The 72,089-nt window shown below is 33.9% G+C and overlaps 6 protein-coding genes and 1 long non-coding RNA gene across 9 annotated transcripts; 2 read left to right on the plus strand and 5 right to left on the minus strand.

The window, feature by feature from the left end:
* Positions 1 to 5,641: 5,641 nt before the first annotated feature.
* Positions 5,642 to 6,789, minus strand: LOC143529839 (arabinogalactan O-methyltransferase 2-like). The gene has a single exon (XM_077025544.1). It carries the CDS (start codon positions 6,559 to 6,561, stop codon positions 5,776 to 5,778), a length of 786 nt encoding a protein of 261 aa, XP_076881659.1. The 5' UTR covers positions 6,562 to 6,789; the 3' UTR covers positions 5,642 to 5,775.
* A 998-nt stretch (positions 6,790 to 7,787) lies between these two features.
* On the minus strand, positions 7,788 to 15,083 carry LOC143529840 (protein transport protein Sec61 subunit gamma-1-like). The gene is made up of 3 exons (XM_077025545.1): positions 14,990 to 15,083; positions 14,773 to 14,889; positions 7,788 to 7,884 (listed from the first exon to the last, which is right to left on the minus strand). Exons 1-2 carry the CDS (start codon positions 15,081 to 15,083, stop codon positions 14,774 to 14,776), a joined length of 210 nt encoding a protein of 69 aa, XP_076881660.1. The 3' UTR covers positions 7,788 to 7,884; position 14,773.
* Positions 15,084 to 16,531: 1,448 nt separating this feature from the next.
* LOC143529841 (uncharacterized) lies at positions 16,532 to 19,320 on the minus strand. Its single transcript, XM_077025546.1, has one exon. The coding sequence runs from the start codon at positions 18,783 to 18,785 to the stop codon at positions 16,863 to 16,865; it is 1,923 nt and encodes a 640-aa protein (XP_076881661.1). The 5' UTR covers positions 18,786 to 19,320; the 3' UTR covers positions 16,532 to 16,862.
* A 5,049-nt stretch (positions 19,321 to 24,369) lies between these two features.
* LOC143529842 (CBS domain-containing protein CBSCBSPB1-like) lies at positions 24,370 to 32,123 on the minus strand. Its single transcript, XM_077025547.1, has 14 exons — positions 31,930 to 32,123; positions 30,979 to 31,147; positions 30,770 to 30,902; positions 29,793 to 29,939; positions 29,634 to 29,712; positions 29,417 to 29,530; positions 28,676 to 28,742; positions 28,496 to 28,601; positions 28,358 to 28,416; positions 26,780 to 26,889; positions 26,567 to 26,700; positions 25,763 to 25,848; positions 25,586 to 25,675; positions 24,370 to 24,696 (listed from the first exon to the last, which is right to left on the minus strand). The coding sequence occupies exons 1-14, from the start codon at positions 32,061 to 32,063 to the stop codon at positions 24,505 to 24,507; spliced, it is 1,620 nt and encodes a 539-aa protein (XP_076881662.1). The 5' UTR covers positions 32,064 to 32,123; the 3' UTR covers positions 24,370 to 24,504.
* A 4,775-nt stretch (positions 32,124 to 36,898) lies between these two features.
* LOC143529844 (uncharacterized) lies at positions 36,899 to 37,325 on the plus strand. The gene has a single exon (XM_077025548.1). It carries the CDS (start codon positions 37,016 to 37,018, stop codon positions 37,223 to 37,225), a length of 210 nt encoding a protein of 69 aa, XP_076881663.1. The 5' UTR covers positions 36,899 to 37,015; the 3' UTR covers positions 37,226 to 37,325.
* An 8,120-nt stretch (positions 37,326 to 45,445) lies between these two features.
* LOC143529845 (uncharacterized) lies at positions 45,446 to 46,959 on the minus strand. Of its 2 annotated transcripts, none has more exons than XR_013134730.1 (3): positions 46,352 to 46,959; positions 45,796 to 46,004; positions 45,446 to 45,584 (listed from the first exon to the last, which is right to left on the minus strand). It is a non-coding gene; the product is annotated as an uncharacterized LOC143529845 (long non-coding RNA). The 2 variants fall into 2 exon arrangements; XR_013134729.1 differs by having other exon boundaries at positions 45,463 to 46,004; positions 46,352 to 46,396; positions 46,636 to 46,959.
* A 1,687-nt stretch (positions 46,960 to 48,646) lies between these two features.
* On the plus strand, positions 48,647 to 57,374 carry LOC143529861 (calreticulin-3). Of its 2 annotated transcripts, XM_077025563.1 has the most exons (14): positions 48,647 to 48,769; positions 49,681 to 49,788; positions 49,871 to 50,063; positions 52,701 to 52,959; positions 53,569 to 53,625; positions 53,704 to 53,751; positions 54,375 to 54,461; positions 54,968 to 55,025; positions 55,661 to 55,728; positions 55,800 to 55,892; positions 56,027 to 56,083; positions 56,164 to 56,265; positions 56,721 to 56,741; positions 57,242 to 57,374. In XM_077025563.1, exons 1-14 carry the CDS (start codon positions 48,655 to 48,657, stop codon positions 57,251 to 57,253), a joined length of 1,278 nt encoding a protein of 425 aa, XP_076881678.1. In that variant the 5' UTR covers positions 48,647 to 48,654; the 3' UTR covers positions 57,254 to 57,374. The 2 variants fall into 2 exon arrangements, with proteins under 2 accessions (XP_076881678.1, XP_076881679.1); XM_077025564.1 differs by lacking the exon at positions 56,721 to 56,741 and having other exon boundaries at positions 56,164 to 56,286; positions 57,242 to 57,264.
* The last annotated feature ends 14,715 nt before the right edge of the window (positions 57,375 to 72,089 follow it).

A 72,089-nucleotide genomic window follows, 5' to 3' on the forward strand; every position in this document is an offset into this window, starting at 1 on the left:
GATTTTCTTCATCCTACCTTCACTAAAACTGACATCAAGGGTTAGTTGGCCTAAAGGTTTCAAGGGTACATCGGCGATACCTTTTATAGATGACTCGGAGGGTTGAAGCCTTGAACGTTCTTCCTTGCTCAGCTGGTTGAAGAATCTTTCATACATGGTCTCTGTGGCCGCCCCTGTGTCAATGTAGGCTTTGTTTGTTTGGAGTGTTCCCACGTTCGCTTCCACCGTTAGGGGGTTTGAGAGTAGGTTACCTTGAGGCGGTGGGAAGCAGATGCATTGAAGCTCCCAGCCTCCAAGCGTTGTCGTTTGTGGGGAACACCTTGGTCTATATTCACCATATTCACTTCTTTGCTTTTTCTTTCAGCCATCTTGTCTTTGACCATTTTCACCAAATGAGCCAATTCTCCAGACTTGACAGCTTCCTAATTATTCTCTTGAGTTGAAAGCAATCGTTTGTGTGGTGATCTTTTTCTTCGTGGAACTCACAGAACTGGGTGGAACTTTCGTTTTTCTTGCTCTTGGGCAAGGGTCGAGGAGGTCGAAAGTTGTGCTTCACTTCTTCTGTGGCAAGGATTTCCTGAGGGGTTTTGGTTAAGGCTGTGAAGTTTACAGTCTTCTCCCTGCTTGGAGGGTTCCGGCCTTCAGGCCTTCGTTGATATGAACTCCGGGGATACTTGTCATAAGGATTGTAGTTCCCTCTCTTTCGGTTGGGGCTGTTGCCTCGCCAACTGGGAGTTTTTTTTCACTGCTCTTTGAAATCAACGGCCTCCTCGCCTCGAATACGTGCCTCAGCTCGTTCAAGAGCTTTTTCAAGGGTTTTAGGCAGACACTTGTTAAAGTCCCTTGTTAGGTGCTTGGAGGTGATGGCGTTCATGAAGCCTGCCACCCTAATTTTTTCGTCAGCCCCCGCATATTGTAACCCTTCTTTCTTTTACCTTTCGATGAAGTCTCGAAGGCTCTCATCATCTTTTTGTTTTACCTGAAAAATGACAGTGGCGTCCTTGATGTACCTTCTTTGTTGTGAGAAGTGGGCCAAGAAGCCTTTGCTCAGATCATCGAAGCTTCGAACGCTTTGAGCAGGAAGGTCGTTGAATCATATTCTTGCCGATCCGACTAACGTTTGCATGAACATCAAGCAACATTCAGCATGGGACCATTTTTCAATTCTGGCTGCCCCAGTGAAAACTTGGAGGTGGTCTTCAGGATCTTCAGTCCCATCATACGTTCTTATATGGGGTGGCATCTTGATTTTTGTTTGAAAGTCATAATCGGCGATTTGTTGAGAGAAACATGATAAGTTACCGGTCTTGTAAGGCTTTGCCAGATCTTCATCTAGCCTCACAGCAGGATTATGACTTATTGTTCCTTGGTGAGTACCCAGCGCTTGGTTGATGAGCTGGGTCCAAGGGAAATGTGCCATCATCTGAGGCATGAGGTTAAAGCCTTGAAGGCTTTCAGGTGTTGCTGCTGCTTGGTTTTCTCCCATGGAAGTGCTCATCGCTGCACTTCGAGCCAAGGGCAAGACCGACATGGCCTGCTCCCACGTAGTGGCTGTAGGAGGAGCACTTGAAGCTGGTGACTGCCATATTTGGTCGAGAGTGGTCTCGTGTCTAAGGGGTTGTGAAGTGAAAAAAGGGAAAACCGTTGGGCTTGATCTCCCATAGGTGTAGGGAGATGGGTTAAAGGGTTGACAGGTTACACTTGGACCAGGTTCAAAAAGAGAAGCAACCGGGCGTGAGCTGATTAGAGGGGAAGGTGGAGGTTCGAGCGACAGTGAGGGCTCTGATTCGTCATAATCTAGCCTTATTCTTATCCCTTTTTCTCTTTCTTGGCTCACGTGTTGGTTAAGAAGATGTCTTAGTTGCAAGAAATGTCGTGATACCCCTTCCATTGTCAAGTCAACACGTTCCGGAGTGTTTGTGACTCCTGCATGAGGAGAAGGAACTCCGGATCGTGAAGGGGTTGGAGTTTGAAAAGGTGAAAAATCGAGGAACAAAGGTCCCGTCGAAGTTCCTCCCGGAGTGGAAAAAATCGAGGTTGTCGCCGGAGCTTCTTGGCCGGCACTTGGTGTCGGTGTTCTTGACACGTGATTGACTTCTCCAGGAGATCCACCTTCCGACATAGTGATGGAGCTACACTACTGGTCTTTATGATAAAGTAAGCGGCGTAGCCTCACGGTGGGTGCCAACTTGTTGCTACAACAAAGATAAGACCGATGATAGTGAATGGACCGGTTAGGCTAACAAGCTTCAAGGGTTCATGTTAACCTATCGCAGGTCGTGGTGTCCCTCTACGTTTGCAAAACGTAGAAAGAGGTTCACTAGTTAGTTGTTTGTTGTTATAGATCACCGAAGATCAAGAACCGTGATGTTTGGAATCGGTTTTAGGATGATGTTCTTGGTGAAGCTATGAAGTAATTGAATTAAGAAAGAAATAAGCTAAGAGCATATTTCTCAAGGAAAAAGAGAAGATTAGGGAGATGGTGTTATCTGCCCAAATCTGTTGTTTCTTGTTTGTGACTAAGCATCTCTTATATAGGTGAAGAGATGTAAGCATTTTAGTCCAGTTAACTAAACTAGTTAGCCTCTTGTTTGCATAGAGATTTGACCTTTATGGGCGGAAAGGTTTGGACCGTTGGTCCATAGTTAAAATAATAATACTTTATCTGAGCATGTCCTTTGGTCAGAGGGGACAAGGATGTGAACAGTGATTTGACATCGTATTGTAGCACGTGGGTACTTGTTTACATAAGTTTGTGCGGGAAATGAAGCTTTTAACCTTTTAACCCTTTTAGCGTTAATGTGTTTCAGTCATTTTATTATTTCCTTGGGCTACCCCCGTCATCAATATATATATATATATATATATATATATATATATATATATATTTGTGTGTATATTTAAATTACTGAAATGGGTCTTTACAAGGAGTCAAGCCTTTGCAGTTTGCATGACATGTTTTTTTTATCTTTTAGAAAGCCTGTCATATGAAAGCCAAGTGGTAAATCCAGGGCAATTTTGTCTTTTCCATTTGGACTCTCTCTTGGCATGGTAATTAGTGATTTGTCTCAGTTTTGATAGAGATGTATGCTGATATATATTATAACCACAATGATTGGATTGAAAAGGAAATCATCGGTGAAAATATATTCAACATTTTTGTTATAAATTCATAAAAAGTAAATCTTTTTTTTCCTATTATTTGATTAATGTGCAAAGTTGCATTAAAAGTATTTTCGGGAAAAATATGTTATTGGGCATGTATAATGTAACCCATCCAGGGCATTGAGTTATATATTCTATGTAAGGTCAATAACTAGGTGATGCTTTGGTTTCAAGGAGTTAGAGCATTCTCAGTTGTTTATATAATTATGTGAGTGAGATTTGTAAATTATATGATATGGTCATAAGTAGTTGTAAGTAGAGAAGAGTGAAAATGTTATATGAAAAAGTTAAATTTAAGTTTATACAGTTTACACCGTATAGTATTTTAATATTTTTTTTAAGTGGTTGTGAGTGTAAAGAGATAGGATAAATAATAAAGATATAAAATAGTATTATTTAATTGAAAAGAATAAAAAACAATGCAGTGATTTTTTTGTGTAATTATATGGATAAGGTATAAGTTGGTTGTGACTCAACGGTAGAGCATTCACTTTACAAGTGAGAGGTAGGGGGATCAAACTTCACTACCACCAACTTATATGGGAGATATGAGGGATGACCCTGGCTTGCCAGGGTTCGAGTCCTAATCTCACCCGGTTTTACCGGCTCCTCGCTGTCGTGCCGTTTGGCGGGCGTGGGGTCGGGTTTTATCCGGTGAATCCCTCAACAGGTAGACCGCTAGGGGCTCCTTCCGTCCGGACTAACGGCCGGCTCGAGCTACCTTTAGCCATTAGGGGGCGCGTACGGGGTATCCGTCGTTACGTAGTTAGTCGTTCAAAAAAAATATGAATATGGTAGAGAATAAGTTGGGATTTGGGAATGCTTTTGAGGAATTAAATTTTGTTGCTAAAAAAAAGTTTTAGACAAATTGAGTGAAAAATACGTAGGTATTTATAAGTTTACTATAACATAGTAATCCCTATAAACAAGAAAACCCAAGAACTCGTTTGACTAATGAACTAACTAACGAGCCTAGTACAATTTACATTATTTCACCCTGTTAAAACGATAAGTGGTTTAACATTTAAATTATCTCGATTCTCGAAAATCAATATACTCTTGATGAAGTAGAGAACATAAAAGCATATAAAGATGACCCATAGAAAGTTTCTCTACTAACAAAGTGAAGTGTTAAGTGAAGACCAGTCTTTACAAAATAAGAAGAAATACGTTCACCCTTACCTATTTATAACCTCTGCTACAAAACTTTTTGTATAATATGACAATGTTGTAGTAGGTTGGTAGAAAGATAGACAACACGCACACTGTTATAGTAGAAACATAGCGGCATGGAGTAGAGGACATCAAAGCTCGCCATATTTTGACCACAACATGCATTTGCTTTGACTGAGAGGTGATACTATGAAGTTGACTAACACGTATATGGACATCGGACAACCTCCCAAGAATGTAGCACAAAATGCGATTGAGATCGTTGAAGTGTGTCTGTTGAGGGTGTTATATGGACCTGGGCGCTTAGTAAGTTACTTCACATCATTCGCACATATTGAAAAGGATTTCATAAATTCTTAATGATATAATTGTGACTGTAGAAAAAACACAATTAAATTTATCGTAGACAGTAAATGATTTTAGATATAGATCGTCCTTTATAAAATGGTATTAAATTATGAAAATTATATTTTGATTCCAGTAAAGGACGATCCGGGTTGTCAAACTGCCCAAACACAACTTGAGAACTTCTATTTTGGACTTTTGGTTGTAAATGGATCCAGGAAGAACTGAACTGATGGTGATATTGGGCCTCTCAAACTTAAATTTTTGTTATTGTATTTCCCTAGAGATGCACAAATTGGGTTTTCTAATACCCGGGTCGGGTTCGGTCTGAGTATTGTCTCTAAAATCGATATCTTATGCATCAGGTTCGGGTCAGGTATAAAATTGGGCATTTGAATACCATATTTCCGGGTTTTGAAAAAAACCTCTATTTTTGGATTATTATTTTTTTTTGGTATTTTTCAGGTGAAGATTGGGTTTTTTTAAGGGAATGCACTTTTGGGGTATTTTTTAGGTAATTTAGGGTATAGCTTGGGTTTTTAAAAACCCGATTTCGGGTATTGGAAAAACCCGGTTCCGGGTATGGAACCAGTTCCAGTTTTCGGATATTACCCGGTACAAATCGGGTCCGGTTCTGGGTACGAGTTTTGATACCAAAATGCAACCCTATCCATACTCTACGGGCAGGGTCGGGTACGGATTCGGGTAGTAAAAACCCAGGTATAATAAAACCCGGTTCGAGTTTTTTGTGCACCTCTATATTTTCTTTGTAAGCGGGTTGACGTGTTGAATGATCTTCGGCTAGCAGGTTGAACAGGTGAATCAACCCGTACGAACACACATATGAGAGCGTCAAAAACATCAACTATAACCCACTCATGCTTAAATCGCCTCATACTTCACATCAACCCATTAAATCTTGTGCTTTGGTAACAATTTAGACAACCAATAACTTCAGCTCAAATAAACATTTTTATATCTATGTATTCTTATTTGCAAGTGTGAATATTGTCATTTTAAAGATTTATAATTTCTAAAATAGCTTTACAATAATTCAAAATACTAGAATTGAAACAAAATAAACTAACTTGTCTAATGAGAGCAAAAATGGCTAGAATTGTTTTCAATCATCAAATTAGGGACCTTAAAATTCCAAAATCGCCCTTTCGAAGAAACCCGATTTTCTTCGCATAAAAACTCCCAAGAAAACCACTTCTCGATCATTCGATCAGTATCATGAACCACCACATTAGTCCCATTTCCAGCTCGAGCCAGCACACTAGCCATAAAAATAGACCCCATTCTACCCGGTGACCCGGGCCCATCCCCACAAGGCCCATCCACAACAATCACATCCCATTTAGTCTCCATCACTTCCTTTGGCAGCCCGGTTAACCCAAGTTTACATTCGGACATAATATTACTCATCCCCGAATTCATATCACAATTCGCGCTTGATCGTGCGTGCTTCAACAACTTGTACGCGTCCTTGGCATAAGTTTTGTACTCGACTTTATAAACCCAAGTAGCATTAAACATTTTAAACTCCCCTTTCATACTCTTCACCTTTTCTATATTGTTTTCTAGAAAAACATTCGTACCGCCTTTATTAATGTTATGTAACTTAATGTAGTCGTGTTCAAACCCGAAAACAAGAATGTTACATGGAGATTTTTGACGAATGATATCTAACAAAAAGCGAATCTCCTTCTCCGGGAATCCTTGTTGTTTGATACTAGTTAATGCAAAAACCGGATGGACCGATGAGGGTGAAAGTGATGAAGAAGAAACAATGGTGAGCTTGAGTACCCTAAGGAGAGATATGATGACAAGAATGAAAACAAGAGGGAGGATTATTTTGGTTTTGGTGAATCCCATGGTTGTTGAGGTGTACAAGACATGTTTGGTTTTTAAGGCATGTTTTGTTGTTTGGAAGTTATTGTTTTTAATTAAGAGGTAAGTGATGGTGTTTGTTAATGTGTTGGAATTGAGTGAGGATGAAGGAATTAATAATGGTTATTGCTTAGGTTGGAAGCATGTCAACTGTTTGGTATGATGGATTTGTCTCACCCATGTGTTAGTTTTGAGTCTTTTGACCCAACTCACATTTGACTTTGGTTATGTTTTAATAAAGTGGAACTTAATAATATGATTATTAATGTAATAACAACCTGTCATCTTTAACCAAACTGTAATGACACTAAGGCTATGTGTAATCCCCCCCCCCCCCCCCCAATCGATAAGAGGGAGGACAAGGGGGCAATGTGTTTTTGTCGCCGGCTTGGTTTGAGGATTAATATTATTATATTATGTGTTTGTGTGTGATATATATACATATACATATATAGGGGCTACAAAAACATTACACCCCTAAAACAAAAATCCCCCCGTTTGCTGACTGAGCGTCAAATGTCACAAATCACCCCATTATATAGCCCCTCCAGTACACATAGCCTAACCAGGTGGGTCAATATGTCGAGTCAAGTCAATTAGCAGGTAACTAGAAAGTAGAAACTAATATCTCGCCCGAGCTCAAATGACCAATGTTCAAGCTGAAACTCGATGGCCGATTAATATTTTTAAGCATTTTATTCTTGTCCAAAGTTTGAGCTCAAGCTTTAATAAACTAATTTTTAGCTAATAAGCTACTAAAAATAAGCATTTCCCAATTGGGCTCTTTATTCGTTGGGTTTATATTATATTTATCCTTGAATCCTTGTTGGTTGATGTAGAAACGGGGTGTGAATTTTTTACACGATTAGTATATAACATAAAATTCATGGGGTTGAGTTCAGTTTGAACGAACATAATTGTTTTATAAACGTTTGTACTTTTAGTTGTAAATCGATAATATATTAAAATGTAAAAAAGAAGGTACTAATATAAAGATCAGGTTAAACTTGTCATGTTCATGTCAGCAACGCGAGGTTAATGGTATTTTGAAGTCCTGATCTCAACTAAATAGTTACAAAATATAAAACCAACATAGTAATAGTCTGGAAAGAAAAATATTATGTTAAATTAGACCTTAACATAGATGCAACAGAAAACAAATGACACGAATATTAATCCGCATTTTAAGTTATTTGTAGTAATGGAAGACCGAATATATAATATGTTTAAGCATATCACAGTTCATGTTATTCTAACCTCCAGTACTTGTCGCTTGTATTCCTATGCATCTTTTAACCTCCATGCAGCCTGCAATAGATATAACACATTGGTCAACACCAATATTGGTCAAACTTCAGCAAACAGAAAGCAAATAAAAGCCCATTTAGCATTTTACATCAAACGAACGCGAATACAACATCTCGTTTACCATCACACTGGTGCTTAAGGGGCTGTTATACACAATGGACCTTAACTTATATCTCCTAACACACCTAAACTGCATAATCATATTGCTAGAAGCCTAGAACATATTATTAATTATTTCCTGCTTTTCATGGAAATAATGTGAGCTGAAATCATGTAATTTTTCAAGAACCATTTCGTTTAAACCTCTACAACGGTGTAAATCCATGATTAATTACTAATTAGGAAATTGCAAGAAATGAAAGGATTGTTGGTTATTTTAGTGTTATTGGATTAACTTGTCGAGCGAGGAAATAACGTTAGAGATTAAACGAGTTAGGTGATGCGGGAGTGCGGACTCGATTTTATCCTAAAGGTTATTTGGGCTTTACTATAACAATGGGTTTGTTATTAATTCACTTGGGCTTAAGTGGTATGTGAAGTGGGCTCAATTAATATTTGGGCTCATCTGATAATTGATCAAATAAATTGATCGATATTTTCATGATGGAAAATCATCTCAATCGAATATACAGAACAGAAAGACGGTTACTGGGTTCTCTCTGGTTCTTCATCACATTCACAGAAATCAAAATCCAATTCCAACTACAGAAAATCTCTGTCTTATCCGATAAATCATTGCGTGTAACCCGCAAATAGATTTATCTGAAAGTGATTCACGATTCAGAGATTAATCCAGGCAGTTGTTCAAGAAACCAAGATTGAAATCAAGATTACAGGTTTGCATCATTGATCAAATTCATCCTCCAGGTACGCAATATATACAACAAAGATAAACCTATTTGCGGGTTACATTTGGTTATTGATTCTCAATTTCAAGAAACTTTAATTTAGATGCCAAATTTATTGGGAACCCTAATTCGATCTTATGACAACCAAATAGATTGTGGTGTATGGTTGTAGTAATCAAAATTAAAAGAAACATACATGAAAGTATGTAAACCGTAAATCAATTTATATTGGTTTGGGCATTATAGTGTCTTATATGAATTCCATATGACAAAGTTGGTTAATATGGGATATGAAAACGAATAATTTTTTTTTTTTTAAAAGATGCTGGTTATAAATGATTAGAAAATTAAGATATCCAGAATTATATGTTTCTTAAAATGGAATCAATCATGGTTACGATTCAGTGGTGGTTTTCTTTTTGTTCATTTAGAACAATTTCATATTAGAAATCAACTTAATAAGAAAATGTGAACGAAATTAAACAAGTGAATGGAAAATAAGAAAAAGAACTTTGTTTGATTAGTGATTTTTCAGTAATTCCATTTAGATTTCACTGATGATTTACGATGTAACAATGACACCATAGCAAAAGCCATTCCGAATTTTGTGTATTGGTTCCATGAAAAGAGTATAAGTTCACACTTAGTCTCCGAGGAAAATTCATACTAAGTTTTGATCCACGTGTTTTTTGTGAATCAGTCATCACAAATATATTTGATGAACGCACTAATTGATGCCTCCTGAATAATCACAAAGGATGTGTTTTGCATTTGGAAGATATAGCATCAAATATGTTATATTTGGTTCTATTATATATATATATAAACAATAAATAAAAATAAAATAAATTAGTGCAGGTGGGTTGGGCATACAACATATGCCCATGTGTTCTTAGCCTAGTATCTATTTAGTTGTCTTTTCTATTGTACGACCTGAGTGTAATCTTTTAAATACTTGGGTGTTCCTGGTTGTGATGGGATTTTTTTAAACGGCTTATATGTAGCCACAACAAGCAAACTCAAATGTTTCGATTAACTGAAAGTTATTTTTTTAGTTGGTCGGTCGATGGACCCAAATGCTCAAAAAGGTACGTTTACTAATTCTATTGGTTTGACAAAACCTATGAGTTTTGTAGTTGATTCAGTGATTCATTGGGGACATGTTAATCTTTTGCAAAACACAAAATTTGGATTTGATTAAAGAAACAATATTTATATTATAGTTTGATTGAAATATAAATATTGATAAAACATTTTCCCCAACGGTACACATATGGAGTTAATGGGCACGGCCCGGGTAATAATTAACTCATTAAAAGTATACAAGTCAGGAAAGCCCGTTGGGTGTGAAATAAATGAAACTCGATCTTCGGGTTTGTTATTGGACTCGAAAAGTCTAATGGTTATAAAATAATTCGGTGAAGAATTATTCATGGTTTATTTCTTCTTCCTAATATGTACAGGATGACATAATTGCATGGTGGGTAGATTCAGGTGATAAGAGTCCTATATGGAAGGATCTAAAATGGTTTGAAGAATTTGAACCGGTTAAAGACTTGTATTCACTTGTGGAAGACATTTGTTTTGGATTATGTATTTATGTTTTAGGGATTAAAAACACCTCTAGTCTAGGTTGTTTTAAAATAAATTCTGGTTTTAAACTGGCTATTGAATCTATTAAATTTATTTCATCTCAACACGGAACCTTTGTTGGATTTGGATATTTGTGCAATGGAGTATTTAAACTAAATATTAATGTCTCATTTGCTATTGAATTTGTTTGTATGTCATAATCATTTCATAGCAGTGTAGACTATGTGTATATATGTTGACATGCCAGGTTAGGGCATGTGAATTATTTTAGAATGAAAAGGAAAATACATTCTTAAAAGAAATTGTCAATTTTTTGATATCTTACTCGGGTTTGAGTGATTAATAAGAAAAAATATTATATTCAAATTTTGATATATGGATCTGGGGGAGGTTGATGTTATCCTAGGTACACTAATAAAAGTGAGTAACAATGATAAAAATATGACACGGTTTCAATATATTGAGAAAGTATTGAAGAAATTCAATCCGTTTGATTGTTCTTCGGTTAGCACTCCTATATATAGATCCTAATATCAAGTTTTGTCTAATCAAGGTGATTCTATTTCATAATTAGAGTATTCAAAGTTAATTGGATATTTGATGTATGCTATGATTAGCACAAAGACTTACATAGTGTATGTCACGGGCAATTTGAGCAGATATACTAGTAATCCTAGTGCTCAACAGGCAAGTAGTAAACAAACTGCTTAACTATGGATGTGTATTCTCTTTTAGAGAATGTTTCATTTCTTAGGTAATTAAGGAATTAATTTGCATCACTTAGCAATGGAAATCGAGTTTCTTGCATTTGCAACAATTGATAAAAGTGGTTGAATGTGTAAGAAACTGTGATTACAAAATTCCATTGTGGTCGAACCGATATCACCAAAAGTCTATCAGGTGTGATAGTGATGACTATGTCAAATGTATAATGGAAAGTCTAGACGGTTATATGTTATACAATACAATGTGTGATATCAGTTGGTGTGTAATATATGAGTATAAGTTGGCTGATGATCTAACTAAAAGGTTAGGAAGAGATCTCGTGAACATATCAGTCATGGGGATGGGTTTAAAGTCCATACATTAATATCATATGTCAAGACACCCAATTCCCATCTAATACAACGTTAGATGCTGAATTCAATGCGGAAAGCTTGTCATATAGATATTGGAACACAATATCATAAACATCCCAAGGTCTGTGTTCGGACCGCGAGATAAAGTAGGTTGAAGTATAGCTTCTTAATAGTTCAGTGATAAATTGCAGTGCGGGTGCGAGAATAATGAACTACCTATAAGAATATGCAGTTTAGCCGCTTTAAGAAGCTTTGGACTTGAGCTTTGATATATTCTTTGAAGGATTAGGACACAGGCTAGTAAAATATTGTGTCAAGTGGAATTTGGATTTATAAACGTATGTGTATTTTGCCTTGAAGTATTCAAATGGATAGCAAGGGTTCAATCCATAGGACACCTCGATATTCGAATATTTTGATCGTGTAATTTACTAAGATGAAAATTCAATCCGTATGACATTTTCATTTATGCATACGTTTGCGTTTCTGTGACGATGGTTAAGCTATCATAGATATCACTAAATAGGGGAGGATTGTTGGTTATTTTAGTGTTATTGGATTAACTTGTCGAGCGAGGAAATAATTTTAGAGATTAAACGAGTTAGGTGATGCGGGAGTGCGGACTCGATTTTATCCTAAAGGTTATTTGGGCTTTACTATAACAATGGGTTTGTTATTAATTCACTTGGGCTTAAGTGGTATGTGAAGTGGGCTCAATTAATATTTGGGCTCATCTGATAATTGATCAAATAAATTGATCGATATTTTCCTGATGGAAAATCATCTCAATCGAATATACAGAACAGAAAGACGGTTATTGGGTTCTCTCTGGTTCTTCATCACATTCACAGAAATCAAAATCCAATTCCAACTACAGAAAATCTCTGTCTTATCCGATAAATCATTGCGTGTAACCCGCAAATAGATTTATCTGAAAGTGATTCACGATTCAGAGATTAATTCAGGCAGTTGTTCAAGAAACCAAGATTGAAATCAAGATTACAGGTTTGCATCATTGATCAAATTCATCATCCAGGTACGCAATATATACAACAAGGATGTTGGATGTAAGCGAACTAAACCGAATAGGACCATTTTCAATTCATGTTCATCTGTTAACAGTTCAGTCAGGCTACCAAGTTTGTGTTGTGTTTTTTAAGCATTCGTATGCATATGTTAATTTTTTATATATAAATTAATCACTATAGATGTAATAATCAAATTAAAATAATAATAATAATAATTGACAAAAAAAAGATGGAAAGAAACCAAACGGAAAACAAAACTTTAGGTACATATAATAATAAATATATATGATAAGAATCTTATTATATATTTACATAAAGAGAAGTCAGTAATTCGCAAAAAATACACAGTCAACAAGATAAGGTCGAATGTAAAATTTTGGATAAGATTAAATAAAATAGGTTCATACAATGAAGGTAACATCGTTCATTCATATCTTTAACTTCGTTACGAGAAAATTGATTATAAATAGAAGTCGTCAAGAAATAGTTAATAGTCACTCCTGACGACTAATTCCGACAACGGTTTGTCGTTCCCGGTAAATTAACAACACAACAGTACCACCGTTCAACATCTTCACTCTATAACCCACCTCCACCGCATCTGAACCAACGTTATCCGCCAAGCTTTCTTTTTATCACCACCGGTTGTTAAACTTGAACGTAAGATGACCTCCCACCACCTTTGAACCACCGTGCAACATCACAACGGAACCGACGTTAACCGCAACTTTCTTTTATCACAATCTGTTGTTAATCTTAAACAAACCACTCGTAGAACTCAAAACAAATTTCCGGCCAACAAACTCGTTTTTCCGGCGAAATATCACGAAAGGAGTTTCTTTTTTGGCAAAATTTTCTTAGCATCTATCAAGTTTGCTTAACTTCATAAAGGTCGTGACGAACGCTCGTAAACAAGTGAATAACCATTGGAATATATCATAACCGATAGGTACGGATCCTTACCCCCCACCTCTTATTGTTTCATACTCTATTATTATTAACCTATTTTTCATGTGCTTTGGAAACTCTTTAAATCATTGATTCGGTTGAATTACCGTTGAATTCCTATCCTGACTATAACATTGAATTTAGCTTAACGCCATGCGATATATTATGTTTAGTTATACTCATTATCGCATGTTCCAATATATGTTTATTACCGCATGTTCCGATATATGTTACGAAAAAATATTTTCTATGAGTTATATGAATAAGATTATTTGTATTCCGATACCCTGAGTGTCGCTTCTCGTGGAGTGTCCCACGAGCATGTTGTTGCGGCTGCGCCGGTGAGATCAGTTCACGGCGTCTCTTAAGTACAAGTGTGGTACATATAGCTATTAGGAGGCGTATGGATCGATCCTAGGATTAATATTAAGGAGATGGATAGCGGGTATGCCAACTCGCCATCTCGTGTGATAAATATGCAGGAGTAGCTACCTGTATATTGTCACGTTTTATGTTCGCTCATGGGTACATCCGTATGATACGTTTTAATTTATTTAATAAGTTTACTTTGCATCGTATCATCAACTGTAAGTTCAATCTAAATTATGTTTCATTAAATTGATGATTGTTTGAACCTATTATTCCGTACTGAGCATTCGGCTCATTCCGAAATTTATATTTTTATACAGGTTCACAAGTTACTTTGGGCGGGATTAAGAGCGAAGAATAAAACATCAGGATTCTAATAAAATATCTTTTCAAGCATACTAATGTGTAAATTAACCTTAAGTTTGCCTTGTCTAATACCTTTGACAGGTAAATAAATAAAATTATGTCTTTTGTTCAGAAACATGTTTATTGTGACACGTCAGCCCTTCTGGGCCGGGGTGTTACAATAGACAAGATCAGAAAAGTCATTAAAAAGTATTAAAAACCTTTAGTGAACAAACATAAACAAGCAAACATTAAAGAACTTAAACATATGTGAACGAACGTAAACGAACAAATTAACAAACACGAACAAAGGCCATGTTGTTCAATTGTGTTCATGAACGTAAAATATATCTACACCATAAATCTAAGGTTAACGGTTATGATGACACGGTATTTCTACTCATGCCAGACATTTCTACTTATGCCAGGAGTTGACTTAGCATTTCTACTTATGCATATTTAACTTAACTCATCACATTACCACATTTGTTAAATAAAATGTCATTATTGAAAAGTTGTACGCATTATCTAACGTTCACGAATACAAATGAACAACATGGCCTCTATTCGTGTTACTTCATTCAGTTAATCAAACGAAATTCCTTGTCCTGACGAACAGTTCACGAACAGCTCGCTGGACGTTTGGTTTAATAATAATAATAATAATAGAAATTAGACCTTAAGTAGCGCCAACAATGATATTATTAATAGGAATGAAGATCAATTTAACGAAGAACCCTACGAATCCCATCACAACGAATCCGATCGCGGTAGGAGTCGCAACTTTCGTAAACTCTGCATGAAATTGTACAAAATTTGAACGTAACATCAGCCGGTACGTTCAAACATGCATGCATCATATTAATAATAATAACAATAATAATGGTATAGGTACCTTTGCGATCCGGTTTGTGGCAACGTTTAGTGAGACGAGCGCTGTCCTTAGCGAAGTCTCTGAGTGGATCGATCACTGAATCTATGGCGTCCATTGATTTGATTAAGAACAAGAAAACTGTTAATTATGAAATTGTGTACAAATGATGGTGTAAGTTTTATATTATTGGTGATGGTTAAAAATTATAATACACCCCCTTTTACTTTTATAAGTGACAATAAATTAACTCGAATACGTTATGTTAGGCCATGTGCATTGGTGACCTTGTTTTGGGTTGGTCGAGCATTGATTGATAATAAAAATAATAAAAAAACGGAGAAAGTGTATTTTTTTTGACAAACAATCTTATGACATGGTTGGTGTACACACCTAAGAGCATCCACATCGGGCCTCAATTTTTGAGGTTTGGATGATGTGGCATTCACCAGACAAAACTCATTCCACGACCCGGTTTGTTGTTTCCGATGGTCATGGAATCTTATAATTTTATTTTACTTTATCTTAAGCTTGATTATGTGATTCATGTTTGTTAAATTGTATAATCGTAATTTGAAACATCTATTATTAGGGGTGTTAACGGTCCGATTTTGACAGTTTTTACGTTAACACATAAATCAAAGTGTCATTAACATTTTTTTACCACTGAAAATTAAAAATGAGCTAAACCGAACTATTATTAGCGGATTAACGGTTTGATTTTGATGTGGTTTCACGGTTTGGGCTCATTGGGGCCTTATAAAAAAATGCATAAAAATATTAAATATAATATAAAAAGGTTGTAGAAGATAATAACCTAGCCATCACAATCACGGTTTGTGTTTATTGGTTTTACGATTTGGGCTAATGATTCAACACTTTAACTCAGTTTAGATTTCCTTTAGGAACGCGCCGTTTGATACTGAATTACTGACTAAGATACCGAAACTATGAAAACACGTTGGTCATGGAACCAAGCAATAACCATTCCTTAAACCTCACTCAATTCCGTTACAATCTATGACGTGCTTATGTAGCAGATACATGACAATTTTGACCAGTTACCCAACCCACTGACCTGCACATTTTATTACCTATTATCACAACATTGTGTTTGTTCTGCTTAGGGTGTAAATGTCCCTAGTTACTCGAGATCGCCTTGCTAAAATGTTAAGTCAAACCAGACTTAAATCGAAACCCCGTTTAATGAATGAGCTCGAGCCCAAGCTTCATACATTGAGCTTGATTAGGCTCGTGCGCCTAAGCGAACCTATTATTATATAAAGATGATAATTACACGATAAATACTATATATAACTTTAAAGATAAAAATAAAATACATATTATTATCTATTAAAAAAACAATCAAAATAAATAAATAATAAACGAACCGAGATTAATGTTTTAGAGATAAAGCTCGAAAAAAAAACGACCGAGTTTAGTCGGGCTCAGCTAGAATCATTCACTACCCTTGCTTTTTTTGCTATACATACAGCAAGTTCCAACCCGTTAGGAGTTTATAAGCATTCAGCACTAAATTAACCTGAACTGTAACAGAACAAAACATAACCGTGCATACTTAAATCAACAGATACGTTTTAAACACTGCAATGCCTCAATCACAAACAAAAAGATCCACAACATAAAGAAGCATATTAAAGCCAATATACCATTTAGCATGCATTCAAAGGACATGTCGAAGAACCATAAAGTTGGCATTTAAGTTAAAAAGATGACCTTTAACGAGCGTATTGCTTACATGTATGTAACATGTTCCAGTAAGCCAAAAACAAAAGTTTCTACATAAAGTAAAACGGTTAGATAAACCTTAACAAACCTCAAAACTGCCTCAAAATTAGCTCCACTTCTGTCAGCTGCTATCATTGTCTTCTATCACCTACTGAACTTTACCATTTTTCCTATTTTTCCTAAAATATGTTTTGACCTCCTTAACCTCGGTTTTCACTGGTTCAACTGTCGTTTTAAGGAGCTCCAATGGTAACGCAGCCGGATCCAGCTCCAAACAACCTTCCGGGACATTCACAGATTCTTCACCAGTAAGAACATAAAACGGTACTTGATGAGACAAACGAAAGATTTCATCCCTGGGAATTGTGCGCGCTTCTGTCACGTCAGCATGCAGACGAAACACAGACTTAAAACCCGACACTTTAACCAACGGCGCCACAACAACCACTTTTTCCTCATTATAATCTTCAAGAACCGTAACCATATCGTATTTATGAATCACTTCATCCGGAGTGAACTCGGTCCAGTCGGGAGACCAGTTCCTATATAGGGCCCACACGTTACCCTTTTTAGGGTATATTTGAATAACCCCTTTTTTTCCTTTGACCCATTTGACTCTGTGTGAGAATGAGTTAAGAGATGTGTTGACTTCGCGTTTTCTAATTCTAAACTCGCCACTCGTTTTAGGGAATCCAGATGAAACCCAATTAATCGGTCCCAGTTCAGCATTGCCTTTGGAATTCAACCAGCTTATTTCCATTTTAAACGGTTTTTTAGATATGACGTTATGAATCATTGCATAATAACGAGGCATACCGTCATCTTCATCATAAGCAGCCCAAACCTGGTTTTCACCAAACGATCTTTCGGTTCTGTCATTGTCGAAATCGTGAAAGTCGGGATCTGGGACACTCATTAGTGTTGCGTTTGTGTCAGCATCCATGTCAGCATCGTTCACATCAGCATCATCCACGTTAGCATCCACGTCATCTTCGTTCGTATTATTTGTTAATGGCGGTTTTACATCTTTACCCTTGCTTGTTTCAGTTACAATGATTTCTTCAACTTCATTTTTACTAACGGTTTCTTTCTTTGAAGCTGTTTCTAAATTCCATTCATCAATTTTTTTAACAATTTCTTTTCTAGCTTTTGTCATCAACATAACACGAACTTCCGCCTGTGTTAACTCCCTTCTGCTATTACTAAAGTTGACTTTCTTACCTACTGAGTTGACTTTTGCATAAGCGTTACCGACATGAACCGTAGAAGACGGTTCAGCTGCACGTTTCCGTTTCAAAATCGCACCACTTTTAACCGAACCTAACCCCGAATCCGCGGCTTGATACCTCATTGCAGATGCTTTTGCTGCATGACGGTTTTTGAACTGATTCACACCCGGGCCTGTTTGGACGTTGACGTGACTAACACTAGACGGGTTGGAGTTCTGCTTTTGAGAATGCATTGTTGGATGACGTTTCATGGGTAGGGAAGGCGACTCGATAGCCCAAAACGGGTCACTACAGCTCGGGCAAATGATTTTCTTGTTTAAGTACTCTTTGGAGTATTCATACCGCATCGAGCATCTTACACACGAAGTCCAAAATGTAGGTGTGTTTGGTGGCCTAGGAATTGTTTGAACGGGTTTAGTGATATTAACGGGCTGGTAAACAGGTTTCGGGTTTCGTTTTTGATCGTACACTTTTCTACTAATACTATTAGAAAGTAAAGTCCACCCCTGTGACACGAGCTTAAACGCACCTTCGGCACCCACTGTTTTGTTCTTGTCGGGGTGAAGATAGAGTGCGAGTTTCTTAAAATTCTTCTTAATCGTTTCATCATCACTTGTGGGTCCGACACCAAGAACACCGTACCAATCCGGTTCCCCATGTATTTTCTTCTCGGAAGAAATGTATATATCAAGTATCACTAACAGCTGTGGAATATCTTCAAGCCCGTTAAACAACTTATCAGCTTTTAGTGCAAACTTTTTTGCTCCAATAAAATCTTTTTCTGCTAGCTTTGCCTCACATATCTCTTTGGCCCGAAGAGCCTCGTCTTTATTACATTCCATATCAATAATGTTTCATATCCAGCTTGGGTAAGCCCTAATGTCTGACATAATAATAACAATAAAAGTTCATGTAAGAAAGATGTTGTGACCAGAAACGACAAAGATCGATAACAAGAAGAGTGATTATGAACATAACAAAATACACAAACCGACATCCTATTTATAGGCCTGTTTTGATTGCCTAACAAGAAGATACACACAATTGACCAATGCACTATTTGTAAGAAGTTATATTGAAAACCATTGTGTGCAATCATAAGTTCATGAATCTAACACCAGAGAAACATATCATTATAATTTGGTCAAGTAAATCAACAAATTTGGATTAACCCTAGCAAAATAAGTACCAATAACAAGAACTAAATATCATAAAAGAATGTCGTGAATCACACAAATAAATCAGAGAATCAATACATTAATGTGTCATATCAGAAATCTTTATAAAAAAATGATAGCAGATTTGAATAACTAATATCAAATCTTGATAGAGATGTATAATCTAAATGCGTAGGATACTTTTATTCTCTCAAATCAATTAGTCATCAAAATCACCCCCAAAAACCACTAAATTACTCATATTAACTTGTTCAAGCGTTAAAATTGACCAACAGTCGTATCAGATCCAACAAAACACACCAAAAATACGATCAAAATCACTAAATTTTCTCTAAAACCCTAGAATGCGTAAACAATAACGGAGCATCAATCAACGCACCATAAACCACCAGCATTTCAAATTAAACAGTAATAACACACACTATATGATTACAGAAACGTATCTTCATGAAATCAATCCAAATAACCAACGAACAGAGATGAATAATGATTTAGAATCATGAATCAAACAAATAATCCAGAGAATCAATACATTAATGTGCCATATCAAAAAACTTTATGAAACAAAGCAGATTTGCAGAACTAATATCAAATTTTGATAAAAATGTATATAATCTAAACATATAGGATGTGACATTATCATCATTGATAGCCATTCATGAGTTAACATTGAATACTTTTTTTCTCTAGAATCAATTAATCCCCAAAAACCACTAAATCACTAGTATGAACTTTGAACAAGCGTTAAAATCAAACGACTGTCGTATCAGATCCATCAAACCACACCAACAACGCGATCAAAATCACTTAATATCATAAAAGAATGTCATGAATCAAATAAATAATCCAGAGAATCAATACACTAATGCGCCATATCAAAAAACTTTATGAAACAATATGATAGCAGATTTGCAGAACTTATATCAAATCTTGATAAAAATGTATATAATCTAAACATATAGGTAGTGGCATTATCATCATTGACAGTCATTCATGAGTCAACATTGAATACTTTTATTCTCTATAATCAATTAATCATCAAAATCACCCCCAAAAACCACTAAATGAACTCGAACACGCGTTAAAATCGACCAACAGTCATATCAGATCCAACAAAACACACTAAAAACACGATCAAAATCACTAAATATCATAAAATAATATCATGAATCAAACAAATAATCCAGAGAATCAATGCATTAATGTGCCATATCAAAAAACTTTATGAAACAAAATGAAAGCAGATTTGAAGAACTAATATCATATCTTGACAGTAATGCATAATCTAAACATATAGTGATACCAATCATGATTCAACATTGAATACTTTCATTCTCTAGAACCAATTAATCACCAAAATCACCCCCAAAAACCACTAAATCACTCAAATGAACTCGAACAAGCGTTAAAATCAAACATCAGTCGTATCGGATCCAACAAAACACACGATCAAAATCACTAAATATAATAAAAAGAATATCATGAATTAAACAAATAATCCAGAGAATCTAATGTTCCATATCAAAAACTTTACGAAACAAAACGATAGCAGATTTGAAAAACTAATATCAAATCTTAATAAAGATGCATAATCTAAACATATAGTGATGCCATTCATAAGTCAACATTGAATACTTTTATTCTCTAACATCAACTAATCATCAAAATCACCCCCCCAAAAACCACTTAATCACTCAAATGAACTCGAACAAGCATTAAAATCGAACGAAAGTCGTATGAGATGCAACAAAACACACTAAAAACACGATCAAAATCACCAAATGTCATAAAATAATGCCATCAATACATTAACACGCCATATCAAAAACCTTTATGAAACAAAATGATAGCAGATTTGAAGAACATAATCTAAACATATAGTGATGCCGTTGACAAGTCAACATCAAAATCACCCCCAAACACCACTAAATCACTGAAACGAACTCGAATAACCGTTAAAATCGAACAACACTCGTATCGGACACAACAACCACAATCAAAATCAGTATATTCCTCTCTTAAACCCAAGAATACAAAAAACGCACAATAAACCACCAGCATTTCGATTTCAAATCAAATAATAATAATATCACACAAACGTGTATTTACATGAATGAAATCAATAACAACAATAACTAATTATTAGCAAAATAATACCTAAATGGCTAAATTACTCGAGATATACCGTACGGAAACCGGATATTATTGTGCGATGATTGTTGACTGCTCGTGATGAATGTAGATGATTTACGATTGTTGAATAATAATAATAATAATAATAATAATAATAATAATAATAATAAAACCTAGATAATGAAGAAGCACAAAACAAAATTATTATTAATATTATTGTAGAGAAGAACGAAGGAAAAACCATCAGGTGTGTTTATGTTTATGTTTGTGTTTGTGTTTGTGTTTGTGTTTGTGTTTGTGTGTTATCAATGGTTTTGAAACTTTATTATTATTATTATTATTTCCTTATACTTAGGAATATTAATAATATTCTACCTTTATATGCATAGTTATGATGATTGTGATTTTGTGACAAACACACACGTGCTCAATTATATTTATTATACCTACCTCAAGGTGTTATGTAGTACATTTTTGAAACGTGGGGTTGATGGGTGTGAATGAAACGAGTGAAAATTCCTAAAATGGTCCAAATGAGTAGAGAGAGAAAAAAAATAATTATAGCAAAATTAAGATTTCTAAAATAACCCTTAAAATATGTACAGAGAAGACGCATTAGAAAAATAAACGATCATATTTTTTAACTAGTCAAAATGTGACACGTGTAAAGGTACTGACATACCAGACGAGATTTTTAAAAATCTCGTCTGATCCGACCATATTTTTAAGTTAATTAACTTTTTAAAAAACCGTCTCTCCAGACGGTTTTTTTATGTTTCTCGTCTGGTACGTTCAAATTATTATTAATCCTAACTTCATCTTCTTCATACCTACAAGATCTTCTTCATTTCCATTTAGTCAAAACTTGTTGCTTTATTATTATTGTTATTTGGCTACTGTGTGTGTATCATCTTCTCCAATTAATCAGGTATAATAATACTAATAATAATGATCAGTTTCTTCTGTTAATGCATTCTAATTTGATCTACTCATCTTTATTTCATCATCTCTCACTTCGTACGTGTACATAACTGAGGTGGTGGTGGTTATGGAGGTGGTGGTGGTTGTTTTAAGTGTGGGGAGGATGGTCACATGGCTAGGGAGTGTCCCAATGGCGGTGGCGGTGGTTACGGCGGTGGTGGCCGTGGTGGTGGTCGTGGAGGTGGGTATTAGATCTTGTAGGTATGAAGATGAAGATGAAGATGAAGAAGATGAAGTTAGGATTAATAATAATTTGAACGTACCATACGAGAAACATAAAAATACCGTCTGGAGAGACGGTTTTTTAAAAAGTTAATTAACTTAAAAATATGGTCGGACCAGACGAGATTTTTAGTGTGTCAGTACCTTTACACGTGTCACATTTTGACTGGTTAAAAAATATGGTCGTTTATTTTCTCAATGCGTCTTCTCAGTACATATTTTAAGGGTTGTTTTGGGAATCTTGATTTAGTTAGGATTATTTTTTTTTTCTCTCTCCTCATTTGGATCATTTTGGGAATTTTCCCATGAAACAAAGGTTTTATTGATATTAATTTTTTTTATAAAAGTAAATGTGATTCTTTTAGTTCTTTCACATATTATTATTTTCGTGTATTGGTTTTATTAATTTCAATTATCATCTTTTTGTCGTTGTCGGTTCCAGCTAACGAATTGGCTGCTGATGGTTTCAATTTTTAACGTATTTGTTTCTATCAGTCCGCGACTAACAGAATCTTAATGATATTACTTGAATGTCGCCGGAAAAACGTTTTTTTGCCGGAAAACGCTCGCTTTCTAACTTTTTGGTCCCAAACATACTTGTAACCTTATATCGGACCTTTATGACACCTTTTCTAGTAAAAACCTCAATCATTGAGATCGCCGGAATTTTGAAGCCATTGTTGGAATCGATTGGTGATGCTCAAGGTGTTATTTACATTTTGGTAAATGTGATTCTCTTAGTTCTTTCACATATTATTGTTTTGAAATAAATAAATAAATGTGTGTGGGTATATGAAAATTTTTAAGCTGTGTGAAATATATGTAAATTTGGCTGTAGAACTAAGATGGATCTATATGTTTAATGCCCTTTATAATATAAAACGTTATTGAACGTTTTAGTTTAATTCATGACCCTTTTCATTTCACTTTATTTTAATATAGCATTTATTTTTGTTGGTTATAAATGGTTGTGATACAAATTTGATGTTGTGCAAGTTATAACGTATTTATCTTTAATCTTATAAAATATGGAATGGATGTAGTAAAAGAAATATGTAAATGGGAGCAACATTTTACAGAATTGCAGATTAAGATGCGTACATCAAAACCAAGTTAATTTGGCACTTCAGACCCCACGCATGTTGAACATCGTGCATCGGGTTTGCCTCTCATAGAAAGTATAAAACACAATCTCATGAACACATGGCAAGGGCATTTTTTTTTTGCGTTACCCCGCTATTTTAAACCGTGATATAGTTTTCATGTGAGGATATTTTTAAATAACTATAGCATATTGTACTTAAACAACAACTTTCATTCAAACAAAGACGAAAGTCACAAAAAGTTGTAGCCAACATACAAACAAAATTAAAAGAAGAAGCTACAATAATCTTTCCAAGTTATATTTTTTTTTTTAAAAAAAAACTACTTTTTATCCAAAGGAATGCCAAAGACTTTTATATCCTTCACCATTTTTGGGATCATGACCACCTATATATATGTATATTATGATTTCATTCCTCATCTTCTATACGCTCTAACAAGCCGTCATGATAATGACTTGAAAGACCTCTTTTCTTAGAGTTGCAAAGAGGAGCCAAAGTGTGTAGAGTGAGAATCTATAACTTATAGTACTTGATATATGTAAATTAAATCCTGAGTAAATAATTTTACTATAAATTTTTTTTCATATTTTATACAAATTTTCAAAGGTACATAAGAAATTGCTTCTTGTTAATTATATAATAATTTTGTAATTAAACCCTATTCAACAACTATATGCATGCATTGCCACTTATTATCATACATCTATGCTAGACCAAAACAAAGCTTCAAATCAACACAAGTTGGTCAAAAAATATCAAAATAATTAAGATTTTTGTTTACTCGTTTTTTGTATGCATAGTTGTATACATACTTGTATTGATCCACAAAATTGGACAATGAACAAAAGTACAAAATTACCCTCCCTCTTCCACCACCTTCATTTCAGCCCATCTTATAATTTGCACAACTTTAAAGCATGGTGATTAGTGATTACTCGAAACTAATCCCGATTATGGGACCGTCTTAAGAAGGTTAACATGCATAATCCAACGACCAACCCGACTCCAACCGCAGCAGCACTATACGCATAACCCCATGCATCGGTTTGACTAGCCTCCACACTTGGTGCAGATGATCTTGAATGACTTTGACTATTAATTGTCCCAGAATAATCCAAATGCAACCTTAATCCCTTTAATATCAACCATCAAAATGTCAAAAAATCCAAAAAAAATGTCATTGGTATAGAATGAAACATTTTGAATTGAACAATGTAGTGATAAATGATAATTTCATATATTCCAATTTACCAACAAAAGATAATAATATTGGAAAATTACCAAAATGTCCATTCAAAATTCAAATCCCACTGGTTCCATTATGTCCAACCCAAAACCAATCGGCCACCTAGTTATTATACCCCAATGACCTAGTGCCACATGTCAATAATATTTCTCGTCGGCCGCCTTTATTTCTGACCACCAGAAAAAAAATGTTCCCCGCGTCGCCTAGTCATTTCAAAACCAGGCGCCGGGTGGTTTTTTTCTAAGCGGCTACTAGATTAATCTTGGCGCATCCTGGTTTTTAAATTCAAATCCTTTATATTTTTTTTCCATAAAACTGTTTATATATATATTTTTTCATAAAATCCGATATTATTAAAAAAAATCCTTATTATTAAAAGATCTTACAGCGTAAGTTATGAAAAGTGTTTGGTTATTTTTTAATATACGTAAGTTTTCATATAGCATTAGATTTTTTATAATATGAAAAAATTCTTAATAGGATTTGCATTAGAAAAACCAGGCGGCGCCTAGATTAATCTAGTAGCCGCCTAGATTTATAAAATCTAGTAACAACCTAGAAAAATTCACCCGCGCCAGGAACATTTTTGTCGAGCGATCAAAAAAGGAGGCGGCCGACGGAACCCGACGGAAACATTCTTGACATGTGATTGGGGTAGAATAACTAGGCAGCCCGGATAGTTTTGAGCTGGACATAATGAAACCGGTGGGATTGAAATTGACATTTTGGGAATTATGCTTGTCAAAATGGACATTTTAGTCTAATGAGTAATATACCTTCCAACCAGCTAGTTGTGCATGTTCCACAGCTGCAGTAAGATCATTGTCTGATGTAATTACGACTTTGTCCTCTTCTTCGTCTTCGTACTACAATATGACACCATTGGTAACTGATAAGCATAATGCTTAAAGAGAAAAGTGTGTTTGACATTATGTACGCGTATTCGGATGTACCAGAATTTGTGGGATGTTGTTGCGTTCGATCTCACCTCCTAATCTCTGAATTATTATCGTTGTAAGATCCGACAAACTGTGAGAATCTAGCAGAGTAAGAGCAGATAAAGTTTAAGGCTGGAAAGTCTAAAAAATACATTATTTTGTAAATTAAACTTTTATAAAACCTCCACAAGAAGCATGACATGCAACACACATAATGGATAATGTTAGAATTATATGTTCAACTGGAAGTGAAAGTTTCATTCAATTAACAAATATAATTAAAAATATATGAACAAAAAGCGTGTATATAGTTGTGCTAAACAGGTCGTGTTTAAGGGTTGGCGGGTCCAACCTGACACGAACTTGAAAATCATGTCAGACATATGAGACGAACACGACCCCTTTTAACTCAAAAAAAAAAAAAACCTAAAGTTTTTTTTCTCTTTTTCACAAATTAATACTTTAAAATTACAATTTTATAACCAATTATACAAATGTATATAAAAGAGTTACATTTTAATTACAAAATTTTACGTCAATTTTTTTTAAGTTTTAAACATTGACATAAATACCCAACCGATTTAATTTACAACATAAAACAGCTCTAAAAAAGTAAAGATAAATGGGTTAAATTAGTCAACCCACAAACCCACCAGGTTGAAACAAACACGACCCGTTTAAATAAACAGGTTCATGGGTTCAACCCAAAACTGACTCAAACTCATTTATACTAAACCCAAACTTGCATATTTCGTGTTAGGTTCATTTTGTGTAAAAAATTCACACTCCTGTAAAAATGTTTTGACCCGTAAATCTTACCGCATATAAATCTATGCATCCGACCCCTTTTATCTTGAATTTTGAAAGCAAACGAATTCGGACGATCAGTTGAAGGATAAGCAACCGATTTTCCAGTGTCTCCGCTTTCAGAAGTCATTTTCAAGGAATTCTCACTGCATTTCACAAAACTCTATTTTAACAAGTTAAAAAGATACTAACGTATTAACAATGTAGTAGCCTATATAATATAACCTTCTAGTTTCATCGTCATCGTCTGCAGAAGCTAACTCCATCGCAGAGTCCCAAAACGTCTGCATCATTGAACTCCCTCCCTCGTTATTAATACCCGTAGCATTTCCCACCTAATTTGCAGTACACAACAACTTCATTTAAACCTTGAAAGCTAAACAAATGCATGCGTTTGAGAAACGCGTAGGGTCATAGGTCAAACGGGCCGTTTAGTTAAAATACGTTATTTTTGTAAAAAAAAAGTAATGTGTTAGTTACTTTTAGATAAAAATGATTTAGGAGGTTGTATACATCAAAAATATACTTTTAGAGACTTTCGACACGTGTTTGACCCATTCCCCGTTTAGCTAATCTTTTTACTTTGGCCCGTTTGACTTTTTGAGTAAACCGATAAAACACCACCCAAATTGGCCCTTTTATAAGTCAATGTGATGACGCCCTGCTTGCGGTGCGCGCATATAATGTATATATGCGTGAACCCTCAGGTGGGCAAAAGTAAAATTGCACTAATTTTGACATTATTTTACTAATCTCATGAAAATAACGTTAAAAGTGGCGGAAGGTTAATCAGGCATCATGTGGTGGCGTTGATAGCCGAAAGACAAGGGCACAGCACCAATCAGCCGGTGTCCCGATGATTGAGTGCTATGTGCCTTATGTCCAAGGCTTGATGCAAAACTACTATCGAGCCGGGGGTCTCACCGGAAGCAGTCTCTATATCCCTATGGGATAGAGGTAAGGCTGTCTACATCTTACCCTCCTCAGACCCTACCATAGCATTGCTATTGGTGGGATATACTGAGTACGATGATGATGATGATGATGATGATGATGATGATGATGATGATGATGATGATGATGATAAGTCAATGTGATTTGACCAAAAATAAACTTAATAGTAAAAAGTAAATTTTAAAAAAGAGTAAACTGCGGTTTTCATCCCTGTGGTTTGTTCAAATATGTGGTTTTAGTCTAATAGTTTCAAATTGCCGATTTTCATCCCTGTGGTTTCATTTCACTTGCAATTAAACCCGAAACCACTAACCCCGTTAAGTCTGATCGTTAAACACATCTTCGCGTACCTCAAATGAGGGGCGGTTTTGTCCTTTTTCTCCCCAAATAAACCCCAGCTCTTCACGTGAGAGCGCTTGCGAATTAGGTTGGGGTTTATTTGGGGAGAAAAAGGTCAAAACTGCCCCAGACCCAGAGCCAAAATAAACCCTTACGGGTCGTTAAACGGGCTTTGGCTCCTCACACTGATGGGTTTAACTACTAGACTTAATGGTGTTAGTGGGTTCGGGTTTAATTGCAAGTGAAATGAAACCACAGGGACAAAAATCGCAAAATTGAAACCATTGGACTAAAACCGTAGATTTGAACAAACTACAGGGATGAAAACCGCAGTTTACTCTTTAAAAAATTATAAACTAGAAGGGTATTTTCATCAAAAAAATAAATTTGGATTAAAGTGATAATTCTAATGGACATGATACATGTATTGGACTATATATAATGGGAATTTAAAAAAAAAGTACAGATTATATAAATATAATCTAATATAAATATAAATGGTTAACTTACAGTTGCTATTGCAGCATGAGTGATGTGAAGTACATCAACAATGGCAACAACAAAACCCTCTGCATCAAACCATTTGCCATTTACATATACAAGATTCATATTAAATATACAAACCGAAGCATGCAACGTTGTATTTACCTCTATCGACAACAGGAAGATGTAAAAACTTTCCATCATGCATGGTATGCAGGGCATCAACAATAGGTGTATCGATAGTTGCACATTGAGGATTCGGAGTCAATACCTATATAACAAATAATACAAAATTTAAAAGTACGTCGAAAAAAATAAAATATATAACATTTAAGAATTAATCACCTTCTCCACTAAGGTTGATTCAGGAGGAATATCTTGTGCTATCACCCGTGTTAATATATCGTTTGAGCTAACATTCAACAAAACACATGTTAGCATACATTCTGAGATGCAGTTAATATTAGAGGCTAAACGGACAGTTGAAACAGTTAGTTTTTGTTAAACCAAAACAGGTCGGTCAGGTTGAGTTGACCCAAAGCCCGTTTTTGATAAACAATAATTAATCCGCTAAATATAATTACAAAAAACTATATTATTATAATAACATCTAAAGGGCTTATTGCAGTGTGTAGGGCCACTCAAAAAGCTTGTGGCTAGTTTGAAAAATCTTGGAAAAAACTCATTTGAAATTAGCTCGTTTGTAAATAAGCCGAGCCGGCTTGGTTTGTAAACGACCCAAAATTATAAACACACACATACATAAATCATTATTTTTTTTATTTTAAAATTCTGCATTGTATGTATGTTAAAATATTACCTTTAGGTAAAAATTTGTTACACACAACATAGAAGAACAGTTTTTCATTTTTAGCAAACTTATTTTTTCGGCCCGTTTAACCAAATTGACTTACTCATTGGTAAACTTGTTAAAACTAACACGTATATATAATAAAGATTTTTTTTTTTAATATTTCAAGAATTTCATATATTAAATAAAATGATCAAATTACAATAGAGAGGTGGATAAGCGGGCAACAAGCTGCGCAACTGTTACATATATTAATAAAGTTAAAAGAAACTTACGTTAGAATCCCTCGTGGCCTGTTATCAACTGTTACAATGGCAGAGCTACTACTAAACGCAAGCATCTTTTTCGTTGCCATAACAACCGTGTCGAATGGGGAAACCGTCACAATACTAAATAAAAATAAAAATAAAAATAAAAAACAAAAAAAATGCAAATTATATTTTGAATATTGTGAACATGGTACCATATGTAAAATGTAAAGGTATTACCTACTTTGAATTCTCGGATATAATGGTAGACAAGGTAGGCTTAAACATTCGTTCTCTAAGTGTTTCGTCGAATGCATTGTGATCTGTATAATGACAACCAATAAATATTGCATATGATTAACATATTATTATTCCATATTTAATAAAGATCATAGAATCTAACCATGCATATAAGGTTCCCACTGCCTTTCAACACCTTTACCAGCAGCCGCTTTTTCCATACGCGCAATTGCATCAAATAAACATTTTGCTATGTCAAGTAAAGCAATAACCTCACCATTCTCCACAACAGGCAAGTGTCTAAATTTTCCTGTAAACGTACTTAAATAAATTAATTTACATGGCTAGAACAATGAGAGGTGGCAAAATGGGTCGGGTTGGTTAATGCAGAAACATTTTTTTGTTCTTTTTTTTATTGAACTAAATGACCTATGCATGTTCCTTGTGACCCGTTTGATCTATCTATAAACTAGTTTCGAAAATGTACCATTTGACCCGTTAGAGATAATACACAAACATTGAACAAGTTTTCAAAATGTACAATTTGGCCCGTTTAAGTAGGGGTGGCAAATGTGACCCATTGGGTTGAATGAGTTGTATTAAAATGTATATAATGGGTCAGAATGAGTCAAACTAAAAAAAGAAAATGATTGAAACGGGTCAAAACGGGTTGAATTTCTCAAGTTTTTTTTTAATTGGAACGAGAAAAACGGAGGAAATTTTTTAGTACTTTTACTATTTTAGTTTTTTTATCTATATATCGAGTTATAATTTTTTAATTTTTATTTTTATTTTTTTAATGAGGGGTTTTTGAAATGGGTCAAAATGGGTTGAGCCTTCAAAAACCCATTTTGACCCATTTCAAAAACCCCTCATTAAAAAATTCAAAAAAAAAATTATAAAATCATAACTCGAAATATAAATAAAAAACTAAAAAAGCAAAAGCACTAAAAATTTTCCTCGTTTTTCTCGTTCCAATAAAAAAAAACTTGAGAAATTTCAACCCGTTTCAATCAAATTCTTTTTTTAGTTTGACCCAATGTATACAGTTTAATACAATTCATTCAACCCAATGAGTCACAGTTGACACCCCTACGTTTAAGTAAACAGGTTAAAATGGTCTTCCTTGTTGTTACAAACCTTGTACCATCTTTTGGAGGGCTTCGACAGCAAGACTATTGGAATGAACGTAAATCGGGTTCTTTGTCATCACTTTTGATGCAGGTGTGTTCATATAATCAATCTCATAAGCAATAACTCTTGCTGCAATATCCTGCAGTCACCAAAAAATGTCAAACGTGGCCCGTTTATAAGCAAACGGGCCAAAAGTGTGAGGATTTAAGACAAACCTTGTCTGTTAATATACCACTGAGTAGTGCATTCGAGTCTATTAGCAAAACAGCATCAACTTGCTTAGCAGCCATTCGACAGCATGCTTCATAAATAGTTGTGGTATCGGGTACAGTCATTGCCCTTGATAGGCGTAACCGCTTTACAGTACGCTCTTCTCTCACGCCCCTGTTTAAATCCAGTCAGCAAGTTAATATGTATGATACTGAGAAAAAAGGTCATATGGGTCGTATAATGGCCAAATCACATGGTCCGTATTATTTTTTGACTAAAAAATAAATTACTGATGTGACAACTAACAAAGTCATACAGATCGCACTATCTTTTTCGCCATATTATGCGTACTAGTCGTATGCATGATAAAAGGAAATGTGTCATACGGTTCATATGGCCATACACGTATGACTTTTTTAATTGAAAAAGAAATAACTGATTTGACAACTGACAAAGCCATACATGGGACCCTATATACATACAGCCATTATGACTTTTCGCTAATAATAATAATAAAAAGGTGACTGACAGTCCCATCATACATACAACCCATATGACATACATGTTGGTTGTATATATGATCATGCGCAAAGATGTACAACCCATATGTTATACGAGACGTATGACATGGTAAAAGTGGTCAAACTGGCCGTTTTGATAGTCATGTGGGTCATATAAAGAGCAAATAAAATCATACTGGACGTATTAAGGCCAAACCACACGACACGTATGGTTTTTTTACTAACAAAGAAATAAATATGATATTATTTTTCACATTATCATATGACATGTTCGACATCATGCACCGTGCATGATGGGACAAAAAGGGTCATGCAAGTTGGTGTGGTGTGGTCCGCCGACATGACTCATCTATATGCATTAAAATATTAAAATAATACGATAACCGAATCACAAGTACACAAAATGATGGATGAATAAAAAAAGGTGTAACATACACGGCGGAACGAGACTTGGTTAAAGGTCTGCGGGGAGAATCATTGTTCTTCTTCCTTGGAGACCGAGGTGAAGATGTCAACGACGCGCTTCTCCTTGGACTATTTACGTTCACATGACGAGGTGTCAACGACATCTTCACCTCCTTAATCAAATCAATCAAGATTCAAAGGTTAAATGTTTGAATTTGTGATAGAAAGAAAAGTTTCCCAGGAAATGCATGCAACCAACCAACGAAACATGTTTGTTTGATATATTATTAAGGATTAAAAAATGGGAATTAATAATAATAATAATTGGGGAAAAGTCGGGTTCTGAATTTGTTTTATAATTTGCAAGAAACCATTTTTTCTAAATTTTTCAAAATTCAATGTATATAGAATTTTATATTTTCAGGAAACATATTATGTTAAGAAATATAAAAATTTTGTAATACAATTGTTAATGAACAAAGAATTCATCAGAAGACTACATGTGTCCTTTGGAAAGGGTAACTTCGTTCATGTCATAATTACATAACTTATAAAAATAATTACACGACTTATAAGAGTAATTACACAGCTTAAAAAATAATTATACAACTTGTTTTCTTAATTGTGTTTGTTATATGTTCGAAGTACATTTAAATTTTTCAATGAAAATACATTTAAAAAAATGTATAACAATAGGGTACTCGTATTTAAAGTGAATTAAATGCTCAATTGTATGAAGTAATTTTATTAAAAAGACATCGTACAAAAATGTTATAGACATTTAAAAAAATAAGAAAACTTTGAAAAAAAGTCAACAATGGTAGCTATATTATTTTTACCCCGGCCCTTTATTTCACATAAAATTGATGAGTTGACATATTTCCATGACATCAACCATTAATTTCTTATTGTTATGGTCCAAAATCCTTTTTACATATTTGTATGATAAGAAGTCTTTGTATTCAATTTTTTATCTACATTGGTTGGCATTTGACAACTTGTCTATGCCACTCTCTTTCTCTATCTAATAAATCGGTAAAACATTGTGTACAAATATATTATGTAATTTTCAGGATTCTCGACATAATGTTGGTTATAAAAAAAGCCACACTTCACCCTACAAACAAAATTTTTAGTTATAATAAGCTAATAATGAAGAGGTGAGATGGCAACAGTACTTTTTATATCCCAGAAAATGAAAATATTACTCGTAGGTTGTGTTTGTTTTTGCTTATAAGGTATGCAAGGAGCTTATGTCTGCGGGCCGCCACCACCACCACCACCCGTCTGCCGCCGCCACCAACGTCCACCACCACCACCCACCGTCCGCCACCACCACCGTTAACCACCCACCACCACCGTCCATCAACACCACCACCCCCGTCGGCCACAATCACAGTCCACTACCACCACCACCACCCACCATCCGTCGCCACCACCACCTACCACCACCATCCACCACCACCCGCCACCGGCACCACCCACCGTCCGCCGCCGCCACCATTCACCACCATCACCCCGCCACAACCACCCGCCACAACCATCCACTACCCACCACCACTGTTCATCACCACCACCACCCATTGTCGGCCACCATCACAGTCCACCACCCACCACCACAACCGTCCATCACCACCACCCACCGTTCATCGCTTACCACAATTGTCTACCACCACCCACTTCCATGGTTCGTACACCACTACCAATTATTTTAGCAGTCTACAAACGTTAAAAGACTTTTATTTACTGTAATATATATGATAGGTAACTACTTTTCAGCTCATGTAGACGATATCCAGTTTATAAAACAAACAGTATTATATTTTCAGATTGCAGACCTTCAGACCACATGTTCAGTTGCAGACATTAAATCAGATGAAATCAGATAGCAGACAATTTTTGTCTTTAAAAACAAACAGCACCTTAGTGAAAGTGTGAAACACCAACTTAACTTTTTTTTAACAAAAAGTAATAATACAAATAACGCATATATAGTACGACATATAATTAGTAATAACAGTAGTATATTGTATAAAAGAGAACATTACGAAAAAAAAAAGAGTAGTAACATGTGGCGTACCAACTGCTTGATAATCGTTTTTACTTTTTTTTTAGCATTTTATTCAATATTTTTTTTATAACTCTTATGGATTTAATATAACACAAACTGAGTTACATATAAATAATGGTAAGCGAGCAACAAGCTGCGCCGCTATCCCCTTTTAAATCGTAAAGCCTATTCTACTAAATATAAATCCTTGGCTCCTCGGGCTCTGCGAGTCACTGTGGACCACCTTCTGCACCTTCTCCAAGAAGCGAACCGCCTCGGGAGCTAAGGATCCAAATGTGTCGAAGGCAAATGGAATGAACACGTGCTGATTCTCCAAACACGCTGCCTCATGCTTAGCAACTTTCCTAGATTCCGCCCTCAAAACCGTTTGTTCCGGTACGAAACCACTGTCTCTCAGCCCCACCAATGGGGGCCCCCAGTGAGGTCAGCACACGCATGCTTACCCCTTGCCCAGCCAAACACAAGAACGTCCGCGGGACGCAGAGTAGATAATGAAAGATATAAAGTCTGGACATCGTTGGAGATTACCAGTGTTATTTATAACGAAAGATATAACAACTTTTTCATTTAGCATATTACTTATAGAAAATATAAATGATGGTTTAGCATCGGTTCAGTTAACTTAATAATATACACATATAACCACAACTGTATTATAATTTTTTGTTTTTTGAAATAATATGATTTCTCATTAAACGATTACAATAAAGTGTCAGTCAAACGGGCAATAAGCTGTGTCGCAACCCCCTTTTAAATAGCAAAGTCAATCCTACTAAAAACGAATCTTTGGGACTTAAGAGCCGGAAAAAATTGACATTTTGATTATTTCATTTTAATTCTATTTATTGTATTCGAAACCGATGGAAATACTAACATACCAAACCCTAAAGTTGTAAAGCCTTTGAAATCACTATTTGTTAAGCCTGCAATGAGTGAAATCTAATATGAAATTATTAAATACATGTTTGATATTGATAATAGTGATTTCATTATGTTATATGGTATTAGTAACTATCGTCATTGCATATTTGCATACCTGACTTGTTGATGTCTCAGGTATATTAAAGAAAATGTGATTTTAAATCTTTGATTTACGGCTAATATAAGAGTTCTTTATGACGTTACTTAAACAATAAGCCAAGAATCATTTCACATGTAACAACTAACAATTTGTACATACCACACTAAAAAGAAATTATGACATTTTGAAAATTATTGCAAGTGAATAACATTTTTATTAAATATATCAAAATTAAACGAAATTCAAATAATTTGAAATACATACATGCACCGAAAATAAATATATTAATATATTATATATTATATGAATTTATTATATAACATGTTGAAATGGTTAAAAACTTTTAAATTGCTAAAATTATTGCACTGTTAGAAACGTAATTAAGAATTTGACATTTAAAGTGAGAATTTAAGGTGAACTTAAGCACCCTAAAATGTTTTTTTAAAAGACATAAAACCATAAAATGAGTATACACTATACCCAATTGCCACAAATTAAATGGTTAATGAGTTATGGGTAAGATACATTATGTTATAATAAAACATATGACTATAATTATCGTTATTCGTCTCATATACTGATACATTTTCATTTCTAACCTAGATCGGATATAATTTAACTCGGTTATAAATGAGATTAGAATCATTTAGTATTGAAAATGACCCTTTGGACTAGCCCAAAACCCACATATATAATACAATCATAAGTTATAAAAGTACCTAATCCATTAAATTCACACCTTTTATTTTCAAAAAGAAAGAAGTTAAAGGAGGCAAGGAATCAAGTACTGGAGAAGTATTTGGGACAAAAGGAAAAAAATAAGTCACAAAGATCATTCTTGCTTGCATCTAGGGAAATCAAAGCATACTATAAAATAACAACACATGAAGCATGCCAACTACAAAACCAAAAATTGTTAGATTGGGCACCAATACTAGTCGGGTTATTACTCTTCATACTTTTGCCCCCGGGTCTTATCTTTCAAGTCCCCGGAAACACACGCACCTTTGAATTCGGCAGCCTCCACACCAATGGAAAAGCGGTAATTGTCCACACTTTTCTTTTCTTCGGTGCATTTACTATCCTCATTTTGGCTACTGGGATTCATATCTACACTGGAAGATCATGAAGACAAATCTATATTTTGTATTTTGCTTTTATTTGTTTATCTCGACTAACCATTGATCATTGTAATAGAACCTAATTATTGGTATGTTTCTTTGTTATTTTCTTGTGAATGTAATCAAGCGTGATACTTTATGTGTGAAATATAGGGATGTAAACAAAACAAACGTCAGCAAACCGTTCGTGAACCGTTTGTCCACAAGTTTGTTTATGTTCGCTTCTTTAATAAATAATCGAACATGAACAAGAAATTTCATTCGATTAGTTAAATTGAACGAATATGAACAGAGACCATATCCGTTCAACGTTCAATTGTGTTCGTGAACATTTCATAAATGTTCGTTCATATTCGTTTGCATTGTTGTTAATGGAAGTTTCTTTTACATTTATTTATTTTATCTAAACATTTTACATAAAATAGGAAATCATATTATTCTCACATTGTTTTAGCATCGTCACCATTTCCTTACTTATTTTTCAGATTAACGATTACATCATCGACCCCAGCCCCACCCATTATATTTGTGTTTTTAAAACATTCATTTTCTTAATGAACAAGCACAGACATAAAATCATTCTTTAACTGTTAACAAATCATTTGTGAACATATTATTTCCTTAATATAAGTAAATGAACAAAACCTTATTCGTGTTCATTCGGTTCGTTCACAACTCGAGTGAAATATATTGCAAAAATATTTTTAAATTTTATAAATATTTTTAATTCCATAAAATGAAAATAAAATCAACGGAGCACGTGACACCATCGCAGATCTGCACACCCCCCAAAACTAGTGTCTCCAAGTGTCAAATCCCAGACATAAAACCCCCAAATTTATAAAAACAAACCCTAATTTCAAATTTCAAATCACCAAGCTCAATTTCATCACTCAACCAACAATGGCGGATTGGGGTCCAGTAATGGTGGCGGTGGTGTTATTCGTGCTGCTAACGCCGGGACTGCTGTTCCAGTTGCCGGCACACAACAGAGTGGTGGAGTTTGGTAACATGCGCACTAGCGGCGCTGCAATTATTGTTCACGCCGTTATATACTTCGCCGTTATTACCATCTTTCTCGTTGCTATTGGTGTTCATGTCTACACCGGTTAATATTATTATTATTATTATTATTACCGGTTTTGATATTACTTTGTTTGTTGTATTTGCATTTAGACCTTTTGTATTTGGTGTTTATCTATATGTTGTTGCATTATTAATTTATTATTAAACCATTGATCTTGAATTGTGATTATCTAATTAGGTTAAATAATATATTGATGTAATGTTGCATTGTTTAGATGTTTGATATATTGTTTTGAATAAGAATTTAGAAATGGTTAACTTTCCCAACAAGTTATCTTACTTCTAAATCTACATATTTGTCTATTACAAGTAGAGAGTGCAAACGAGCCGAGCTGCTTGAGATCGGCTCGAGAAAAAGCTTAATCGAGTCGAGCCTAAACGAGACCGAGTTTTACTTGTCCATCTGTCTCACGAACTTAAACGAGCCTAACCTTTTTATAATTTATATATATATAATGCTTAGTATATATAATATTATGAAAAAATAACTAAATAATATTTATTATGTTATATATAAAATTATAACTAAAAGAGATCAAAACAGGCTGAACTTGAGCTCTAAGTAAGTTAGACTAGCCGTGCTTGAGCTCAGTTCGGCTCGTTTGCAAGTTGCAACCCTCAATTATTTACGAAGGAACTCACTATATACACACTTTGATACAAGTAGGCTGCAAAGCTCTTTTGGTTATATACTTATATGCACCTTTTAGTGACCTTAAACTTGTTTTGTCGCTTCAAACGTGTGCTATATCTACATATTTTTATAAGAATAAATTGCATGGATCATCCTACGATTTGTCCAAATCTTATTTGATACTTAAAAGTATTAGAGTATCCATAGTGGTGCTTGTTTTTCTTGTCTGAATCCGAGCTAGAGCATAGGTGGAGGAGAGAAAGGAGCGAAAGAGAGAAACGTATGAGATTTCGGATGGAAGCCTAGATGAATTCCGAGGGGAAGGAGAGAGGGGGGGAAGGAGGTGATAGAGAGAAAGGGGGCGGGGTTGAGATGACATCGTCAGCGGCGATCCACTGTTGTGGATGCTCTTAAAAGTTAGGAAAATTGGTTTTTATTGGTCCCAACTATTTTATTTTTGCCGGCGCTGGTCCCAACCATCATTTTGGCTGGCAACGGTCCCAACTTTCACATACGTTGAATCCATCAGTCCGCGACTAACAGAGTACTAACTCCGTTAGGTAAAATCTGATGTGTCGTCCTAGTTGTCAAAAGCCTGATGACATGGGCATCCTACGTGGACCGGAGTCGATTGAAAGACGAACAAGCCCTAATCTTTAACAATGGATAGGGTTCTTGAGTATAAAACGTTGGTTCTTGAGTTAGAGAGAATTTGGGGTTTTAGGGTTGTATAATTTGGGAATTTATGTTTGTATAATGTTTAAGCATAAAACGTTGGTTATAATACACAGTCGGTCCATGTAGGATGCGCATGTCATCAGACTTTTGACAACTAGGACGACACATCAGATTTTACCTAACAGAGTTAGTACTTCGTTAGTCGGGGACTGATGGATTCAACGTATGTGAAAGTTGGGACCGTTGCCAGCCAAAATGATAGTTGGGACCAGCGCCGGCAAAAATAAAATAGTTGGGACCAATAAAAACCAATTTTCCTAAAAGTTAAAACATTATCCTTTGGTCTTGAAGATTTGATGCTTTGTCACGTGTTTGATCTTTAACAATAGTCGTGGTTAAAAATAATTGTTAACTAAAGGTAAAATAACCAATCCACAATTTTGTAACAACCTTACTTACATAAATCATAATCTATCAATCATTTAACATAGACTTTTTGAAAAATCTAGCAAAAATTATGTTGATCTGATCCAAATTGTAGGCTTTAGTCCAACTTATATAAAATTATATGTTTTAGGTGAAAATGGATGAAGATGGATAACTTAAGGGGTGTCTGCGATTGCTTATTTTAAGCAACTTATGACTTACTAATTTTTGAAAAAGTTAAAAGGTGTGTTGATATTGCGTGTTATTGTGAGGGGATAAGTAAAAACGTTACAAAGTTGTAACTTATTAATTTATGAAAAGAGTTATAAGTAGGTAAAATAAGGAATCCCAAACACCCCCTTAATAAAGAAACACCGATCTAAGTGAGTGTTTTGATCATAGATTCAACAAGGAAGTTTATTTTTCTTATGGCCATGAGTTCTATGCAAGACGAGCTATATCCGCAAAACAAGAATGTCGTTAGCCTCGCTACAGGAAAGGAGGGGGGGGGGGGTTGCCCGTAACCACCCTCTTGTGTGAAATCAGTATGGTTATTTGTGAGAGTAATGAGTGACCAAAGAGAGCTCGGGGAAAGTGCTATATGAGGAGCGTGGGCCTCCTATTTATAGTCAGGATGATAGAAGATCAACAGCAGTATGTTACCACATGGATATTCCCTTGACCCCGGTGAATACCGTTATTTGGTATTGATGGTGTGTGAGATATGTGGGGTGGGCCATCCCTTGGAAATACTCGTCGTAACGGTTTTGATTACGTGGTCCTACTCACATGTCAGCAATGGTCTTAGGCGTGCCACCTGTGTAAGTGTTTCGTGGACGACTTGCAGCCCGTGAAGCGTTAGATGACACGGATTCGGGTCCATATATTTTCACTTATATTTTCATAGATATCATTATTTCGAACACTATCTTTTTGAGATAACAAGTAATATAAAACTGAACCATTTAATTATATTTTTATTATCAGTAATATATATTTTTTTGAAAATTTGTATATCTAAATGTGAATGTAATGTATATTAAAAATCATCAAACAAAACTGTTTCATATATATTTTTTTAATTCTATGCCATCACCTAGACATATATAGATGATGTACAAAACGAACATATTTGTTTAAATCAGAAGAGTAAAAGAGAAACAATAAAATTACGTTCATATATTTATTTATATAATAACAATTTTGGGAGGATTGTGCATTTCTGTTTTGTAAGATGTGGATTAAATGTTGTACTTTGTTGTTGGATGTTTGAGCTTCTCCACGTTGCCTGCCACCAACACGTTTTATTGTTTTCGAAACCTCATTCGAGTGGATTGCCGCTCTTTCACCAAGTGAGAGTTCGTCGGTAATTGTTTTTGTCCAATTGAGGTTTCTGCATTGTTTAATCTTGGAAGTTAAGTATTTCTAGGTTTTTGATTTGTATATTGATTTTAATTTCTTTTATTTGCAAAGTACAATAGTTGCAGGTTTTTGATTTCTCGGACTTATGTAATCATCAAATCAACAAAATCAATTACATTAGAAGTGGAGCTCACACTTAAAAGATAAGTTTGCCACTGCATCTGGAAGTACGTTGACGTAAAGCATGTAAGCTTGAATGGGTTTTTACAGGCGATGATGTTGTCTGAACCATTTTGGTTTCTTTTTGGATGGCTTGAATGGGTTAAATACTGTGATGTGAAGCCAACAACTTTTATAGATGATGATGTTGTCTAAGCCTCTTTGGTTCGTATTTTTAATGGCTTGAATAGGTTAAATACCATAATTTAGTTAAATGGGTCAACGCGTGATCCTGTGGGGCTCAACCAAACACAACCCATTTAGCTAAGCGTGTTTACGGTTAGACCCAAACACAACCCATTTAGCTAAGCGTGTTTACGGTTAGACCCAAACATGACCCGAAACCAAAATGTATATTAATTTTGTTTAGCATTTGTTTGAATAGCCTTATAATTTTGTTTAAACATTTGTGTGTTTATCCTTTTTGGTTGTTTTGTTTGTTGTCTAGCTTCACAATCTACATACTTTAGTACTATATTCAAGTAAACCGGAGCATGTAATTTTGCACATAGGTAGAATCTATTTGTAATCTATTTATGTGAAATTTTTGCTTTAGATAAATTTGCTAATTTCCTAATGCAGGCCAAACGCTTTTTTATTAATGCAAGTGCATTTATTTAACGATTCTACCATTTGCTTCAAGTAAGGACGATTGAATGCCTCAATAACAGCCCACAAGTCAAAGATTTAGACAAATCGGTACACTGACCATAGTCTACACGGGAGAAATTGGTACCTAATCTGAATGGATATCTCATTAGACTTTAAAACCATACTTAAATTTTATTTGTAGCTTCTCTGGACACTTGCACAATTATGTATTGGCAAAAGACAGCCACATTTTCACATTTTGTATAATGTAAAATTGGGCCTGTTAAGTCTCCACTACACAACTTCTTTGAAAAGACGGTCACATTTTCATTTTTTGTATAATATAAAATTGGGCGTGTTAAGCCTCCACTACACAACTTTTTTGAAATATGCAAAACTTATATTATGGTGTAACAACTAAAATACAGATTAAGATTTATGTTATGCTACATTTTGTAGATAAAATAGTAGGCAAAAGCACTATAGTTTTTTTTTAACAAAATGCAGTGTTAAGGCATGTGAACTTCAACATACTTTAGTAACCACTACTATTGCATACTATGTGAACTTCACCATAGTAATGTGAACTTGGCAGTTGACATGCTATAGCAATCACTACCGATCTTAAGACTTTTAATGCCCTTCTCATCATGATCGCACAGTGGGCGGGTGACGAAATCTAGTTTCATATATTTTTAGACTGCGTTTTATGCCGAGTGTTATAGCAATGTTTAATATTTTACATAGATCCATCTTTATATTTGTACGCTCGTATATGTTTGAATATGACAAACATGATTTAGAGACTTTGTAGGTCAACCTTGCTAGCTTGCCACCTAACATTATAGCCCAGGCCCGGCCCAAGGGTGTGGCTGGGTAGTCGACGGCCGACAACCCCGATAGGCCCGAAATTTTTTTTTTAAATATTTTTTTTGTGAAAAAAGTATGTATAAACATTGTTTAAACACATTTACATAAACACTAGCTTGGTCTATTGGCAAAGAAATATGACTTGTAACCAAGAGGTTGTGGGTTCTAGTCTTATTCAAGACAATTTTTAGTTTTTTTTTACACAAAATTTTTTTACATAACTCAAATCATAACCAAGTAAGCCCATGTAAAATTAATTTTTTTAAACACAAAAAAATGTTCCTTTTAATTAAGGCCCAAAATAAATTTCGACTTCTCGAAGCCGGCCCTGTTATAGCCATAAGTCCATAACCAAAGTTTTTGCCTTCGGGTTATGTTATATTTACTTATTAGTTATGGTAAATAGTCGCAGTTGGGCTTTTAGTCTAGTTGTATGGGGTGAATTTAGAGGTGCACAAAATGGTTAACCGTTAACCGGTTTTTTCATTGTCCTAGCCTAACTGGTTAGACCGGTTAATCGGTTCGGTTAGTAACCGGTTATTCACCATAAGTACCCTAACCGGTCTAACCGGGTTTGGTTATTACCCGGACTGGTTAACCGGTAACCGGTTAAAAAACCGGTTTTTTGAAAAAAAAAGATAAAAAAAAGGCTAAAAACATGGAAAAATAGAAATAAAAAACGTGGAAAAATAGAAAAAAAAAGCTGGAAAAATCATAAAAAAAACTAAAAGCACTTGTTATCGATTGATTTTTTACCCATTCTCATTTGGTTTTATTTGTCTATTTTGCATACCATGACCAATGTACTTAGTTTGACATAAAGTTTTTGTATTATATTTCAAGTTTGGAAGTGCAAGGATGAGATATTTTGTATATATATCCTTATAAGAGAGATGCTAAATTACTGGGATGTTGTCACAAGGATGAGAAATTTAACCATTATGGCATTCATTAATCTTCGTCTTAGGTTCATTAACACCATATACATATAAGGTGGTTTCACTTTTGTGCATAAAATTGTCAATTGAAATAAATGAATGAATGTTAATCAATAGGTTAATCACGTCTGATTTTGTGGTAGAGTTTGGACATTGTTAGAGTGTTTAACTACGGTTTAAGGGGTCAAAAATCTAGTTAATTAAATATTTTTGGTCCACAACATGTGGCATTCACTTTTAAATAAATTAAAAAAAATCAGCATCACTCATGAGGCGAATTAATTATAGAATATTAATTTGCTCATTTATGCACTAATAAATTTAATGTTGTTTTAAACAACATAGTTTTGTTGTTTAGAAAGACACAGCGACGTAGTTTGTTACTAATTTGTTTTTGGTATAGATAAAAACACTATTTTTACTAGGAAAATTGGTTTTTATTGGTTCCAACTATTGTCTTCTAGTCATTGATGGTCCCAACTAACGAATTGGCAACTGATGGTCCCAAATTTTAATGTATTTGTTCCTAACGGTCCGCAGCTAACAGAATCCTAACGTCGTTAGTTTCAGGTCGCCGAAAAAACATTATAGGCCGGGAAAAGTCAATTTTTTTGCCGGAAAACACCACCTGAATGCCGCCGCCACCACCGATTGACTCATCGCCAACTAACCACCATCACTTAAGCACCATCTACTGATTCCGACGATGGTTCTAGGGTTACGGCGACCTCAATAATTGAGGATTTTACTAGAAAAGGGTTCCTAAAGATACGATACAAAGTTACCATGATGTTTAGGACAAAATTGTTGAGTTTTCGGGAAAAAATGTGTGTTTTCCGACTAAAAACATTTTTCCAGTGATCTAAAACTAACGACGTTAGAATTCTGTTAGTCGCGGACCGTTAGGAACAAATACGTTAAACGTTGGGACTGTCAGCAGCCAATTCGTTAGTTGGGACCGACAATGACCAACACACGATAGTTGGGACCAATAAAAACCAATTTTCATTTTTTTAATACGATGCTTAATATGTTTTGATTGAAAAAGAAAGAAAAATAAATTAATAAAAATATGTTATTTTACTGTAAAAGGGTTATAAAAAATATATGAAAGTGGCTTTGGTTGTAACTTTTGGTAGCATGATAAATATGTTAAACATTTGACAAAAAAATTGTTATGTTCAATATCTTTAATGTCCGTCCTGAACTTATAACAAATAAAATTTTTGCTTGCAAGGTCAAGATGAAGATCGCCAGAAGAAGATGATTTGGAAGACATCAAGAAGCTAACATATAAAAGTTTTGGACGTTCGTTAGTTATTCGGTTACAGCTTCACACCAAACACTTTATTACTTTTTAAAAAATTTATAAGTTATAACTTATAAATTAATAAAAATAAGCAATCTCAAACACCCACTAAATAAACAAAGAAAGGGAAAGACCGATGTGAGGAGTAATGTGTTATACGGGCAAAGACTTTGAACGGGAATGAAAGCGACGGTCAATGTCAACCATCAATTGTATTTCAGCTACTGGCAGCTTCTTGTATTTGAATACCAGACACTTCATCCACTTTTAATTTTCCTAAAGAATCATCGTCCAATTTGTGTGATGTGATGTTAACTGAATTGATATTCCGCTTATTTACTGCACTAATATATTAAATTATTCAAATAAATAACAAAAAGCATACAAGATGTTTCAACGAAAGAAAACACAAGTAGTTATATTCTAATAACCTTGAAGTGTTGCACCGCAACCTCCACATTTGTACATCAGACTTCTGACAGCTCACGCATAACATTCAAGCATTTTGGGCGGCTGAAATCTTTTGAGTGAAAACAAAAACAAAAAAAGAAAATCCATGTCCCCTAAAAGTTAATGGTTTTTAATCAAGCATTTGACTTTTTCTTGGTCAAATAGTGACAGTATCAAGATTTATCAAGATCTTGATCAAGAATTACAAACCAATAATCAGGTAAATGTTTATGCTTCAAATTACAACGCAAACACGTGTTATGTAAACACTAAGTATATGATCAATTGTCAACTCAATTAGATCTTTGGATCATATCAGTAAGATTCATAACTAACAGTTAGCAATAATATTATTGTAAAATAAAGTACATATAAAACAATCCATTAACTTTATTTAAAGTTTCGAGTTTGTTTCACAGACATCAATAGCTGTAAGTGCAGCAATTGCCAAGTAAGGTGGCAAAGATGTAGAAAACACATAATCCGAGTTGCTAAGGCACTACAACATGTTCAAGGATATATTACCTTTTTGCTCGTAATCATTGTACAAATTTACAAATAAATATTTCGTTCATACATATTTGGTAACAACTCTACCTCTTTTGGCGCAAAATCCACCTTCTGATGCCAACGTACATCCCATGGTAGCAGTTAATATATATACTTTATTAATATACAATAAGATAACTATTAATCTTTTATTTATTAATTTTTAATATGAATTTAAACAAAATAATGAAAATTAAAAATGAGTTTGAGAAAGATAACCTACAAGATCTTTGTAGCATTCAGTTAGACCTCCATCGGATTTTCCAACCACACAAAAAGATTTACTTTCATCTAACAAAACACGAAAACTATACTCCTTGAGTCTGTTATCTCATCCAACGGAGTTATTTGACCTGAATTCTGAACAGTTCATCAAAATTTAAGTGATATGAATCTAATAATTTATTTCAATTTATATGTTCACCAAACAGCATGAGCTGATCTACCCACCATCATACGGATCGGGCATCGGTTATATTATGAAACAAAAAAAATAATAAGATCTACCGGAAATCTAATTTATAAGCAAAAAGAACAACCCTACATAACTGTATTAATAACAATATCATACCCTTTGTTGCAATTGCATGTTCTTGATAATTGATGGGCCAGTCTCGTAAGATTACGTTGGTGTCAAGGTCTCCGCTTATTTAAGATCTGAATATCCGATCCCGAATGGCCTGTTTCAACAACCTAATGCTTATATACATGTCAAAAATCAGATTCATCTCTCGAGATGCGCGGCCCATAGTTGTTTTTCATCTCTTTTAAAAACGCCTCCTACAAATTATCAAATCAACATGAGTGTTATTATACAAAATGTTGATACGATAACCATTTAAAAATTATCCATATAACTAATATATGGTCTCTAGTTCATTGTGTACAAAACACTATCTCCTAAGGATCTCATACCTTGCTCAAAAGTAATATAACAAAATCACTTCTGTGGTTCTATAAATATAATTTACAAAATAAAATCTAATTTGCAGGTCATGGAATGTGTTACCTTAATATTAGGTTATTATTATTTATTAGTTAGCCTTTTTGTGTGTCAGATCAATCTTAAACCAAATAGCTACTGAACCTAGAAAATCAATAGCCATTTATAAAATTTAAATACTTACCAATGATTAACACTTAGATGATGATGACTACAAATCCCCAACCAACTGCAACAATTAAACCTCCAATTATTGCATATTTGATAAAGCACCAATACCTCTAATTAATCCAATAGTTATGCCGCTTATTATTATTACGTTTTACCCAAGAAATAGTTACAGACCTCTGTTAATCTTTATTTCCCATGAAAAGTTGAACTCCTATTATGATTACAATCTAGAATCGAAAGCTTAGGGCTTTCAATCTGTATGCAAACACAAACACAACAGAATGATGTTTTACTTACCTCAATCGATGATCAGCATAGCTTGCCCGTAGTTCAAACGCAGCGATAAAACAGAATGGAGGCGAGCATCGAAAGATGAACGCAAGTAGATGAATTAAACTTTCCAATTGCATTCAGAATTGAAGATTGATTGCAATTAATATCTGATTTCGTTTATATACCACACCCCTTCGAGACCTTATTGGCGACTGAATAAGTATGGTTACGTTCCTCATTTGGGTTTTGTCATCGCCAAACAGAAAATAGTCCGTACACCATTTGCAAACAGAGTACATCAGTTAGAGGTTTTTTTTTTCAAATTCAAATATTGATAGCATAGTATATTTGTTCGTACTTGCTAATTTTCAATTTTGAGATGTTATAAGTATTTGCTGATTTATTGTATGTGTTTAAGGGTATTATATTATTGTATGTGTTTAAGGGTATTATATTTGGAAATTGGATAATAATATTTAAAATTAAACATTTACGATGAGATAAATAAATAAGGAAATATGGACATTTTTAATGGGACGTAACGAGTAATAAACTAAAAGTTTTAAAAATTAATAAGGTTAAAAATGTATAAATCATATTAAAGGTAAAATTAAAACATAAAAAAAAAATAAGAGAACAAAACTTTACCCGAGCAAACTTTTGATTTATTAAATTATTATTTTAAGAACCCCCAAAAGAAGTGGAAGGCCCCACAAAATATGAAGCAAAAGAAGATGATTGGCTGGTGTGACGTGTATAAGTTGACGTGAACAAAAGTCAATTCAAGTCAAATTTTCTTCCATTTACCTGTAAAATTCCATAACCTTTTGAAAAACAAATATTTATTAATAACACAATTTGAACGTTTTTGTGTAAAAATGTTCAAAAATGAAGTTTCTTTCTCTTATTTCGTTTAAAATATCACCCTTCTCAATCCTTATACTTTTAATCATATCTCACTCTTCATACTTTAATAAATATATTTTTTAAATTTCTTAAAACAATTATTGAACTTGTAATGTTTATATTTTTTTAGAAACTATCAAGCATCAGGCGCATTTTGGAATAAAGTTAAAGAGTTGTTTCACAAACTTGGCGGCGACTCACGCAGAGAAAAAGATTCGTTAGTCTCGAAATGGAACGATATAAACACCAAATGCATGGCTTTCTGTACGGATTACTCTCGGATGACTCGAACGTGGAGCAACGGTGTCTCTGACGCGGAAATCATGAAAGGGGGTTGAAAGAGTATCAACATAAGGTCTCGGGGAGCTTCAATTACTTTGGCTTTTTAAAACAATACCTGAGATTTCACCCAAAATGGGGTCCGGTTATGGAGGCTAACACCGAAGGTGGTCCACCTAAAAAAAGGTCTAAAACATCGTCTTCGGTTGATCCAGAAACGTCCCGTTCCGACGCTCGAAACTTCAACCTAAGCGATAATGAAGCCGGAAATCCTTATGCTGATATTACCGAGATGCCTCGACCGGGGGATAGAAGAAGCAAGGGAAAGGGGTCGCATCGTCGCTGGCAACATGTTTGAATGCCGAAATGGAAAGCCATTTCAAAGAAATGAACATTCGACTCAGAAATACAATGCCTGTGAAAACTCGTCACATCTTTCATCTTGGCAAAACCCTCACATAAGGCCAATGCCTGCGAAAACTCGCCCGAAGGCACGACTGTGCGGTTAATAAAACTTGTTCAATCCAAAGATTCAACTAGTGAACGTTACCTACTCGTCTGATCTCTCATCGTCATTTGGCGCCGCTGAAAACTAAATTTAATTCGCAAAATAAAAATTATCCAAAGAAAAAAGAGGAGAAAATAACAAAATTGCTAAACTTTAACTAGAATAATAATGATAATAATAATAATGACATCATTCCTACCTTCCTAGATATTGCTCATAATAGAATGGCAATTAGCGTAAATAACTAGTCAACTGAGGGGCATTTTCAAATAAGATTCGTATAAAGAAACGAACCACTCATCACCATTACCATACCATTACCAGAATAAACAAATCAAATAATAATAATAATGCCATTATCATCAAGCAAAACCTCATCACTTGTTGCAGCAGTTCTTCTGGTGTTGCTGCTTTCAATATGCAACCCTTCCTTCTCAGAGATCATATTCGAGGAACGATTTGGAGGTAGCAGTTTCTATTTGTTTAATTCCGCATAAGCTCCACATCACTCGGTGTCATCCAAAGTCAATGGTTTAACCCATAACTAAAATAACAGATCAATTAGTAATTAATACATATTGTTCCTTTTAACTCGAAAAGTATATTGGTTTAGAATATACCCCATAGCCTAATGTATAGGGCTGTTCAAAAAGCTCGTGGCTCGCTCGAAAATAGATCGAAAAAGGCTCGAAAAAGTTTGATTATAAATGGGCTCAATTTGACTCGGCTCGATTTCTAAACGAGCCGAGCTCGAGCCAGGTCAGCTCGGCTCGGCTCGGCTCGTTAGCTCGGCTCGTTTAGATTAAACCCTAAATTTTAATATCTATATATAATAATATCATACTTATACATATATTATGTCACTTGATACCTAAAACCTTATAAAAGAATAACGAAAATAAAACATATAAAGTTATAAATTCTCTAATTTATAAATTTTATATAATATGTATGTTGAAATTATATTTTTTTGTCTTTTATATATCAAAATTTGTAAAATAAAAAATAAAAAATAAAAAAATATAAATAATTTTTTTTTAAAAAAATTAAAGAAGACCGGCTCGACGAGCTCGAGCTTTAAACGAGCCGAGCTCGAGCTCAATTTTCAGCTCGATAAAGAAAACGAGCCGAGCTCGAGCACACTCTGGCTCGACTCGGCTCGTTTACAGCCCTACTAGTAATGTATAGCATCTTGTTAGATATAATATGTTAGTTAGAATTTATTGCAGTTATGTTTACCATAATTAGAATATATTTTGTTTTTTTTACCATATATATATATAATTTTAGTTGATATGTTATCTATCATTTTGCTTGATTAGTAAAGTGGGTACTTAACTAAAATTATCTTGGCTTTTGTAATTTGGGGCAAATAGATGGTTGGCAGAGTCGATGGGTGAAATCTGACTGGAAACGAAGTGAAGGAAAGGCGGGTTCGTTTAAGCACACAGCGGGTTCGTGGTCTGGTGATCCAGATGATAAAGGTGACATTTTCAATGCAAACTTTAGAAACTTTATGCATGATGCACATGATTGATTTGTGTATAAAATCTTGCAACCTTTTAGGTATTCAGACGACCACTGATGCCAGACATTTTGCCATCTCTGCGAAGATCCCAGAGTTCACCAACAAGAATAGAACACTAGTGTTGCAATACTCAATCAAATTTGAGCAGGATATTGAATGTGGTGGTGGTTATATCAAGCTTATGTCTGGATATGTCAACCAAAAGAAATTTGGTGGTGACACTCCTTACAGGTTTACCAATCTGACATATCCATATTATTATGGCAAATACTATAAAAACCAACATACTTAGCTTTCTCATAAAAGTCTCTTAATTATTTTTCGCACATAAAAGAACCAACATACTTCCTTTTTTGTTTTCTGATAGAACCCCGAAACTTAAACAAGAAATTAAAGGATAGTTGACCCGATTCGATATGGGCTATTATCCAATTAATCCAATTCGAGAAGGATTAGATCTCCGATTAAAAAGGTATAAAACCCTTAATTTGATAAACAAAACATCGATGATCAACAAACTAAAACACCAACATATATATAGACCTAACTGTATTAATAATGATGGAGTTACTTAGACCCTTCAACATCCTCACCCCTTTATTTCCCTTGGACCCTTCTACTTCCTTCGATCTAGCCCTAATACCCACCCGTAGAGAAAACGGGTTCGTATCAATACATCACCCCCCGGGTAAAACGACTTAGTCCTCAAGTCGAGAAGGAACTTGACGCGTTAGTTGCTTGTGGTTTTCCCAAGCGATAAGCAGCTCCAAAACTAGGTAACCGGCTGCTGAAACCCACTGATGAGCAGTAACCACCAATCCCGTAGTACCGTCAGGACCATTTAAACACCTCTTTGAACACGGAAGCTTCCTAGAAAGTGAGCCATCGAAATATCCACCGGTTTTAATTTGATCTTTAAACTGACCCCTGATTCATAAACCCAAGACAACATAAACTTCTCTTTACCGATCTCACCTTCAAACATACTCAACCTGCTGCTCAAAATACCAATCTCCCAACTTTTTCCATTAAACCCCGCCAAGCGACGCTCAATGGTCTATTGGAGCTGAATCACGTTGAGGGATTGCAAATTGTGAAGTTTCTCGGAAATGACATCATCCATGGTTTCATGTTGATCTTTAGAGGGGTTGCTGTTTTGGTTTGCTTTCATTTCCGCCATTGTACTATCCTCCGCCACCGTGTCCTTTTCATCATCATCTGCTTCTTTACAGTTATAGTCATCTCCCATCACCTCATCAACCGTCATACTGATCTCATCAACCTCCATATCCAGATTGGATCTGATATGGTTCCCCTTGTGAAGGTAAAGGCAATCATGGTTACTAGTAGTCGGCACTTCTGACTTTATGGGAATTGCTTCATATTGTGGCACATGGAGGGTGTTCCATACATCCGAGCCTTGATTGCTTCAACATCGTCCTTCAAGGTTTCAAAAATAACATCTAATCTTGCTGCAATTTCTGCTAATTGAACATCAATCAGATCATCTTTTGAACCTCCCATTTTGATTTGACTATTCCGGGTATGAGCCATTTTTGCTTCGATTCCCCGACAATGGAACCAAATAAAAGAACGCCGAAACTTATACAAGAAATTAAAGGATAGTTGGCCCAATTCGGAGATGGGCTATTCTCCAATTAATCCAATTCGAGAGGGATTAGATCTCCGATTAAAAAGGTATAAAAACCCTTAATTTGATAAAACAAAACATTGATGATTAGTAAACTAAAACACCAACATATATATAGACCTAACTGTATTAATAATGATGGGGTTACTTAGACCCTTCAACATTCTCACCCCTTTATTTCCTTGGACCATCCTACTTCCTTGGATCTGGCCCTAATACCCGGCCATAGAGAAAACGAGTTCATATCATTTTCCTTCTCATAAAAGTCTCTTAGCAATCTTATGCACATTAAAGTCCCTCCAAATATTAAATTTGAACAAAATTGTGATTTTTTTACTTATTAATGGCACATGAGGAAATAATTTAGATGAATTAATGTTTTTATTTGAACACATGACAAGCCAAAGTTTGTTCAATGTTCGTCTTCTCTTTTCCACTTTTTTCCCCCAATAATTTGATAATAACAAATAGTCTTTCAAAAACTGTATATAATAAACATACATTAGCGCGGATGACATAACTTAAAAAATAAGCTAAAAAACTAAAAATTTATTAAGTGGTTTGTATAAATTTAGAATCACTAAAAAGTTATAAGCAAATGACTTTTATTGCTATTATAATGTAATTTGTCAAATAATGTTTCAAGTTTAACATGTTAAGGGATTTTTTTTATACACAAGCGAAAGCATGTTGGTTTTGTATGTGCAAAATATTGTTAAGGGACTTTTACGATAAATAACAGAAAATATGTTGTTTTTTATGTGTAAAAAGTTGTTAAGAGAATTTTAGGGGAAAGTCAGAAAGTATGTTGAATTTTTATGGTATTTGCGCTATTAGTATCAATTGCTTGTAGTACAATGTTAGCCTATAATTTGGTTAATCCATGTAACACAAAGTTTAGGGCTTGTGTTGTAATTATGCCAAACTATGTTTTGTATGTATTTAGAATGTTTATGTAAGTATAGGGTCCAGAAGTGTCAAATGAAAAGTTTATAACTTCAAAGTACACATGTCGGATTAGGATTGGTTCTGGTAATCTATAAATAGGGGTCAATGTTGAAGAGTCAAAATATTGTCGTATCATCAATTAATCAATAAAGTCTTGTTGATTCAATTATGTTTCATCTTTGTTTAATCGATCAAAGTTGTGTAAAGATCAAAAAGGGCAACAATATACAATCCAATGTTTTAACTTTTGTTTGTTTCTTTTTTTGAAGTGTGATGTTTGGACCTGATATATGTGGAACACAAACAAAGAAGCTTCATGTGATCCTTTCATATCAAGGGCAAAATTATCCTTTGAAAAAAAATTTGGAGTGTGAAACCGACAAATTAACGCATTTCTACACGTTCATACTTAGACCCGATGCAAGCTATAGTGTATTGATAGATGGTAGAGAAAGAGATTCCGGAAGCATGTATACAGATTGGGATATACTTCCGCCCCGAAAAATCAAAGACGTAAATGCTAAAAAGGTTCGTTTTAGATCAAATTCACATACTTTTTTGAGTCTTGTGTTATTACTTTTGAGTAGGGTGTAAATGAGCCGAGCCGAGCTTGTTAAGGATCGAGCTTAACTTGTTTAGAGGTCTATCTCTACTAATTGTTTAATTATTGTGTAAATTTTCAAGCTCGAGCTTGGCTCGTTTATTATTTACTAGTTATTTAATATTTTTGGTTTATATATTTTTATACTTATTAACATAAATATCTCTAGTTAGAGTTTTATATTGGTTTATATATTTTTATACTTATTAACATAAATATCTCTAGTTAGAGTTTTATATTTTATATATATTACTTAATTGTTTTTAACATAATTGTATATACAATAAAAGTTATTATATCCTATATTAATTAGAGTTATATAATTTAAAAGCTCGTTTAGGTTCGTGAGCCGGCTCGAACTCAATATGTGAAGCTTGGGCTCGAGCTCGTTTAAGCTTGGCTCAATTCGAGATTTTAACGAGTTTGAATCGGGATCGAGCTCGTTTAAGCGGCTAGGATGATCGGATCATTTACACTCATAGTTTTAAGTTATGTAAGCGATTTATGAGTTTTTTTTTTTTTTTTTTTTTTTTCAGCCTGCGGATTGGGAGGAAAGAGAATATATTGATGACCCAAATCAAGTCAAGCCAGAGGTAGTTAGCAGAGATTGATTATTGTTTATAATGTACTTTTTGTTTAATATAATTGATATATTGTTTGGAATTATTCAGGGCTATGATTCAATTCCCAGAGAAATTCCCGATCCCAAAGCTAAACAGGTAACGAATACGTTATAATTCATTTTTATTTGATTAAATAGATAAAATATGTTATACTTAAGCCCGTAGAATGAACGCGACTGAGGCATATTCATGTTCGTTTCTTTAACTTAAACCAAACAAATGAGCATGAACAATTCAACGAACGAGGTTTTCTTATTCGTGTTTGTTTATGCTCGTCTAGTTAACATTATACGAACGGTTCACTAACGTAAACAAACATACACAACTGAACGTAGATGAATGAACATTATTCGACACTCTTCAATCAGCAGTAAACATGAGGATCGATCAACTACGCCTAAAAAATTCATAAAACCAGATTAAGTTGTAATGAATGATATTTTAGTATAAAAACAATGAACTAAATTGTAATAGACCTGACTTTAAACGGAAACTAAAGAACATAAATAAAAAACAAAACACATGTTCATGTTCGTTCGTTTAACTAAACAAACAAAAAATGTTGTTCGTGTTCATTCGTTTATAAAATAAAGTTCACTGAATGTTCTGATAAGCTGCCATATCTTAGTTTTCTTTATATGAGCTTCATAGACAAAATAAATTTGTCCACAAAACATCATTATTATTACATTCTAATTAATATGTTTAACTTTTCATAGCCTGATACCTGGGATGAAGATGAGGATGGAGTATGGAGACCACCAAAAATACCAAATCCAGCTTACAAAGGGCCGTGGAAACCAAAGGTATAAATAAAGATTTCCACTTTTGAGCATTTTCGGTAGGATCATAATACTATTTTAAATTTATATCCTTGCCAACTTGAAAAGTTTCATATATACCGATTCAAAATTAAAAATAATGAATATTTACTTGATGACCACTCTACACCTTTTCACTATATTTGTTTAAATCCGTATTTTTTATTTGGATTTTGACTGACATCGACGATAAGCAAGATGACATATGTGAAATTTTAAACTTCTAGTTAAATATAGGTATAAAAAATCAAGTTAAAAATAGGTAAATGAAAAACAAAGCGAAGTTAATGATGGGCAAATATGAAATTATAAAATTACAGAAAAATAAGGGTAAAATGATCATTTAATAAATTGTTTTTATTGAATTGGGCATGTTTGATATCTTAACTACTTTGTAAGGGCATATATGATATTTTTAGTTTTGCATGGGGGGTATATATGATATTTAACTAATAATTATAATTTGAGATATATCTTTTGTATTGCTACAGAAAATAAAAAATCCAAATTACAAGGGGAAATGGAAGATCCCGTGGATCGACAACCCAGGTAGTCTATTCGGTTTATCTGTAATGGGTTAAAGTGTGCAGGGTCAGATTTGGGCTCAAACTAAATCAAAAACTGAAGCTTTGGTTTTTGAGTTTTTTAAAGCGTTTGGTTCTGTCTACAGTTTGGGTCTGGTTTGATATTATCGGTTTTGTCGTTTAGGCTTGAGATTTCTGGGCCGAAAAGAATATTGGCAAAAAATAATGATTCGCGGCCTAACACTTTGGATTATCTATTAATTAATACTTAAATGATAATTATACATTTTGCTAAAATATTTGGGTAACATTATTTATTAAATTCTAATAAATTACTTAAAAATGAAAATCCATATATTCGGTTTGGTTTTATTATATGCAAAACCAAAACTGAACAAAAAGTTTGGTTTTTATGTAAACATAAAACCAAACTGTCAATTTTTGTTTAAAATCTTTTATTAAAGTGGCAAAAGTATATTAATATGCATAAAATCTATTTAAGTCATATTTAACACACTTAAGTATTAAAATAATACTTAAAAAAGTGCAAAGTTACCCTTGCATTTTTGCCACCTTTAGTATTATTATTATTATTATTATTATTATTATTATTATTGTATTCTTAAATTTAAATTATTGACCTATTGTATACTTGTTCAGAATTTGAAGATGATCCTGATCTATATGTGCTCAAGCCTATTAAGTATGTGGGAATTGAAGTTTGGCAGGTAAAAAATGTTAAAAAGTGTATTATATTTTTGAAAATAATTGTTTGACCGGTAATTTGACTAAAATGCAGGTCAAAGCTGGGTCTGTTTTTGACAATGTTTTGATCTGTGATGATCCGGAGTATGCAAAAGAAGTGATCCAAGAAGTTTTCACCCATAGAGAGGTAAGCTTTTGCTTATACAAGTTTTAATATGATCTTATAATTACATTTACAATTTTTTATTTTTATTTTTTATTATTATTTTTTTTTGTAAATTTACAATTTACAAATGCGTTTGTTTTCTTGTTGAATATCAGATGGAAAAGGAAGCCTTGGAGGAAGCTGAGAAAATAAAGAAAGCGCGGGAGGAAGAGGTGGGAAAATTTAAATTTGTTGTATTTATTTAGATACTAATAGATAACAGATGTTAATATTAATATTAATGTTTGTGCAGGAAGCACAAAGGGCAAGAGAGGAAGGTGAAAGAAGGAAGAGAGAAAGAGGTTATGATAGGAGGCACAGAGATAAGGATTATTACAGAGACAGATACCGAAGGGTTAGTATATAAAATATAACTGTCACGTTTCTAAATTAAGTTATTAACCTTTTTAACGTTTTCTGGCGCTTAACACGTTTCGTCTCTTTATACCCAAAGTGCAAAGTATGTTATAATTTTAGTTAATTTTATTTGTGACGTAGGAAACAAAGGTTTTTTATATTCATTTAAAGTGTAATTTTTATAATATGTTATACATCTTCAATGCTATTTTTTTAAACTAATTTCTTTAAGACATTCATGACAATTTTTGTGAAAAAGTGTAAGATGCATAATATTATGAGATGGGAGTTAAGTATAAGGGGTGTTATGTTATGGTTATTTAAAGTTTACCCTATATTATATATCTTCCATAAGTCTCAAAAGGCCTAGTAAGTCTGTTTATCAATATGTTAAAAATTAAATTTTCATTTAAATTTTAATGTAATTCTTGATTTTGGCTTTCTTATTTGCAGCGCCACTATGACGATTATCATGTAAGTCTTTTTTTTTCATTTATATAGTGATATTTTGTTTTCTATTCAGGTCAGACATGTTCATGTACATCTGAATGGGCTAAATTTCTAGCATTAATTAGCAGAGTTTTTTTTTACCAAAATGGGGGAGGAGGAAAATTATTTACCAAAGTAGGTTTTCCTTTATAAATTTATCTTTTCTGAGTATCATTTTTATTGAATAATTTAATTTCTATTAGAAATTTCTATATAAAATATATAGAAACTAATTTCAATTTTTGTTATCTGTGAGTTTTATAAAGAAATCTTTAATAGAAATTAATTTATTTAATACGAATGGGAGTGAGAAAAGATATATATTTATTAAGAAAAATCTATTTTGGTAAATACTTTTCAAATTACCAATTTTTTTAAATACCTAACTAGTATTCTATAACATATTATGTGACATGTTTTGGTTCTAAGATACAAGATTAACAGTAAAATCATGTTTTGAATATATTTGGTTGGTGGTCTTGCAGGATGAGCTGTGAGAAGTTGTAGCAATTATCACTCGGCCTATGTTGTTTTCATATTTATATATTGTGTAACACTATTATTGTTGTACCACTTTGTGGCATTTGAACATATTGCAATTTTATGAGAATTTTCCTCTGAAGTTTGTTTACATTATTCGTTTCTAATATTTGTATTTACTTTGATGAAATGGTTTCACAAATAAATGAGATGTTATAATCCGGTTTAAAAACTATCTAGGTTCGGTGAGACTCATGACCCGTTTATTATTTTTACTATAAAATAGATTCTTAATTATAAACAATATTTTTTTTTTAAATCAGATATATTAATTTTTAGTATATCCCTATTTTATAGGATTTTTATATCAAATTTTTGGTGAGATTAATTTTTAGTTTAATGATATGTTATAACCTGTTTAAAAACTATATGGGTTTGGTAAGACAACTGCCTGTGAATTCGGGTCAAATGCATGAAAAACCTTCATTTACAAATATATCAATCTGGTGGCTTCAGAGAATGTAGGGAGCAACCCTAGAGTTTTTAAATGTTTCGTTTATATATATATATATATATATATATATATATATATATATATATATATATTGTTGGATTCGGTCTCCCCAAGACACATACTAAATTGATGTGGCTAGTACGTTATAATCCAAGTCAAGTCAGGTCATACCCAATAACAACCTAGACAAACACTCACGCTATTTATTTTAAGATATGATCTAAAAAATAAATATTAACACTTGAGTATTTAGTAATCGTGTTTCTAAATGTTTGCACTTGTGTACTAAATAAATTATATAAGTAATTTATATTTTAAGAGAAGATATTTTATAATGTTATTTGAGCTGGTCAAATAACAACATAAAGACTTATGATATGATATATGTAACCTACATTATGTTACTACATTATGTTATGTTGCATTTTTATGACATGTATCAAGTATAACATAAAAATAAAATAATAAAAGTGAGTTTAAAAATTTAGGAGGGAAAACACCAAAGCTGCCCCCCCTGTCTCTCTCATCCTTTTATTATCTCACAAGTTCGTATAACATGCAAGTATTCTCATTTGACAAAGATGTGATGCATTGGTTGTAAAACTCCCCCCCCCTCTCTCTCTCTCACACACACACAATTAACACACAAGTACCAAGTGTAAAAACTCCTCTCTTTTTCTCTCTCATTTTCAGCCAAGATCAAAGGAGGAGGAGGAGGAGGTAGAAGTCTTAAGTGTAAATCCTAGCAAGTCAAATGGTGTTTTGTTGGTGGCTTGGGGTATACAAGCTTGATGGTTTTCTCCATTTGAAGACTAACATCTCAAGAACATCATCCTCTCCATCTTTCCTAGCAACTTGAAGGTAGTTTGCTAAACACCCTATGGTTGTTTATTTTGATAGTATGTATTTTCGTATATGGATTCAGGTTTTGGGTTTTATATATAAAGTCGGTTTTATATTCATCTAAATAACAAGTTTGAAATAAATATATCCGTTGCGTTTAATTTTCATATAAATAGGGTTATATGGCTTTGATAAACTTGTTAAAAACCCAATATATATATATATATATATATATTTATATATATATATATATATATATATATATATATATATATATATGGACAAGTTTATGAGGGAACTCAAAAAAGGTGAGGAACTCTTCATTTTAAATGTAAAAAAAACAAACAAAAATTCATTTTTCATATAAAAAAACACATTTTTACATAATCTTTTATAGAGATTTTACATATAAAAGATGAATTCATTTTCATGTAAAGTTGTTTTCAACACACACACACACACACACATATATATATTCAGTTAAGAAAGGGTAAAAAAATTACAAATTAAATTTTTTTGTTGGAATGTCTTCTACATGTATTTTATAAGCAAGAATTCAAAAAACGTTTATGCTAAAATTAAATATTTACATGTAAAATCGAGCTTTATAGTATTTCTTTTACATGTACAATGAAGAGTTCCATAGTTTCCAATTTTTTTGAGTTCTCTCTTGAACATGCCCATATATATATATATATGGGGGAAAGTTAACGCACAAATAAAATTAACATGCTAAACGTGAGAATATATATATATATATATATATATATATATATATATATATATATATATGGGTGGGATCTAGAGAGAACTCATTTTAAAGAAAGAACTAGAGAACTCCTTTTAACCCCATTAATTTTCTTAGATCAAAGGCTAAAAAAAGAAAGGGGGAAATGAAAAGTGCTGGGTTTTTTAATGAGAAAGGGTAATATTGAAATTGAAAAAACTTACATCTTTGTTTCTTCCCTCTTCTCGTTCCTTGATGTCTCCCATTAGTGATCTAGGGTTTCACTCTTCATCAATCGATCGTCCAGTTCATCCAAATCAACTGCAAACTCAAGCACGAGTCTGAAAACACTAATAGGTAAGCAAGTGTAATTGTTAATTTCACATATTAACAAGTGTCGATTAGCCATATTATACACCATCAAGAACAAACAGAGGCTATTTTGACACTAATTAGAGATGAAAACTATTTATTAAGTAACGTGATTGTTAACATGTTGTCAAAACACAATGGGATGGTTGGTTATGAACTGTCCAAGTTAAGTCTTATATTTTTTTAAGTTTGCACACCAAGTGTTCGATGAATTGCTTGTGAGAAAGCGGAATTGGGTACTAGAACTAGTATATGGCCTCAATATGCATCGTTGGACAATGGTAATACACGAACCCAATCACATCTATTTTTACGCATTATCAACATCGATTGGTCATATTTATATGATTTGTTAAGTATTACATATATATAGTGCATAATTATTGCATCACTTATCTATCAAAGTACATATATAGTCGATTATATTACATATGTGTAGCACTTATCTATAATATGCATATGCACTCTGTTGTAATACATGCATATAGTGCGTGTCTATTAAATTCATATGTAGTATGTTGTATTACATAGATGCATCACTTGTATGCTACGTGCATATGCAGTCTATTGTATTACATATATGCAGTAGTTATCTATTACGTATATGCAACAGTAATCTATTACCTACATATATAGTTTGTTGTATTACATATATGCATTACTTTTGTTTGAATATGAAATTGACAACTTCACAGATTGCGGTGTGTTTGCTAAAAGGCGTATGGAATGTTTCAAGGTATTGTATTTCATATATTCACTTATCAGCTACTAAATTCATATGGACTGTGTTATATTACATATATGCAATGCTATCTTCTAATGTATTACATATATGCATTACTTTTGTTTAATAGGCAAATGACATCTTCACGTAATGCAGGGTGATTGTTATGAGGCATATGGATTGTTCCAAGGTATTGTAGTACATATATGTAGTTATTTGTTACTAAATGTATATAAACTATGTTGTATTACGTATTTAATGTTATTGTCTGATGTATTGCACATATGCATTACTTTTGTTTTAATAGGCAAATGCCATTTCCACATAATGTGGTGTATATGATGTGAGGCATATGGAAGGAAGTTTGTGAGTGTGGTTTCATCGGTGAAGATATTGGAAATATTGAACAGTTAAATCTTAATTGAATATTCTGTGTCACGAGTATTTTTGCTTTCAATTGTCAACGTATGCAAGCAACATGTGATATAATATGCAAGAAAACATCACAATAGAAAAATCCAACAATAGGACTAGTTAAAAGGATGTATTTTTAGTAATTTATATTGTTTTTGTGTATGATGAAATTTGTGCATTCGTTGTTAGAGCATGTAATTAAATTTGAATATGAATGTTATAATATACTTATGTGATGTTGGTAATCGATGTATGAAAGTTGCAGCTGACTATTATGGTTAAAACTCGTATCATATGTGCATAAATGGGCGTGATATGTGTAGATAGTACATATATACATCACATATATGTTATACAAACATATAATTTTACATTACAGGGTGCCAATATACAGGTTAATATGTTTTCTCAAATGACTGATTTCTATGTGCGTTTGTCTCAGAAAAAATTATCCTCCACTTTGTATCTCCAAATATATATTCCCTAGCTTATGCTTAAGTTTTACTTTGTCCAAAACTTTAAGGGTTCCAATGCATGATCAACGTTTATTTCGAGCAAGCAATGCTGTCAATGCATATAATATACTGTCAAAATACGGTAATCAAGACAATATTATGGATAAATAGGAACTAGATCATGATTAATCAAAGTAAATTCAGCTACAAAGCCTAATGCATCCATTTGCTGCTATAAGTCCATTCATGAGCCCACTATTACAAGTCCATCTGACAGCCCATTACATGTTCCACTATAGTCAAGTAGCATAAGTCCATGAAAGAATACATAACAAAAAACAATTATTAGATCATAAACTCGAAAGTTTAGTTAATTAATCATGAGTTAATAGATTATTAAGAGATAACTAAGTATTACAAACGAGTAATAACATGTCATACAGAGTATTACATATGTGTAATATTGTTAGTATTGCATACGTGTAATACTGTTAGTATTACATATTTGTAATAATAGCAATAAAAGAAATACTCTGATATGCAGTATTACATTGTCATATAAGAGTAATACCGGGTATTACATATATCTAATACTGAGTTTTGAGTGTTGCATACATTGTGACATCCGTCAAATTTGAGCCTCGAGTAGTATTTGTGTTGCAAACTTTTATTATGCAAACCCGACTCAACTTTTTTTAGAAACTTATTTAATTATTATATAATATTATTATAGACCTCGATCATAAATAAATCAATGTTTGCCATATTATAGTGTCGTTAAGAAAAAACATAAAGGGTTCAAACTGAGTTTTCAAAGTTGTATTAGGCCTTGGAAACTTTTAAACTCACTTTAAACGTTTATTGAAACTTGGAGGGCCTCTATTGTGAATATGTAATATGTATATAAAGAAGAAAACCCTAAACCTAAAACATTTTATACCAGCCCCCCCCCCTCCTTGAGCCGTTTTCCGGCGAGCTCCGACGACGGACCTCCGGCCACCACCTCCGATGCACCACCACCAAACCCCCACCATCTCAGCCGCCCCTAACATCACTGGAACTCGCAGCCACCCTTTTCCCTTTCCCCTCGGCTCGTTTTTCCGGCGAGCTCGGAATTCCGGCGAGAAGCCGCCGCCGTTACATCGTCGTGCCTCACCATCTCTCTCTGCTCCCTCTCTCTCGCCGTCCCTCTCTCTCTCGGCTCCCTCTCTATCTATATCTCTCTTTGTCTCTCTCTCTCTCATCTCTCTCTCTCATCTCTATCGGCTCTCTCATCTCTCTCTCGTCTCTCTCGGCCTTCGTTTTCCGACGGCTGCTATTGCTTCGTCTCCAGCGGCTTCGGTTCGTTTACTTCCCGGTAGAGATCCACGACTCGGGAACAGTTAATAGGTAAATTGATTTGGGGTTTTGGTATTATTAGTTTTCATATTTTGATTTCCAGATTTAAATTGTTAATAATTGTTTTGGTAGTACCGGTTATATTTTTGGTTAAATACTTTGAAACGAATTGGGTGTGTATAGATTGTTTTGAAATTTGGGGAAAAGATAAACGAGCGGGTAATGGATATATTAAGTTTTATGGGTTTAATTATTTTGGTTCGGTTGGTTTGTACATAAGTGGATAAACGAGAGGTCTCGGGTTCGAGTCTCATCTTAAGGTTTTGGTGTTGTTTTTATACTTAACAAATTTCGGTTATTATTAGTACTAATATTATTACATAAAAATTGTTATTAGTATTATTATATTAAACTTACTAATATATATATATATATATATATATATTCATTATTAATATTATTATTATTATACTATTATTATTATTATAAATATTAAAGTTGTTAATATTCTTAATTAAAGATTATATTATTATTATTTATAAAAAAATTATATTTTTATCATTTATTATTAGCAATGATATTATTATATTTATTTAGTGAACTCGTTTAAAATCCGAACCCGTATCGAGTATGATATCGTTATTACTATCAATATTATTTACTATTATTACCATTTTTTTTATCAACAACATTATATTAATACCAAGATTTCTATTCTATAACTATTAATATTAGTATTATTAACAATAATTATTGTTATAATTATTATACTATATTAGTATAATAAAATGATTATTGTTTTTATTATTAACATCATTATCATATATATATATATATATATATATATATCCAAAATATCTTTTAGCAGCATTATTATCATTACTATCTAATCATTAATAATATTATTATAAACTTTATTATAAATTCATTTTTATAAAATCAAACCCTTGATTTAAAACCCGTCTTGTCTCTTTTAATATTAGTTTAGCTATTTAAAAGTCCAATAAAATAATAATATTTTATCTTAAATTACCAATTAAGTACGAGTCCATAATCATTAACAAACTAACCGGTAATCCGATTAACAACCGAACCTTCTCACTTAATGTTTCCATTATAGTTTCATTATGGTTTCAAGTTCATTAATATATTACATTATTTATTTTTAGCTAAGGCGTTTATCGTTTCAAGTCGGATTCGTTCGTTTTGTTCACAAGCTTTCTATATGTCCATCATTAATTAGTTCTCAATTCGTCAATCAAGGTGAGTACTTTCATACCCCTTTTTCCATCTTTCGTTTTGGGGTGACATTTCATACTTATCAAACTAAATGCTTTAATTACTTGCATCTTAAACCCACAAACGTGATTGTATACCTTACTTGAATAATTGCTCGATTTGGTGTTGTATGCTTATTTGACTATGTGTTTACAACTTTTGGATGGTGAAACTATAAATCCTATACCATTTGGCAATGGCAAGGTGTCGTTAACGTATGCTATTAGCGATAACTATAAATCCTAGACTACTCGGCATCCCCTTGTAGCTAGGTGGTGCTAATGTAAGCTTATTAGCAACTGTCATAAAATCCTAGACTAATTGCCAATAGCTAGGTGTCGCTAACTTGTTTAGCGATAACTATTTATTCCAGTTTATAGCTCTTATTTATTGTTTTGTATACAAGTTTTGTGGATTTTCATACTATACACTTATATGCTCAAACTTATGAATTGCTCACCAACCTTTGTGTTGACAAACTTTATTTTATGAAATGTTACAGGTTTGACTTTTGTTGACTCGAGTGCTTGACAGAAAACGTTACCAAGACCTTTAGGATATTAGCAAAACGAACAATATAATTATTACTTGTATTCAATTTGTTTGTGTAGACGAGAAGTGTTGTTTATCGATTTGTTGAAATAAAATGAGTTAAATGAATATTGTCACTTTAAATAATGTCTTGTGTATTTGTCCAATCACGTTGCACCCCGGCATGCTCCGCCTTTGGTCGGGGTGTGACATACATCAATACTGTTATTAGACCCATATTTTCCCCTTACATGCTTACAGCTTTAACAAATATTTGGGCCATACAAATTTGTTGCTCCTCAATTCAAATAAATAGATGCAACTAGATAATTTCATCATCCCACTTTTTCATATATGAAAACTGAAGCCCATTTGTATCCGAAATAGGTGTTGAGTTTAACCTACAACCTAGAGGTGCACAAAATCCCGTATCCGAGTCCCTGAACTAGTTCTGATACTTCCTTAACTGTTGGTTCAGTTCCTTAGAGAAAATGAAATCGAAACAAGAATCATTGTGACTGGTTCCACATTTACTCTGTCAAAAGCCACAACTGAACCGACCAAAACTCTATAAAAAAATTGGCCAAAACCAAATCGAAAACCTGAACCTACGCTGAACAAGTTCCATCTTTACTCGGTTCTTATGCCCTGACTGATTCTTAAAAAAAAAATAAATAAAACCAACAAGTTTGTGTGCATCTAGTTTAACACCATGGAATAATGTAGATTTTAAAAAGTGTTTTGACTAGCTATGAATCAAAAGTAAAAAGTTAGTCAAAATGTCTAGAGTGCCCATACTCCCACTAAAAAGTCATCATTTCTAAAGGAGTAAATTGTTTTTTCGACACGTGTGTTTTATAAAGGAAAAAGATGTCACACCCCCATCTAAGGCCTAGGAGCGTGACCCATAAGTTGGTATCGTAATTGTAAATAAATCAGAGTTGCGTTAGTTTGCGGAAGACTTATAAAACTTTAAGGATCGAAACATAACTTTTATATATACATTCAAAAGACGAGATTATATAATACCCGTTTAAGTGAACAAAACATTTATGTATTTATAATTACAAATCACCATTATGTTAAGTTTTACAAAAGAAATCCGAGCCATCGGATATAAATACAAATAGCACTTCGATACTCCAAGCGCTACACTTGTTCACCTGCAAAATGTAAGAAAATACGTCAGCAACGAATGCTGGTGAACACGCTGACGCAAAATAATTTATTTTACTTTATTACCCCTCGAGACTACGCCTGCCTCGGCCCAACGTGGCTTAGGAATAACAAAGTCAAACAACACATTATAAACTCGAGCCTCTACTTTAGGTCACCTCAGCAAACACCGCAGCGTTCGACTTAGTTAATGTAACAACTCGGGTTTTCGAACTTATACTTTTACCCGACTCGGTTCAATGCTTGGGTTAGTTTTATTAAATAAATATAATTGGCGTTTATCGAGCAAAACTGATTATTTTATTAATATAATTAAATCTTTATCGTTTATACACTTTTAGTCCAAATCTTATAGTTTCAACTTCTTGTGTCAATCTTTAAACATCAAGGATTAAATTGTAAGTATCGCTATTTAACCCGTCTTTGAATCTGGATCCAAACCAAAACCGAACCCAAGACGTTTAATACGAACCCTAGTTTGTTCTTGAGCCCAAATCCATCAACCAAAGTCTAATTAAACGTTCCTAAGCCTTAATTCGCATCCAGCCGACCCTAATCCCTCGTTTAATTTTGTTTAGAAGGATCCAGATCATGGGCCGCAACTTATTGCTCACGCAATGAACCCTAATATCGTTTTCTATATAAACGATCTTATAAACGCAATTAAACTCACACCAACCTTCTCTTAGCCGTCGCCAATCATTCCCCTAAGTTTAATTGTATTATCGAAGTCGCGTGGTGGTGTTTCTGGATCTAAGCCTAGCCACAACCTTGGATTCGTCGTCTGCCCCTTTCAGGTCAAGTTAAGGTAATCAATACACATGGGTTTGATCGCGTTTTCATGTTGATCAAAAGCCCCATGGTCAATTGAATTCATGTTAACAGATTGAACGAGTTTAGATTCTAGGGTTTATGTAATAAACCTATCTAATATGTTTTTGTATATAAGTAATAGAAACTGGATTCTTGCGCTTGTTGTTGGTTAGTCCAGCTGGTTAAATCATGCGAGTCATGGGGCAGGTCGTGGGTTCGACCCTCTGCCACCCCGATATTTTTATTATTTGCTTATTTTGAGCATTTAACAAATATATCAATAATAATAATTAATAAAAACTAGTTTTTGAAAACCGACTTTATAAATACTTGTTTTCTCACGTTTTCGTTCATGTATATACGTATATGTTAGCATATATGGTTATATACATATATATTATTAACATGGAAAATAATATCTTGATATTAAGTAAACTATATACATAAAAAAAATATGTTTATAGAACTAATAATAATATTTTTAAAAGATGCATTTTACAACTTCATATATATAATTAATAAACTAATAATTTCATATATTATATTTTTATATATAACATTACATAAACTTAATATAATATTAACTTAATTATCGAGCTTTCATGAACTATCTAGTTCATTAACTTAGCATATCCGTAAATTTCATCTTCCTTTATAGGATTTATCGTCAACGCGTGATTTCCCGCATTCTTATTATCTCAATCCCCTTTGTTTGTCTATCGAGGTGAGTACCACATTCCTCTATTTTACCGCTTTCAATGTTTTGGTGACATATGCGTAAATATACTTTCTCATATGTACTTATACACAAAACTGCAACTTTGTCTTATGTGTTAACAATTTATACCTTACTTGTTTATGTGCTTATTTGCTTTGTATTTGCTTTATTTGCTTTCCCGATTATTGTGTTCCGTTATTTAAATGGTTAGTTGGGTGAAAAATCCATGGAACTCACGAGCACTCCTACTATCCATTTCTTAACTTATTTTTGTATTTTTGTTGGAGTAATCAAATGTGGTGATTCACAAGATACTCCGACTACCCACATTTATTTCGATAGTTCGTTATTTAGTTTGGTCGGTTAAAACGCCGTGTAACGCTCATTGGGCCGGCAAACTTCATCGCATTGTTAATTTGTTAATTAGTTGGGACAATCAAATTGTTATGTAACGCTCATGGGCTGTCAAACTCAGTTTTTATTCGTTAGTTCGTTGGTCCATTCAAATTGCCATGGAAAGCTCATGGGAGGCCAACATCCACAAGTCATATTTCGTTAGTTTATTGTAAACTTAATAATCTAAATTTTAAACTGACTTAACTCCTCATGTAGTCATCACACATTAATCTTATTGACTACATCACTTAACAACTATTTACGCTATGTACCCCCCATCTTATAAACTTTTACTTTTAATCCTCATGGCGCAAATCCCTTTACTTCTCGAGGCAACGTTATCATAAGTTATCTATACTTAACCATTTTATTAATCTATTGACTTCCTCAATTTAATCTTCATCTTATAAATCCTTACTTTTGGTCACTATAGAATGTCTCATTCAAGAAACCACCATCATCCTCGACATCAATCGTTTGATTCTCACAATCACCATATGGCTGCCTGTATCGCCAAATAGATAGCTGATGCGATCCCCAGAATAATGACCCAAATTCAAAACATCAGTGCAACCGATTCAACATTTCCCACTAATTCAACCACTGACTATAAACCACCTACTCATCCTCACAACAAGAAACGTAAGAACTTTGCTGCAACAAATCCTAACCACCCGCAAGTCTCCTCAAACAAGAAACCTTACTTCGGCCATTTTTTCATCATGCTCCATTTGTAACTATCATCACCCAGTTAAATCCCTAGGCTGTCGTTGCACCCAATGTAACCATTATGGCCATCTGTCTAACACCTGTCGTGTCCCGCCTACTGTACAAGCTGTTCCACAACAACCTACCCCTCATGCTTAACCTCATGTCCCTCAAGCTCCTCCCATCAATCAAGGTCACACTTACTTAACCCAACACTACCAAACCCTGCAACCGCAAGCTCAAGTTTACCAGACATATTTTCACCAAACAACCTTCTTGCAAACTGTTCAAGCTCACGTTATTCAAGTTACCCAAAATCAAACTACCTCAACTGCTCCTACTCCTGCAACTTCTCATGGTGCCTCAAGCGACGCCAAGTAAGCTACTCAACAATCATGAAGACCCTTGCCGTTTCCTTTATCTAGTCTCACCTTATTTTATCTTTTTCTTAAATACGTATTGTAACGCCTCTTTATGGCCTTGGATTATTTCCCCATTTGAACTATTTATCTTCTATCTTATGAATAAAGTTCTTTTTTGTTTAAGTGGATTATTTATTAAAGCCTACTCATACCTTATTTCCTCACTTTCATTAACCTTAACTATTAATAAGTAACATTTTCTTCAAACTTTAAATACTTATATTTTGGCGATGTCTTGGAAATTTCCTTGCTTAGGTAAAATCCACTACAACTTTTGAAATTATATTATACACTTGCGATTTTCTAGTTAAAACACCTTGAAATTTTTGTTTCCTCAAAATTATGTTTTCCTTAAAACGTTTTGTAACCCACACAATAGGACGAGTCATGTGGACCATCCAACGATCTAAGTAATTATGGATGCATACATAATTACCAAAGTCCTCGCATGGAAATCATGATCCGAATAGTTGTGTGTCATAATGAAGAACCGAAAGTAGTTGAGATAACGGTACAAATGTAAAGATGATAAGGACGTGGTGGATACGCCGCTGGTACATCCTATATATAAGTGCCCTTATCGGACTTTCATTTGGAGCGTTACTTTAACTATCTAAAGTTCTGTATTATGTATTTTTATTTAATGGTGCTGTTATGATATTCCTTAATTTCGGGACGAAATTCCCGGGGAGACTGTAACAACTCGGGTTTTCGAACTTATACTTTTACTCGACTCAGTTCAATGCTTGGGTTAGTTTTATTAAATAAATATAATTGGCTTTTATCGAGCAAAACTGATTATTTTATTAATATAATTAAATCTTTATCATTTTACACTTTTAGCCCAAATCTTATAGTTTCAACTTCTTGTGTCAATATTTAAACATCTAGGATTAAATTGTAAGTATCGCTATTTAACCCGTCTTTGAATCTGGATCCAAACCAAAACCGAACCCAAGACGTTTAATACGAACCCTAGTTTGTTCTTGAGCCCAAATCCATCAACCAAAGTCTAATTAAGCGTTCCTAAGCCTTAATTCGCATCCAGCCGACCCTAATCCCTGGTTTAATTTTGTTTAGAAGGATCCAGATCATGGGCCGCAACTTATTGCTCACGCTATGAACCCTAATCTCGTTTTCTATATAAACGATCTTATAAACGCAATTAAACTCACACCAACCTTCTCTTATCCGTCGCCAATCTTTCCCCTAAGTTTAATTGTATTATCGAAGTCGCGTGGTGGTGTTTCTGGATCTAAGCCTAGCCACAACCTTGGATTCGTCGTCTGCCCCTTTCAGGTCAAGTTAAGGTAATCAATACACATGGGTTTGATCGCGTTTTCATGTTGATCAAAAGCCCCATGGTCAATTGAATTCATGTTAACAGATTGAACGAGTTTAGATTCTAGGGTTTATGTAATAAACCTATCTAATATGTTTTTGTATATAAGTAATAGAAACTGGATTCTTGCGCTTGTTGTTGGTTAGTCCAGCTGGTTAAATCATGCGAGTCATGGGGCAGGTCGTGGGTTCGACCCTCTGCCACCCCGATATTTTTATTATTTGCTTATTTTGAGCATTTAACAAATATATCAATAATAATAATTAATAAAAACTAGTTTTTGAAAACCGAATTTATAAATACTTGTTTTCTCACGTTTTCGTTCATGTATATACGTATATGTTAGCATATATGGTTATATACATATATATTATTAACATGGAAAATAATATCTTGATATTAAGTAAACTATATACATAAAAAAATATGATTATAGAACTAATAATAATTTTTAAAAGATGTATTTTACAACTTCATATATATAATTAATAAACTAATAATTTCATATATTATATTTTTATATATAACATTACATAAACTTAATATAATATTAACTTAATTATCGAGCTTTCATGAACTATCTAGTTCATTAACTTAGCATATCCGTAAATTTCATCTTCCTTTATAGGATTTATCGTCGACGCGTGATTTCCCGCATTCTTATTATCTCAATCCCCTTTGTTTGTCTATCGAGGTGAGTACCACATTCCCCTATTTTACCGCTTTCAATGTTTTGGGGACATGTGCGTAAATATACTTTCTTATATGTACTTATATACAAAACTGCAACTTTGTCTTATGTGTTAACAACTTGTACTTTACTTGTTTATGTGCTTATTTGCTTTGTATGCTTTCGCATTTGGAGAGGTCCAACATAATCTCAGTCTAGTATGATCATACGCCAGTCGTTATAGCCTTTGTGCTTCTCGACATCTCAGTTATACTTGCTTATTTGGTTAATTTGTTATTCTCATATGACTTGTTGCAGCTACATATTTTGTTATATATATTATGGGTATGTTTGGCAAAACTAGCTGGTAGCTGTAGCTGGAAGCTGGTGGCTGGAAGCTATAGCTGGTAGCTGTAGCTGGTAGCTGTTAGCTGTAGCTCTATAGATATATTTAGATGTTTGGCAGAGTAACTGGAGCTTTTAATAAAACGTATAAAATTACTAAAATGGGCATAACTATAATCAATAATAGTAAATGTATTTATTTTGGAAGATTATTTAAGTAAATTATCATACTAAAAGCTTGTAGCTCTTTCTAAACGCTACTAGTAGAAGCTTTAAGCTTTTTCTCCTGACCTAAAAGCTTCAAGCTCCTTGAACCAAATAGAGCTTTTAATTGAGTAAGAGCTTTTTCTTAAAAGCTTGAAACTTGTAGCTCCTAAAAGTTTCATGCCAAACATACCCTATATGTACAATTAAACTGGTGTGTTGCTCACTCAACATGTGTTGTTGACAAAATTTTATTTTAAACGCATATGCAGTTTGGTGAAGACTTAGTGAAGAATTTAAGTTAGAAATGATACGATCAAGAATTTAATTTGTAATTGTTGTTTGTTTAATAAGTTGTATTTTGTACTTGAATTATTGGAAATTATTAAATAGATATTGAAACTTATATTGTGCATGATAGTAACCTTGAGAGTTGTGACAATCAGCTCACGCCCCGGCATTTCCGCCGTGTGTTGGGGTGTGACAGTTAAGTACCCGTAAATATACACATAAGGTCGTACTCCCTGCAGGAGAGCGTCCTACGACCAAGGGTGGTGCGATGTGCCCATTCACCGCATAGTACCACCTATGTAAGGATCCAGACATACGTATGCCACAGACTGAGGGCTAGGTTCATACCCATAGTTATAATGGTTTTAGGAACACATAGTTCCTTGTAAACAATTTCATATAACAAGTTTGACTCATTTGAAAACAAGTTTATAAAAGTTTGGGGGCGTATTCACCTTGTCTCTTTAGGATCGGCTTCACTCACCGTCCAAGGGTCTTTCCCTTTCTTTATCTCGCACCTATAGTACGAGTATAAATATTTGTTAGTCGGATACACAATCCGGCTTAAGACC

This window comes from Bidens hawaiensis, unplaced genomic scaffold (genome assembly GCF_021521415.1).
Source record: "Bidens hawaiensis isolate Kalapana, Puna unplaced genomic scaffold, B.hawaiensis_p1.1 tig00008759_1, whole genome shotgun sequence".
Lineage (NCBI taxonomy): Eukaryota > Viridiplantae > Streptophyta > Magnoliopsida > Asterales > Asteraceae > Bidens > Bidens hawaiensis.

What these genes read in the sequence shown, in the direction of transcription:
- LOC143529839 (XM_077025544.1), bottom strand. Translation starts at nt 6,561, where the DNA reads ATGGGATTCACCAAAACCAAAATAATCCTCCCTCTTGTTTTCATTCTT.
- LOC143529844 (XM_077025548.1), top strand. Translation starts at nt 37,016, where the DNA reads ATGGCGGATTGGGGTCCAGTAATGGTGGCGGTGGTGTTATTCGTGCTG.
- LOC143529841 (XM_077025546.1), bottom strand. Translation starts at nt 18,785, where the DNA reads ATGGAATGTAATAAAGACGAGGCTCTTCGGGCCAAAGAGATATGTGAG.
- LOC143529840 (XM_077025545.1), bottom strand. Translation starts at nt 15,083, where the DNA reads ATGGACGCCATAGATTCAGTGATCGATCCACTCAGAGACTTCGCTAAG. An exon ending in CCACAAACCGGATCGCAAAG is followed by an intron (nt 14,890 to 14,989) that starts GTACCTATACCA and finishes AATTTCATGCAG; the next exon opens with AGTTTACGAAAGTTGCGACT.
- LOC143529842 (XM_077025547.1), bottom strand. Translation starts at nt 32,063, where the DNA reads ATGTCGTTGACACCTCGTCATGTGAACGTAAATAGTCCAAGGAGAAGC. An exon ending in TCTTCCTGTTGTCGATAGAG is followed by an intron (nt 28,417 to 28,495) that starts GTAAATACAACG and finishes GGTTTGATGCAG; the next exon opens with AGGGTTTTGTTGTTGCCATT. An exon ending in ACAACATCCCACAAATTCTG is followed by an intron (nt 25,676 to 25,762) that starts GTACATCCGAAT and finishes GTCATATTGTAG; the next exon opens with TACGAAGACGAAGAAGAGGA.
- LOC143529861 (XM_077025563.1), top strand. Translation starts at nt 48,655, where the DNA reads ATGCCATTATCATCAAGCAAAACCTCATCACTTGTTGCAGCAGTTCTT. An exon ending in AAGACGTAAATGCTAAAAAG is followed by an intron (nt 52,960 to 53,568) that starts GTTCGTTTTAGA and finishes TTTTTTTTTCAG; the next exon opens with CCTGCGGATTGGGAGGAAAG. An exon ending in TGGGAATTGAAGTTTGGCAG is followed by an intron (nt 55,729 to 55,799) that starts GTAAAAAATGTT and finishes ACTAAAATGCAG; the next exon opens with GTCAAAGCTGGGTCTGTTTT.